Source organism: Mchenga conophoros, linkage group LG3 (assembly GCF_057382185.1).
Source record: "Mchenga conophoros isolate Kocher_MC1m ecotype Shallow Benthic linkage group LG3, M_conophoros_male_GT1.1, whole genome shotgun sequence".
In the NCBI taxonomy this organism is placed as follows: Eukaryota; Metazoa; Chordata; class Actinopteri; order Cichliformes; family Cichlidae; genus Mchenga; species Mchenga conophoros.
In genome coordinates, this window is record NC_140528.1 from 45,874,544 (window position 1) to 45,946,632 (window position 72,089).

The 72,089-nt window shown below is 39.3% G+C and overlaps 1 protein-coding gene and 1 pseudogene across 1 annotated transcript; both read right to left on the reverse strand.

Annotated features, from left to right (window-relative positions):
- Nucleotides 1–4,504: 4,504 nt before the first annotated feature.
- Nucleotides 4,505–39,306, reverse strand: LOC146578994 (uncharacterized). The gene is made up of 15 exons (XM_085260444.1): nt 39,175–39,306; nt 27,248–27,385; nt 27,065–27,163; nt 26,855–26,962; nt 26,600–26,740; nt 20,274–20,352; nt 19,905–20,124; nt 18,005–19,772; nt 17,102–17,275; nt 15,695–15,868; nt 14,803–14,976; nt 14,075–14,248; nt 13,399–13,572; nt 6,107–6,153; nt 4,505–5,932 (listed from the first exon to the last, which is right to left on the reverse strand). The coding sequence occupies exons 2-15, from the start codon at nt 27,334–27,336 to the stop codon at nt 5,412–5,414; spliced, it is 3,942 nt and encodes a 1,313-aa protein (XP_085116570.1). The 5' UTR covers nt 27,337–27,385; nt 39,175–39,306; the 3' UTR covers nt 4,505–5,411.
- A 5,233-nt stretch (nt 39,307–44,539) lies between these two features.
- Nucleotides 44,540–46,646, reverse strand: LOC146578995 (histone H1 pseudogene; annotated as a pseudogene).
- Nucleotides 46,647–72,089: the final 25,443 nt, after the last annotated feature.

Below are 72,089 nucleotides of genomic sequence, written 5' to 3' on the forward strand. Positions count from 1 at the left end.
GGAGAAGTTTAAAGTTATGGCTGAACTGTCCCAGGCATCTTCTGTTGCTATAACTACAAATGGGTGGACCTCCAGGGCAACGGAAAGCCACGTGACCATGACCGCTCGTTATATCAGAGCGGAGTGGTACAAAGCCCTGCACTGCCCTATAGATTACATTGGATTAGATGAAACTTTATTTATCCCTCGGGTGGGTTCCTCCGGGAAATTCAGTTTCCAATAGCACAGCACCGACAGAAGTTGCCGAATGTGAGCAGAAATATACCACATATACACATATATAAATACAGAGAATAAAAAAGGGATAAATAGGAATAAGAATACAAGGGAACGGCACATTTCAAGTATTGTGAGTCTATTACACCGTTGGTTATTAACAAAAACTATTGCACAGTGAAAAGGCACTACAGCTACTTGTTCCCCCCTCCTTTGTCCCCGTTTCCCCTCCCTCGCCCCTCCAGCGAGGAGTTAAACAGTTTGATGGCGTGTGGGACAAAGGAGTTTTTAAGTCTGCTGGTTCTTGTCTTTGGGAGAAGCAACCTGTCACTGAACAGACTCGGCCATGTGCAGAGGATGCCCAGCATGGTCCATAATGTCCATATTGCACCTTAATTTGGTTTTATATAAGTGCGTGGAATGAGTCTTCAGTTGAATGTTTTTTAATAGGCAAAAAATACTTAAATAACTAAATGGCGAGTCGAATTTTTGTCTTTTTTTTCTATTTTTGCTGATCCGAAAATTTATCTGATCCGTGACTTAAAACTGTGATCCGATCCGAACCGCGAGATTTTTGATCCGTTGCACCACTAGGATGCAGCCAGTCAAACTTGCGATCGTCACATTTCCACCATTAAATTAATCAAAATTGAAATTTCATCCACAGGCATCAAAAGTAAAGCAGGCAGTGCTAAAGTAAAAATAGATCCCCTTTTGAGAGTTGCAGTAAAACTCTTGAGTATAACTGGGATTTTGATCACTAGGTTTCTAGGTTGTGATATGAAAAACTAGTTCCTAACACAACTACAACTACAACTAGTGTTGTGTTTCCTTCACCAACCTAACACAGAGATCCAATAAGATAAGGAAGTGGGCAGTATAGTACAATATGTGTTATTTTGTACTGTACTGCCCAAACTAAAGATCTGCTTAAGTGTTCTAAATGATGAAATGATTCATATGTCTATTTTGGACAATACAGCAGAAGATCAGACATGAAAGTGGAGAGAGAGAACTCAGAAAGGGTCAGAGGTCAGACTCCACCTGGGCCACTGTATTCAACAATGAGCCAATGATCATCTTGTTAAGTAGTGAGCAAAACCAGAGCCCTAACGTTATGACATTTATCACAAAGTTATAACAAATGTCTACGGATGACTTCATCTCGTGAAATGACTGATACATATAAATTCATCAGCTGAGCTGGTGATGATGATCTTCTTCATCGTGCACAGAAACACTCAGCTTGTTTAAATATCAAATAACTGATTACTCTCATTTTGAACTTTTCCCACTCAAAATGCTGTTAGAACAATTATAACTTAAAAAAATATCGCGTGTTGATTTAACTAATCAGCAAACATACAGAAACTTCCTTCGTCCACTCTCTGTGTCTAAGCCACATGAAACACAAAACAACAATATCTTATTAACATGGTTTTCAATATCTCTCCTTACAAAAAGTTCAACCAATGAACAAATATATATATATAACACATATTGTAATGCATATGTATTGCACATATGTAAAACACAAAATATGAAGTGTTTCATTGACAGACTCAAAAATGCCCTCGCAGTGAATAAAAGGGAAATCCTACAGTGTGGGCAGAGAATCTTAATGGCTCTAACATCAACACATCCACAATGTTGTATCCAGTTATACCGAACAGAATGACTAAGACACACCCCTTGCCTGCATTACAACAGTGCCACCTGTTTCACCTGCCTCCTCAGCACTCTGTACAACTGAAGAGAAAAGTAACGTCAAATCTACAAAGTATTCAAGAATTTTCATCAAAGAATAACATATTTGCCTTCCACAATGTGCTGTTAGACACCACTGTACCTCTGCCATTTAAAAAAGGGCAGCTAATTAACATTTTGGCTCCAAACACTTTGTGTTTAAGCTAGTAAGCTTTTTTTTTTCTTTTTGAATTTTTTTGACTAATATAAACATCATTTTGTTCATTAGATGACAGCAGGTTGTGACTGAATAATCAATCAAACTAATAAAGACAAACATACAGGAACCTTTTGGAGAAGCTGTAAAGACATGAAACTGTTAATAGTGCTGATCATCAGTTATTCAAAATAAACCTATTTTACATTTGAGATGAAATGTCTTTCTGTACTGATATAAAATAAAGATGTTAGTTGTTTTTGATCCCCTGTATTTAAAGTAGATCCAATTTAAAGTCAGCTTGTGTTTGATTTCTTTACGGCAAACCACTGCTCATGATGTTGAGCTGCTAATGGAATAAAACACACAAGTACTGAAAAATGTCCCCTAATATAAAACCATCTAGTACAGACTTAAATGTAGCCTATTGTTAGATGAGGTTCACATACAGTGTTTGACAGTGTAAAGTGTGTGAAAGGGCTGCTGGTGTAGCTCACGAGGCTGAGCAGGTGACCATGTGCCACGAGGTGGAGAGCAGCTGGCCTGGGTTTGATTCTGACCTGGGCCACATCCCCTTTCTCTCTCCCTCTGCTTTGCTGTCACTTATCTTCACTGCTCTGTCCAATAAAGATGAAAAAGGCCAAAAATAAAAAATACCTGTTTGAAAAGAAATCTGCCTGCAGCCTCTGAAATGTCTTCTGCTTTCTTCCAGAGGTGGATGGCTTTTTCACCATCAAGCCATCAGGCAGTCCAGCAGCATTTATGATGATGTCATGATTTTGAAGAGACTGCTATGGCAGCCCCCCATGACCCCCAGCCTCATCTACACTGAGATGCAGACATTTCAACATAAAAACATTCACAGTTCAACACACAGCAGACAACTGAATAATAGTACAACATAACAGTCTGTGCAGAGACACACACTGAACTTACCTTTCATATAGTAAACGTAGTCAATGAAACACAACTACTTTAGTAATTTCTTGTGTGAGTCTAAAGTGAATCTAGTATTTTAAAGTACACTTACTGTATTTGTTGTTGAAGACTTTTTCAGCTTCTTCTCAAGGACATCAGCTGGTTGTTTGGCAGCAGAGGCAGTTAAGAAGCTTCCTAAAAAACACTGAATAGTGAGTTAACTGTGGCATATGACAAATTCAGCTTTATATGTGTAAATGTGTATGTGTCAATCTTTAAAATGCTGAACTGTTGAATCCAAAACATCAGCGGCTCCTTGCTGCTCACTTCATGCACTTCCTTCTTTGTGACAGTCGAATGACATCACAGCTGTTTCCACCCCCAGTGTCTCAGGACTGGACACCTTTAAACATGTAGAGGATCAAACAGCCATCCATAAATGCTAAACATACATGATATGTATGTTTAGCTCAACAACAATATAACAATAAAAATATACAACAATATAATTGTATGTACAAGTACTTAAAGTTGGCTACAATAGAATTATGGAAAAGTTAGATATTTACATGAAACCAAAAATAAGTATTCTTTAAGTACATTTCAGTCATGTGTAAATAGTTTTAAGTACAGTGTCAGTAATATTTAGTGGAAAAACAATATTTCTCCATCTTATATAGTAAGTCAACTGTACTGAATGGGGCACAGATGCAGAGTGCTCTACATTACTTTTGTAGTGATTTATAATTAAGTATAATTGATTTATAATGAAAGGATGTAAAAGTTGTTTTCCAGCCTTTGATTTAAGAACGTTATAGCTTCTCTTTACTGTGACTGTGTGCAGCATGTGCTCTTTTCCTTTTTTGATGTTTATTGCAGCTGGTCATGCTTTAAATATCGTAATGTGTGAGCCATAAGAAATCAGTCAACTGCTGTGTAATCCAGATGAACAGCTGAAGCAAGAACAGTCTAGATATTATGCTGTGTTTGATCTCAATCATTTAGTTGCGTCAAATGAAATCAGCAGTATCATGTAATGCATATTTTTATGTATACAGTGGTCCCTTGCTATAACATGCTTCACCTTTCGCGGTCTCGTCATTTCACAGATTTCTTTTAGTGCAATTTTGCATGTTTTTTTTTTCAGTCAGTTCTTTTGGAAGAATACATCGCTCATTATACTAATATAATACACATACATATATACATGTATAATACATACTAATGATGAAGGAACTGAGCTCACACTCCAATTTTTATTCAGTGAACTACTACTCAATTTATTTTGGGCCTCAGAAATGCTCACTCTGCTTGCATATCACTTATTGTCAGCAATAGAGCTCATTCTGCTTTGTGTATTTAGTATTTAGTATTTATTTATTTATTGTCATTGTCAAGAACAATGTGGAATGTGGAAATAAACACAGAAAAAATAGACATCACTTCCTCTTTGTTTTTGATGCAGCGTTTTATCAAATTAGAGTTGCATGAAAAACAATGAAACAGCTTCTAAAAGTTTGAGATCAAAGCAAATCTCTGTCACCAAATTCTAGCAGAATCTTCACCAGGACCCTTTGTGATAGTTTTCATGTTTCATATAAACTAAAGTGATACACAACATATGCAGTGCTATACACACATATTTTCATGTTTCTAAGAGTTTGATAACCAAGCTGTTACCAACATGCTCTTGTTCAACATGGGAAAAACACAAGACTAGTTTCAAATGAGGATTTGCTGTTTATTAGATAAACCACATGCATTATGATACCTCAATACAATTATATTCTGGTTAGAAGTGCATTCAAAACTATTGAGTCAATATTTTCAGCTTATATGGCGGAAATCTTTTCAAATCATGAGCTTCCAACAGTGAGTGAAACAGTAAGATCTTGTGGAGAGTTTGGGAAAATCCCATTAAGAAAGAGAAATCAAACATTTGGATTCATTTTAATGAGCTCAGACTTGTTGAAAATGCAGAGGAGCTCATAATAATAATACATTTTATTTATTTAAAAGCATCTTTCAAAACACCCAAGGACACTGTACAGCAAATAAAAACAGGCATAAAAAACATGAAACGAAATACCTTAAAAGCTGGTTGTGAGCTGAGCTTCAGAGAAACACAACATACTGATATTCACTGTGAAGCTTTGAGTGGAAAAATACAGACATGTGTATCCTGGAATAATGGGAGCTTCCATCTTTAAAGGACTGAAGAGGAAGAAGTTTACAAGGAATCATTTAGAACAGTTTCAAACATCAACTGATTGAATCCAAGAATTTGAAAACATGTTTCTGAGTGAAAGAAACAGACATGTACAGACTGTTCAACGGTCAGAGTGTTTCTCTAACAGGAGGACACTCTTTACACTCAGCACAGAGTGACTGAGGAACCAGACCAGACCCAAAACCCAGCATAAAGAGTTTCAGTGAATGTGGTGTTGAAGGTGTGGAGGTGGATCAGAGTGTCAGAGGAGACTTTATAGAAGGACAGAGTGCCAGCAGGGCAATCCACATACACTGCTACTCTGTTAGAGACAGAGGAGGAGATGGATATTTCTCTTTTATTGTGCTTGACATGACGAGGACCATCACCAGAGCAGTACAGACTCCACGACTGATCATTCCATCCAAACCAACAGTCTTTGCCCTCTCCTTTCCTTCTGATTCTTCTGTAACTCACTGATATGTAAATGTATCCTCTCCACTCAACCTCCCAGTACCAGCGACCAGACAGACCATTTCTACACAGCAGCTGAGGATAAACATCAAATCTGTCTGGATGATCAGGATATGACTGAACTTCCTTCACATGTGTCACCTTCTTGTTGTTGTCAGACAGCTGGAGGTTTGTGTGTACTGTGTTTGTGTCAATTGTGAGTTGACAGGAATCTGATGGAGAGAACAAACACAATCCAACAGCAGTTATTGATCCATCACCTGTTCATTGATTAACACTTTGATGATGACTCCTGACTTTAGAGATGTGAATGAGTGATGTGACAGATTGAAGATGGTTGAGTGTGTGCTGCTTTGTTTTCATTAATCACATTAAAAAACACTTACACTTCCTCAGACCTGGTCTCAACCATCGGACTCCAGCAGGCTCCACCCTGAAAGGAGGAGGGGGGTCAGACCAGCACAGTCTCTTTCACATGGACATTACATGGCTCTCATACACATACTGTTAGACACTAATAAAGGAACAGTCCAACATTTTCACAAATACACTTCAATCCATTTGTGAATCAAACTGCTGATGATTTGGACTGATCCTGGATCCGTCAGTACACCACTGTATTGAATGAAATATGACGGATTCAAACTGTTACCATAATTATATTTATATTCCTCTTCTGTTTAGCTGGAAATGACACCTCCCTGCTAGGGCTGGGTAATATGGCCTAAAATCCATATGAGACAAAACAGACGAGCCCCCAAATCATGTTATTACCCGGCTCGGAATGACCGCAACAAGAGTGGGGTGTCCCGCGACTTCCCTTGCCCAAACAGACACAGCCACAGCATTGGGCTTTTAACAATAATTTATTTACGGCAATGGCACTCAGTACAACGATAGTGGGAGTGTATGATTTCAGCTAAGGCCAACACAACAAACAAAACCCAACCTAGAATTTGGTTCCCCTTTGACTTCTTCAAGAAAAGAAACAAAAGAAATGAAACAGTCTGACCTCCCTGGTCTAACAACACAGGAGAAAACAAAGCTTTCCAAAATAATTGGCAGCTCACCCCTACTTGCTCTGCACTTCACACACATGCCCGAATTTAACTGAGTAGCTATAGCTGCGGCTGCTCCATCTGGATCTAAGGCTGTGTCCCAATTCAGGGTCTGCACGCTTGAAGTACGCGCACTAGGCGTACTACGTACGGTGCGCACTATAAGTACGAGAAGTGCGGAAGTGAGAGTCTTGTGAAATGGGACGGTATACGCTTCATCGCGCTGTTCAGGTTGCCTAGCAACCATGATACTAACCGCGAGACACGTTACATACAGCATTGTTTGACAGAAATGAAGGAGAAAAATGTTTTGTTGGTCATTCATTTTCGTCATGACATCACTTTGATTAGTTGAGTATCTGAGGCTGAGACCAGAGGACTGTAAAACATGATTGTTGGGCTTCATTTCTGTACTGAACAGTCATTTAGGATTAGTTAGTAAATAACAATTAGTTAATGTTGTTCATGAGACTAAAGTCAACTCACTGTGGTAATGTAAATATAATATGGCCAATATTATAGTATTGTCAGATTATTATATTATTATAATATACAGTGGGGCAAAAAAGTATTTAGTCAGCCACCGATTGTGCAAGTTCCCCCACCTAAAATGATGACAGAGGTCAGTAATTTGCACCAGAGGTACACTTCAACTGTGAGAGACAGAATGTGAAAAAAAATCCATGAATTCACATGGTAGGATTTGTAAAGAATTTATTCGTAAATTAGGGTGGGAAATAAGTATTTGGTCACCTCAAACAAGGAAAATCTCTGGCTCTCACAGACCTGTAACGTCTTCTGTAAGAAGCTTTTCTGTCCCCCACTCGTTACCTGTATGAATGGCACCTGTTTGAACTCATCATCTGTATAAAAGACACCTGTCCACAGCCTCAAACAGTCAGACTCCAAACTCCGCCATGGCCAAGACCAAAGAGCTTTCGAAGGACACCAGGAAAAGTATTGTAGACCTGCACCAGACTGGGAAGAGTGAATCTACAATAGGCAAGCAGCTTGGTGTGAAAAAATCAACTGTGGGAGCAATCATCAGAAAATGGAAGACATACAAGACCACTGATAATCTCCCTCGATCTGGGGCTCCACGCAAGATCTCATCCCGTGGGGTCAAAATGATCATGAGAACGGTGAGCAAAGATCCCAGAACCACACGGGGGGACCTGGTGAATGACCTGCAGAGAGCTGGGACCAAAGTAACAAAGTTCACCATCAGTAACACACTACAACGGCAGGGAATCAAATCCCGCAGTGCCAGACGTGTTCCGCTGCTGAAGCCAGTGCATGTCCAGGCCCGTCTGAAGTTTGCCAGAGAGCACATGGATGATACAGCAGAGGATTGGGAGAATGTCATGTGGTCAGATGAAACCAAAGTAGAACTTTTTGGTATAAACTCAACTCGTCGTGTTTAGAGGAAGAAGAATACTGAGTTGCATCCCAAGAACACCATACCTACTGTGAAGCATGGGGGTGTAAACATCATGCTATGGGGCTGTTTTTCTGCCAAGGGGACAGGATGACTGATCCGTGTTAAGGACAGAATGAATGGGGCCATGCATCGTGAGATTTTGAGCCAAAACCTCCTTCCATCAGTGAGAACTTTGAAGATGAAACGAGGCTGGGTCTTCCAACATGACAATGATCCAAAACACACCGCCCGGGCAACAAAGGAGTGGCTCCGTAAGAAGCATTTGAAAGTCCTGGAGTGGCCTAGCCAGTCTCCAGACCTCAACCCCATAGAAAATCTGTGGCGGGAGTTGAAAGCCCGTGTTGCTCGGCGACAGCCCCAAAACATCACTGCTCTCGAGAAGATCTGCATGGAGGAATGGGCCAAAATACCAGCTACTGTGTGTGCAAACCTGGTAAAGACCTATAGTAAACGTTTGACCTCTGTTATTGCCAACAAAGGTTATGTTACAAAGTATTGAGTTGTATTTTTGTTATTGACCAAATACTTATTTGCCACCCTGATTTACGAATAAATTCTTTACAAATCCTACCATGTGGATTCATGGATTTTTTTTTCACATTCTGTCTCTCACAGTTGAAGTGTACCTCTGGTGCAAATTACTGACCTTTGTCATCATTTTAGGTGGGGGAACTTGCACAATCGGTGGCTGACTAAATACTTTTTTGCCCCACTGTATGTATGTATATATATATATATATATATATATATATATATATATATATATATATATATATATATATATATATATATATATATATATATAAAATGTTCTTCCTCTACAGCCCCCCCCCCCCAATTTTGGCACATGTCGAGGAGTGTGTCAGGCTACACTTCACTGTGTGTTATACTTGTATAACTATGCATGTGACAAATAAAGAACCTTGAACCTTGAACTATGATTGATATATATATATATATATATATATATATACACATATAATCACTGACTTTCAGCTTGTTGTGTTTGTGGAAATATGATTGACTTTAATTATTAAACATTCGCACATAAATAAGTGACGTCATATTCAGTACTTTTGACAGTTCACTCTTCGGCCGCTCCATCTTATTAGGGAAATTCCATATACATAAATGTAAATTTCAAAACTCAACCCCATCATTTAATTTGTTTTTGATTGAAATTGAATATTACTTAAACTCTCTTAACTCATTCACTGCCAGCCATTGGCAGTGAATGAGTTAAACCCATTGACTCATTCACTGCAATTGACGGCTATAGACGTCAATGGCAGTGAATGAGTTAAATTAACTTCCAATAAAAAATGGTCTGTCATTGATTGAAATTCATTCAGAAATGTTCAAGGAATGAGCTGTCACAACTTTCAAGTACAAAGTTGTTATGAAGTCTGTCACATTCCCCCCCCTTTTTTTTTCTTTTTTCTTTTTTATCCTTTATTTATTTATCCTTCTTATTTCATTGTACTGTATATTGTTACTCTTATTTGCCTTGTATGTCTACTCTACAAATTGAACTGGAATGACTGACTGTTCGCTTTATAATTTCAATAAAGTTTTGAAAGAAAAAAAAAAACAACCTCTTCGGCCGCTCCCTTCTGCCGTATTTTGCGGCAAAATTATCCACACCCCCCGCCGCGCTATGAATTGTGGGATATATGGGACCACGAATATATGGGACCACGAAGCGTGCACCGGACCACGCTTGATATTTGGGGAAATCGACGGCGCATTTGGAGTATGCATTTGAAGTACACTTTGAATTGGGACAGCCGTCGTCGCATGGCGGTGACGTAACCGCACTTAAAATGCGTACTTCAAGCGTGTAGACCCTGAATTGGGACACAGCGTAAGACAAGTGCACGGGAAGATTTCCACACCCCACACACCGCGGCTCTTCCGTCCTCCTTTTATAGATTAAGTCCACAGGGGGAGCCAGTTAGTTCAGGCTGTTCCTTCCATCCACCAATCACAGCCGAGCCCCTGCACAGGTGAACTGGCATACACACATTCAGAAAAAAAACAAAAATAACAACACAGACACATAACACAGATCATAACCCACTTGTGTTTCTTTCGCGGATGCAAAACTCCAATCAGCGAGGCTTGCTTCCCTCCTTTTACAAGACTTCAACTTACAAATTAGCCATAAAAAGGGCCTCGATAATGTCATTGCCGATGCCCTATCCAGAGCAGTGTAACCGGACAGGAATTAAACAAACAAGGAATTGTTTAATTCTTATGGTGGGGGCGTGTTACGTGCGTGTGTTGTTTGTTTGTTTCTGAACGTGTGAGGTGTGTGGCTGATGGATGAATGTTTTGGGATTAATCTAGCTGATGATTTTTCTTTTGTTGCAAAGTTGAACCTGTCAATTAGGTTTGGTATGATTTACCCTCCGGAGATGAGGAGCATGTGTCATGACTTAACTAGGCCTTTTTATTTCTTATTTTGTTACTTAAACAGTGTCCTGCAAGTTTTGTTTGATAATCTCTGTCGTTTGAGCAGATCTGCACGATTAGAAAGGTAAGCACTATACAATATGTTGTCGGGAAATGGTTGCAATTGAGCTTTTCCATATTGAAATGGGTTCTGGAGAAAGCCACTTATTTGGGACACAATCAGAAAGCGACTCCCGGTCTTAAAGAATTCACCGTGGTAATCTGATCTAAATTCTTTTTCTTTTTGAATTTTCGTCATATTGCTGACAGTGAGAAACTCAATGCAACGACAGTTTTCACTATGAGCCATGAATAAATCATAAAAAGGGGACCTGACTGGACTGATAGGAGTTAACTGACTTGACTGACTTGACACCAACATGTAAGATTGCATATGCCTCCACCCAGAAATGACAAAGGGGTGGATGGAGGTATCTATGTGTGTTTCTCTGTTTTTACAGGAGCAGAAAGATGACAGCAACATCCTAGTTTGCATGAGCTTTGGGCCATGCCGACTTAACCTCTTAACAGCCACTTTCTGTGTCTGTGAATTTATTATGTGTTATTCATGACCTTGTATTGCTCACAATGCAGAGGTCACTGTGAGAAAGTGTGCATACACCTGCGGTGCGCTTACATTTACTTTTCAATTCAATTTCAATTAAATTCAATTTTATTTACATAGCGCCAAATCACAGCAACAGTTGCCTCGAGGCGCTTTATATTGTACAGTAGATCGTACAATAATAGATACAGAGAAAAACCCAACAGTCATATGACCCCCTATGAGCAAGCACTTTGGCGACAGTGGGAAGGAAAAACTCCCTTTTAACAGGAAGAAGCCTCCGGCCGAACCAGGCTCAGGGAGGGGCGGCCATCTGCTGCGACAGGTTGGGGTGAGAGAAGAAAAACAGGAATAACACCATATAAGACACATGTTGAGCTAAAAATGTTAGAGCTCTTGCAACTGGCGTTTGAGCTGTGCAGGGGTCTCTCTCTTCCGGAAGATGATTGAATAAAAAGAAACATAAATCTTTTAACACACTATGAGTCGGTTTTCTCTGTTCTATCACGGGGACAAAAGAATCGGGGTTAATACTAGCCATGCCATGCAGCATTCCACAGGCAGCAACATCGTAAGAGAACTGTTGCTAATATGGGATGTCTTGATAAAACGAGCAGATATTTGAAGTTTACACAGCTACATTCTCACCTGAAAATATCTTAAAAGTTTATTTTGTGACCTAGAAACACTAATAAAAGCAATATATAAAACGAAGAGGTGGCCGCCATTGTTTGACTCGTGTGCTATGAATTGTGGGATATGGAGTTTTCCACCAAGCATACACCCTTGCGGTTACAGTAACTATTCAATGGTTCGCGCAACCTTAAAAATTCCAATGGTTCCTGAAAGCAGCGACGATGATATTTTTGTCATTACGGTAATCCAAATAAGGGTAGACAGGCCGTACCACTCCCAGCATACCACTAGAGAGCGCCAACACACCACAAATGAAGTGGGCAAAAACTTTCCCATTCATTTCAATGGGCAAAAACCTGTATTAAAATATTAATATTTAAAAAAATAGAAAGTAATAAACACCAAAAGTCATAGCGCACCATTTTTGATCCAGCCGCACAAAATGATATAACATATTTGAAGCTTGTCTCAAAACTGCGGGGTGAGTTATGCCACAAAATTTCAGGCAGAAACTGTGGAATAAGAATAATATATCTGAGGAATAGCAATAAGTGTGCCTCTTGGCATAGGCACACTTAATAAATGCATTTCTTTTTTTTTCTTTTCTTTTCTTCCTCTGAAAAAAATAAAATAAATAAATTAATAAATAAATGCATTTCTACAGTGCTGCTTGAGTTTATATCAGTCATGGTCGGACGGTCCTTCCCGGGCGACCTGCCTGTGTGTGTGTTTCTCTCTCTCTCTCCTCCTCCCCGCCCTTGTTGTCTCCATGCAGCGGCTGACACACCTGCACCTAATTTGCCACCCAGCTGTCACTAATCATCCTTCGTCGTGGGCTGAGGCACTGTGTGTCCAGACGGCAGTCGACGCTGGATTGTACTTGAAGCTCGGTAGTTAAAAGTGTTTGTTACTTGCAACTTAGCTTTAGCCGGCTAGCCTTCTCACCTGTTGTTGTCGCTCGTTTATAGAAGGAAGAGACATGGAGCAGGAGGTTGGAGAGGAGGAACCCACGGAATTAAGCTCTCGGAGGAGAACACACACTTGGATAATCACTTTGGAAATTCACCTGCGCACCACTGGGAGTTTGGAGAGGATCACTGTTGGATTTTGCACTTCGCTTTGTGTTTTGAGACTGTTTTTGGGCACTGTAAATAAACGCACTGTTTGCTTCGCATCCAGAGCTCTGCGACTGAGTCCGTATTTTCCCATTACCTGTGACAATATCTATAGAAAACATCTCCCTGTAGTTGTCATCTTCTTCCACAGCTCTAATTTAGAAATGAGGATTTTTTTCTTTTATGTCAAAATTAGGCTTAAAGTTTCTACTGGTTTTAATTTAGGATAAATATGTCAATGGCATCCCAATACACAGATTCATCTAATCTGTTCTTTTGCATATGCTGAGATGTCTACCAATTTTTATTGATCAGTTTATTTCATATCTGCATGAAAAAAAAGGAAGTGACTGATGGACACGGGAAGTTTTTCCAGCTCTTCCTCCTCTATCGGACATTCTCTCCATACCTGAGAGTGTCCAGTCTCCAGCATGGATCCTTCACTCCAGCCAACAGCAGCTTTCTTCCTGAGTCTCCTGGATGATTGTAGCTCAGGTCGAGCTCTCTCAGGTGAGAGGGGTTTGAGCTCAGATCTAAGGCCAGAGAACGACAGCCGTCTTCTGTGATCAGACAGCCTGATAGACTGCAGACACACAAAACAACAATCCATCAGGGAACAATAATTTTCTATTTACCACAAACAATAACATTTATTCATTCCCATTCATTTTATTCTGCCTATCAAATTACAGGTTCAGCATCAGTCACCGTGGTGATCTAGCCAGGTAAAAAGAGCACCACTATAATGACACTGAAAATGCCGACTTCAAGCTCAGTATACCTTACTCACCCATGAGACTAGGCTTCCAAGGCTCTCATGCAATGATTTTCATTAATACCCAATAGACACATTTTATTGTCAAACATCTCATATCGATGTAAAATATCACAAATTACTTAAACAGTGTATGAAGCGATTTTCTTAGAACATTTGAATTAAAAAAATACTATGAAAAATCTTTAGACTGCAATTCAATTTTTAATAATTCTCCCAAAGGTAAATAAAACTCAGTATAAAGTTTGATTTTTTTGCACAGTTATATGAATCAGATTTTAAGTCACAGAGGAAAAGTCTGAATCCTTACCAGAGAACTTCCAGTTTGCAGTGTGGACTCTTCATTCCAAGAGACAGAAGCTTCACTCCTGAATCCAACAGGTCATTGTTACTCAGGTCCAGCCCTCTCAGACTAGATGGCATGGAGCTGATAACTGAGGACAGAGCTTCACAGCTTATCTCTGAGAGGCTACAGAGGCTTAGACTTAAAGTTAAAACAAGAACAAGAGAAGGACACTGTTTTAAAAATGTAATCATTGTGTAGTTTGGAGCTACTACATTTAGCAATAGCTTATTACATTTATGATTAGAAAATTCACAATTTAAATTATAAAAAAGAAAGAAAGAAAAAAAATTCAACAACAATGAAATAACAAATAAACAAATACAGTTAACTTTTTTTAAAGCTAAAATTGTTAATTAAATAATTAATCCGTGGATCTATTTCTACTCCATATCCGGGTGTTACACCAAGCAATTAGAAAGGTAAACTGACCAGTAAATCAGCTTTTAGTGCTAAGCCTCACTTTTAAGCTCATCTCTCAGTACAGTGACCAAAAGCAGTAGAGACCCATTCCTTGGCCCAAAGGCACAAAGGAAAACCCTAAATTGACCATATATAGTATATAAAACCCCATTCAGTATTGTTCATGCCGACCTTCCAGTAGAACAGGCTGTGTACTGCTCTGCTAAAGTTTCTGACAACTTTTAGCCCAGCTGTCCAAAGCAGGGAAAAAAAGAGTAGGAAAAAAATCTCACTTCAGAGTTTCCAGTGTACAATGTGGAGTTTTCAGTTCTTCCGACAAAAGCTTAACTCCTCTATCCTTCAGGTCATTGTTACTCAAGTCCAGATCTCTCAGATGAGAGGACTGGTAGCTGAGAACTGAGGACAGAGTTTCACAACTTCTTTCTGAGAGTTTGCAGCAATTCAGTCTGAAAAACAATCAAATGAAATCAAATGCTATGCTCAACCAAGACAACAAAAAATATGTTGGTGTGCAATATTATTCAATTACAATAATGAAATAAATCATAATTAATGTATTTTATTAAAAAAAAAGAATTCAAACATGGAATGTGTATGTGTGTGTATGTGAATGTAAAAATAATATTTGTGTGTGAGGGTAAACAGGTGAGGAGCTGGAGTCAGTGGTAATACCTCTGCACGGGCATAAAATACTGCTGATCCTTTTCCTAATTCTAGTGTCAGTGTTTTCATAAATTTCAAATTTATACTTATTTATGACATGTTGGACCTTGCTTGTAGTCCCTTTATTCTTCAACTGAAATAAGTCATTTTACCTCCTTTCACTTTCAGTTTATCCTTCCTTGGAAAGATTGCTTTATTTTGATTGGCCAGTTTGTGAGGTAGAGGTTGTGAAAATTAACTTTAAAGCTACTATAAACACAATTTCTTGCTGATCACTTTAAACATAATCTAAAAAGACATGACAGCAGGACATCACTGTGTGGTAAATATTACACTCAAAATCTAGTTTTGAATAGTCTATCAAACAGTGGCCATATAAAACAGAGTGGCTATTAAAAGGTGTTGTTTATGGCAACGTCCCAGTAAAATATTCTTTCTTACTACTCTGCTGCAGTTTCAAACAACTTTTGGCCCAGCTGTCTCAACGGGGAAATAAATTACCTCAGAGTTTCCAGTGTACAATGTGGATTTGTCAGACCTGAGAACAGAAGCTTTACTCCTTGATCTTTCAGGTCATTGTTCTTCAAGTCCAGCTCTCTCAGACTAGAGGACTGGGAGCTGAGAACTGAAGACAGAGCCTCACAGCTTCTCTTTGAGAGGTTACAGCCACTCAGTCTAAAAAACAATTTGTACTCTCATGAAAACACTTTGCATGTTGAACATATAATATAATATAATATAATATAATATATAAATATATTAAATACAATATAATGCAAATTTTTTTTTAAAAATAACAACAACAGAATGTGCATCAAAATAAACTATTTCCAACAGTGCAATATGCGTTCTAAGCATCCCAGAATTTATACAGAAAGGCACGAGCTCAAACATCAATTTTAAAAACACCAGCATATCTTTGTAAATGCCCTATAGGAAAAAAACCAAAAATTTTCTGTGAAAACTATGTCACCTCCAGTTTCGGGCAGGTAATGGCGGACATCAGATAGATCATGCTGATGTTTATTTCAACACAGGAGTGCTATAAACAGCTGATCAGATTGGCAATATTATGTTTTTGTTTCTGCAAATGCTTTTTATGCAATATTTGTAAAGCCATATGCAGAAAGAAACTGTGACCTAGGAGAAGCTGAATGTGAGTTGTACTCAGTCACTCATTCATATGAAAAAAAAATTGCACTAGCTTGGATGTAATTCTACCAGGCTTTAAAAATAGTTACCTGAAAGGTAGCGTGCCCGCTCCGACGGACCACAAAGGGTTAAAATAGAATTAATATGTGGAATTTGCATAGTAAAAACAATTGTACATTTATGTAATTAGAAGCCTATGAGAAGCTGTTAGTGGTTATACCTCCATACCTGTTGGCAGAGGCATAAAGTACTATGGGTCACTTTCCTAATTTTAATGGCTTCGATTAAATACATTTCAAATTAATCCCTATTTTTTACATTCTGAACCCTGTATGTAGTCCCCCAATTCTGCATCTGAAATAAGTCTTCTTACTTCCTTTCGCTTTCAGTTTATCTTTCCTCAGAAAGACTACTTTATTTTTCATTGGCCAGTTTCAGGAACCATGCTGCTCCACCTCCTCTGTCTTCTGATGTAAAGGTTATGAAAACAAACTATGTTACTATAAACATAATTTCTGCCTTATGACTTGGAACATAATCTCAACAAAGATTAAAGCAGGACATCACTATCTGTTGAATATTACACTCATAATCTGCTTGATTTGAAACAGTCTTTCAAACAGTGACCATATGAAACAGAGTAGCTATAAAAAGGTGTTGTTTATGGTAACTACCCAGTAAAACATTCTTTGTACTCTTCTGATGCGTTTTGTAAAGACCTTTAGCACAGCTGTCCAATGGGGATGGGGGGATTACCTCAGAGTTTCCAGTGTACAGTGTGTAGTATTCAGTCCTGAAGATAGGTGATTAACTCCTGGACCCTCCAGGTCATTGTTACTCAGGTCCAGCTCTCTGAGACTAGAATAATTGGAGCTGAGAACTGAGGACAGAGATTCAAAGCTTCTCTTTGAGAGGTTACAGTCACTCAGTCTGAAAAAATAATTTACACTCACATGAAATCACTTTCTGTGTTGAAGGAAGACAGGCAAAAGAAAAATGTTGGTTTACAATAGTATTCATTTAAAATAAACAAATTACAATTAAATTCATTATAAACAGAATTTAAATGTGGAATTTGCTTTGGAAAAATAATTATACCTCTTAATGTAAATGGAAAACTGTGAAGAAGAAAATTAGTTGTACTACCTCTGTACCTGCTGACACAGGCGTAAAGTACTGTTGGTCACTTTCCATATTCTAATGTCTGTGATTACGTACAGTTCAAATAATCCCTTTCTGGACCTTGTTTGTAGGCCCTTCATTCTACATCAGAAATAAGTAATTTCACCTCTTTTCCCCTTATCCTTTCCCAGAAAGATAACTTTTTTTTTTGAAGCATTAAAGCTTCACTGCGTCATCTCCTCTGGCTTCTAATGTAGAACTTGTGAAAAAAAAAACTGTAAACCTGCTATAAACTATAAATTGCTAATTTCTCAGATTACTTTTTTGTGTGTTTCTTAAATATTTTTTTAGCTAAGGATACTGAATTCAGATTTCCTGCTACACAGTTTGTTTGTTTTTTTCATTCCTGCTTTTTTGTTAAGTATAATCAACATTTTAACCCTGGAGAACCCATGGGGTCAGAGCTGACCCCATTGGTTTTCTGACCCCATGGGTTCTCCAGGGTTAAGCATGACGAAATCACCACAATTTACTTACAGAGCTTTGCTGGAGGCTTTGACCACTGGCAGCAGCCTCAGAAGAGCCTCCTCTGAAGCAGAGTATTTCTTCAGGTCAAACACAGCCAGATCTTTTTCTGATGACAGTAAGATGAAGACCAGAGCTGACCACTGAGCAGGAGACAGCTTATCTGTGGAGAGCCTTCCTGATCTCAGGGACAGGTGGATCTCCTCCACTAGAGAACGATCATTCAGTTCATTTAGACAGTGGAGTAGATTGATGCTTTTCTCTGCAGAAAGATTCTCATTGAGCTTCTTCTGGATGTACTGGACTGTTTCCTGATTGGTCTGAGAACTTTTTCCTGTCTGTATCAGCAGGCCTCGAAGGAGAGTCTGATTGGTCTGCAGTGAAAGACCCAGGAGAAAGCGGAGGAACAAGTCTAAGTGTCCATTTGGACTCTGTAAGGCCTTGTCCACAGCGCTCTGGTGGAGAGATGGTTTAAACCACCAGGACATTGCTTCTTGTTCTTGCAGCAGATTGAGTCCAGAGTTGATGAAGGTCAGATGGACATGAAGAGCAGCCAGAAACTCCTGAACACTCAGATGGATGAAGCAGAACACCTTGTCCTGGTACAGTCCTCTCTCCTCTTTAAAGATCTGTGTGAACACTCCTGAGTACACTGAGGCGGCTTTGATATCGATGCCACACTCTGTCAGCTCTGATTCATAGAAGATCAGGTTTCCTTTCTGCAGCTGATCAAAAGCCAGTTTTCCCAGAGACTCAATCATCCTCCTGCTCTCTGGACTCCAGTGTGGATCTGTCTTAGCTCCTCCATCATACTTGACCTTCTTCACTTCACTGGCCTGAACAACTAGGAACTGGATGTACATGTCAGTCAGGGTCTTGGGGAGCTCTCCTCCGTCTCTGGTTTTCAACACATCCTCCAGAACTGTTGCAGTGATCCAGCAGAAGACTGGGATGTGGCACATGATGTGGAAGCTTCGTGATGTCTTGATGTGGGAGATGATCTTGCTGGCCTGCTCCTCATCTCTGAATCTCTTCCTGAAATACTCCTCCTTCTGTGGGTCAGTGAACCCTCTGATCTCTGTCTCAATATCAACACACCAAGGAGGAATTTGATTGGCTGCTGCAGGTCGTGTTGTTATCCAGACGTGAGCAGAGGGAAGCAGGTACCCCCTGATGAGGTTTATCACCAGGACATACACTGAGGTGGACTTTCTAGGGTCAGTGAGGATTGTAGTTTTGTGGAAATCCAGAGGAAGTCGACACTCATCCAGACCATCAAAGATGAGCACAACCTGGAAGTCTTCAAAGCTGCAGATTCCTGCTTCTCTGGTTCCAGTAAAGAAGTGATGAACAAGTTTCACCAAGCTGAACTTTTCCTCTTTCAGTACATTCAGTTCTCTGAAAGTGAATGGAAATATGAACTGGATGTCCTGGTTGGCTTTGTCTTCAGCCCAGTCCAGGGTGTATTTCTGTGTTAAGACTGTTTTCCCAATCCCAGCCACTCCCTTTGTCAGCACTGTTCTGATTGGTTTATCTCTTCCAGGTAAAGGTTTAAAGATGTCTTCTTGTCTGATTATTTTTTCTGGTCTGTGTGGTTTCCTGGATGATGCTTCAATCTGCCTGACCTCATGTTCATCATTGACCTCTGCAGTCCCTCCCTCTGTGATGTAGAGCTCTGTGTAGATCTGATTCAGAAGGGTTGGGTTTCCTGCTTTAGCAATTCCCTCAAACACACACTGGAACTTCTTCTTCAGTGCAGATTTAAGCTTGCGTTGACAAACTACATGAAATTTTTATGCAAAAAAGAATGCAGAACATTATGTTTCGCAAACATCTCCCCAAAATATGAATATTTGGCTACATGTTGGTCCATCTCTTAAGACAATAGGATTTTTTATAGACATCCTCTTACTGTAATACAGACGGTCAGCCAGCTCCTCCTGCTTCATTCTCCTCAGGAAGTACACTGTGATCTTTACAAATGCCTCTCTGCTGCTCCTCTGCTCTTCATCTTCACTCTCCAATAGCTCCCCAACCTCTCTCTGACTGTCTTCTGGGTAATTTGAACTCATAAACTTTTGGATCTTCTTCAGCTCATTCTTCACAAAAGAGATGATGTTGTCCTCCAGGAGCTGGAACAGAATACTTTAAGAATGACCCAATCAGAGCCAAACATCAGATCCATGTTGGACACACTGACAATCCACTGGTCTACAATGAGCAGCATGGAGATGACTGTGAACAGAATAGATGTAAAAGTAGTTGTTGTACATGTACAGACCATAAATATGGAGTCCAGTTGCGTTTGATGCTGCTGGACAGACTGACCACTGGGAACCTCTGAGCTCTCCTGGTCCACTCTGTGGAGGAACAATGAAGAATTAGTTCAAGCACAGAATTAAAGATCCAAAATTATTAAAAGATGGGTTATATTGAGTTAGTTGTGACACTGGCACAGAGGAGAGAGACACCCAGTTGTTGGGGCCGCAAAGATGACAGGAAATTATTTTCCAGGTGACACACTTTAACTCCATGGCAGACTGGCAAGACTCTGGAGCAAATAATTGGCCCGATTTTATTGGTCTGCCATCTACGCTGATAAGTGTGCCCTTGGAGTGCATCCTGTCTGGAATCTGTCTGGCCAACTTGTTAACTTTGGGATGCCATGTTAAGATGCCAATGCCCGGATCACCCAGTGGTATCTGGCTTTATAGTAGTTTAAAGTCAAGGTGGTCCATAGGCCAGGGGGACAGATGGCTGTGCCTGATTTCCTCTCCAGCTCAGGGGAGTGTTTAGATTATATTAGATTAAACTTTATTAATCTCTCAGGTGGGTTCCTCCGGGGAATTCAGTTTCCACACAGCATGGACAGAAGTTGCATGTTACAGAGTTGGAATACCAAAAAAAGGGGAATAAGAGTAAGGCTATGAGCATAAATATACCATATATACACATATACACATATATAAATACAGAATATATAATAGAGATAAATAGGAATACCAGTGGATTGCACATTTGAGTGAGTCTATTGCACAGTCAAATATAAAAAAAAATTGCAAATATTGCACAGTTAAAGAAAGCACTACTGTTCAGTTGTTCCCGCCCTCCTTTGTCCCCCTGTTTCGTCTCCCTCTCCCCTCCAACGAGGAGTTAACGTTTTAAGACCTACCATAGAACCAAATCTGCCAAAGCTTATCTTTATTTTTTTACATGCTGTAGTGCCATTTTTGGGAGCATTTCAAGTTCGGCCAGGTAATGGCGGACATGCGATTGTTCACGCTGATGTCTATTCCAACCTAGGAAATGTTGCGAACAGCTGATCGGATCGGCAAAGCGTATTTCTGGAATATTATATTTTTGTTGCTGCAAGTGCTTTTTATGCAATTTTTGCAAAGCTATATCTGGAAGGACACTGTGACCTAGGACAAGCTAATGGCATAAGATGTAAGTACAACTCCTTTGGTTTCAGATGCAAAAAAAGTTATTGCTCTAGCTTATGTGGTTCCGGTTCTACAGAGATTTAAAAATAGTTACGCAACGCAGAGCATGCCCACTCCGACCGGTTTTAAAGGGTCAAACAGTTTGCTGGCGTGTGGGACAAAAGAATTTTTAAGTCTGTTGGTTCTTGACTTTGGGAAAAGCAACCTGTCACTGAACAGACTCCTCAGGTTGTTTATGACCTTGTGCAGAGGATGCCCAGCATTGTCCATAATGTCCAGTAGTTTCTTTAATGTCCTCTTCTCTGCCACTGTCACCATCTGGTAAAAAAGGATCTCCTTTCTTATAGAGAAGCCAGAAACCGGAGTGAGACCTGTGTGCGCTGAGCCCAGTTGCGAACTGAGAGTCACCGTCTGTGAAAAACTCCAATAAAAGCTCATAAACTGTTACAGCTGTGACGGCAGACGTGTGGGGTTATGAGTAAGGACCCAAGATACAGGCACTGTTGATGACCAGGGCAGGCACAGAACTGAAATCTAACAAATGGCAAATCTTAAAAGAAGAAATAACCAGAACAAACACGAACATAAAATATTATAAAGAAATACAAAACACTGACTCGTCAGACTCAGGACCAGGACATAAACACGAACACTATAACAGTGTGTGGTGTCCGTCTTTACAGACACTATCTTTATTTTTTTTAGACTGCGATCAGCTAGCTCTGAGTTCCCCTCTGACCTTATCAGAGGTCAGGGGGTAACTTGGAGCATAACCACCATGAAAAACCAGTCTGCAGACACCGAGGAGGGAGCCTTTCTAATTGGTAGTCATAACTATATTTATATGTTCTGAAAGGAAGTCATGAGATAGACTTGTTGCATACCTTCTTGGGATAACCTAATGAATTAAAAAACAATTAGAATTAGAAAATCAAATAATAATAGTAATCAAGAAATTATTAAAGCAATTAGTAAGTAGTAATAACTAATTAGTAATACATCTTAAATGGTAAATGGTAAATGGCCTGTATTTATATAGCGCTTTACTAGTCCCTAAGGACCCCAAAGCGCTTTACATATCCAGTCATCCACCCATTCACACACACATTCACACACTGGTGATGGCAAGCTACATTGTAGCCACAGCCACCCTGGGGCGCACTGACAGAGGTGAGGCTGCCGGACACTGGCGCCACCGGGCCCTCTGACCACCACCAGTAGGCAACGGGTGAAGTGTCTTACATCTTAACACAATTGATTCATATACCCATGGACATGCACAAACAACCACATATATGGACATACATATTGATTGAAAAATGGGAAGTAGGTGCAAACATAAATGGAAATACATGACTAATGTCTTCTGCTGCACACTTTTTCTGTCCAGGCATGTCTAGGTATGTTTGGAATCATTGAAAAAGAAAGCTGTTGTCAGTCAGATGCTTTTCCTTGTGCTATTGCATTGTGGATCAAACTCTGTGTCCATAATTCATCATATTTGACAAGATCTCCGACACCACTGGCTGAAATGCAGCCCCAAACCAGAACACCTCAGCCATTTTTGACAGATAGGTGGACTGTTGTACCTCCCCTGGACCTCCTCCATACACACTATTTATTTTTACCTGAGCCTTTTTATGGTGTAATGATTCATAACATAGTGTAATGCAGCTTAACAAATAAACTAGCTGAAAATTTTCTCAGAAAGTGTCCAGCAACAACTGGACTGAAATTTAAAATTATTGACTAATTAATGATTAACTAAATTACCTTGCCAGAACCAATGCAAACACTAGATGAACATGCAAACCAGGGGCGGAGCGTGGGGGTGGCTTACTGGGCTTAAGCCCGGGTTGTTTTGTCAGAAGCCCGGGGTCTTTTGGAGTGTAATTTTTTCATAGTTAGATGCCTGGCTGACAACTGTATAAAACAAAAAGTACACACAATATTCGAAGCACATAGTGCACACTGTGGGAATTTACGACTGTGCGTGAATCCCCCCTGATATTGGTATGATCCGAGCTCAGTCACTAAGCGACTGAGAGAGGGGGTGGGGCAGCTGCTGCCAGCAGTGAGTGCGCTGTTGGAGAAACGGAGCCAGCCATACTAAGGAGAGCTTAAGTTTGACCAGGTACCAAAGCAAATCATTCCTACTGTACAAATAATGTAAATATGACGGTGCATCATGAAAGATTGATATCAAACTGATCACTTGACCAATATTACGTTACTCGCTCTTCAAGTGAATCAACAAATGGCGAAATGAAAAGCCGAACAAATGCTATTTTTTTAAGAGAGTCTTAGCTTACGTGTGTTTATTTCATATTTTCAGTTCTTACCCTCCCCGACTAAATCGGTTTCAGTAATGCACTGAAATATAAGAATGGACATTAGAGGCTTCTTTCAAAGAAAAAACTCAGGTAAATGTTATTTTATATATTATGCTTTGTATGTTGTTCAGTATATTTCTATGCAAAACAAGAGGGGTTTCAGTACACAGCAGGATATTCACATTTGTAACCAGATATTTACATACACTTTAGGGAGAAAACATAAAACATTTTTACTGTACAACATCAATTTAGAGTAAACTTTTGTTTTAGATAAATATTGAAATATATTTTGAATTAGTTAAATGTCAGAATAAAGAGAGAGAGAGATCTATTTTTATCACTTTCATCAAATTTAGGAGTACATATACACTAAGTTTATTGTTAATTAATAAGAAAACTCCAGACGATTCCATTCTGAGCTGAAGAAGCTTCTGATAGGTTAGTAGAGTCCATGTGAGTAAAGTGGTGGCACAGCTGTGGATGCATATAAGGCAAAACACAGAGCCTGTTTCTTTGAAATGGGAAAACCAAGCGATATCAACCAAAACACCAGAAAAAGAACTGTGGACCTCCATAAGTGTGGCTCAATTTTTAATACAATTTGGTGCCATTTACAATTAAGAAATACAGATAGTTTCTCTCTTTACTCTTAAAGTTAACAAATGTGTTTTTTATATTTATCAATCAAAAAAAATAAACATTTAGTCTGATTTGATGTTGCAATTAAAAAAGTGTTTGTGTTTTGATCTGAAGAGTTTGTAAATATCTGGTTTCACCTGTATATTTGATGATTGTCAGCACACAGAGGGAGAGAGAGGAACAGAGAGGGAGATGGAGAATGAGGACAGAACAGAGATGGAACAAGAGCAGGTGAGACACACATGTTAGTCAAATGGTCATTTGCCAAAAGTATCACCGTATCATAGGTACTCATGTATCTCGTACCTAGTGTTTCTTTTTAGGTTTGTTATTTTTCAAATTCTATATTTATTAAGTTTTGCAGGCTTGTTTGCACAACAAGGCTAAATAATTATATAAACTTTTCTCAATCTAAATAGTGTACTTTGGTAGAATTAAACAAGCAGGTCTATGATGATTTTTAGTGCTACTATCATCTAGTTCTGATTGTGGTTCTGTCTTGGTTAAATCCCAAGTACTCCTGATTTTGAACTCTTGTAGTCCTGTTTTAATTCTGGATCAGTTCTGGGTCTGGTTGAATTGGGGTTTAGTCCTCATGTCTTGATACAGCCCTGACCTTGTTCTGCCTTGCTGCTTAATTAAAAAACTAGTTTAAGGTGTCCTGCACATGTGATATATATTTTTCCCTATAAGAAGACATTCTTTTTTGAACAAAACTCAAAACAGAGCCTATTAATCTTTCACTCATTTCTAACCCCCCCCCCCAAAAAAAAAATAAAAAAAAAATCCCACATGCATACTACCCTTTTGGGCTAAGCCCCGGGTGTTTCAAATGTCTGGCTCCGCCTCTGATGCAAACTCCACACAGAAAGGCCAGATGGTGAACTTTAGCACAGAACAGTGCTAACCGCTATGCAACAATGCTGCCTCTTGAGTATTTATTTTCTTAAGTTATTCATCTTTATTTATTTATATTTATTTGATTAGACTGAAATCAATAAAGGGATGATTGGTGGGAATAGTTTGATTTACATTACATTTTACAGAGCTAAAATGTCTGAATGGTTAAACTGACCGTAAAGTTTGATTAATATCTGTGATGAATAGAATTTTTTTTTCTGAACTCTTTTTTACTTTCTGTGTTTAGTTTTTGGCCAGATGGAATGAAACGCATTGGCGATTTCAGTGTGTGTACATGAGAGCTGTATTTGTGTTTCAGTTGAATCGCTTGTCATTTCTTGGCCCCTATTCATTAATTATCCTATAGTTTGTGTTGTATTTTTAGGTAATTCAATAAGTTAGTCATGTTTCTTTGCTTTGCAGGCAAATAATTCATGTCACATTTGATTTCTTTATGGTTAACACCACTTATCCTAAATCCAAAGTACTTCCAAGAACAGATAATGATCCAGCTCAAGGGACAATCTCTTCACCTTCTGCCTTTCTGTTGTCTGTGTGTGTTTAATGTAGTTTTACTTTAAAAGACTAAGCCAGGGAATTTCAAGCTGTATGGTGCAGCTGTAATAGGTACATGCAAACTCATGGTCAGGTGTTGATTTAGAAAATATTTGAATTCCTTTTGCTTTACATTTTAAATTTCTTGGCACACATTTGCATGGGGAAGCTTTGTTTCTTTTCTGTCAACAGTTCAATGAGCAGAAGATGAAGTGATTTCCAAAAGGCACAAAGTTAGAGAGTAAACTTTCTTTTCTACATTTTAGCAGAATAGAGTTAGATTTTTATTTGATGGATTTTCATAAAAGTGACTTTTGTTTTTAGAAGTTAAAAATAATAATCAGTGTTGAAGTCTCTTGATGCAAACAGTACATTTGCACAATTTCTGCAAATGTACTGTTTATAAGATTGAGGAAACTTGCAGTCAGCTGAGACTGAAGAAGTTAATTGGATGAGCGACGAAATGTTTCTCCCACTGAAAACGCCACGTCCAGACAGACAGAATCAAACTTTGGGGACAGTATTTGAGTCATTTTTGATGCTCTGAGTTTTATGAGTAAAAGTGAAATCTGTGCAGCAAAGTTAGTGTTACCTCCTCTAACTTCCTCCAACATACAGCACAACGTGACTGATGGAAGAAAACATGAGCACGAGCATCACTTCCTGTTTGCTGAAGTGGATTTCTAACAACATCAAGCAGTTAAATCAAAGAGTTCATGTTACTAACAGCTCACCTCTCTGCAGCAGACAGAGACTGGGTTTTAAAATTAATGGGGTCAGCTTTAGACCAGTCACTCTTTAAGGACACACAGCTGGGTTCAGGTTCATGTTTAGTTCCTTGTTTTTTCCTGTATGTCCTTTGAGCCATTTGTCTCCTATGGGGATACATATTAGAAACCATGAAACATAAAAACAATTAATGAAGCATCACCATCATTTAAGTCAGACCCCAAACTGACATCAAAGAGTTCATTTTGCTAACAGCTCACCTCTCTGCAGGCGACAGAGACTGGATTGTAAAATTAATGGGGTCAGCTTTAGACCAGTCACTCTTTAATGACAAACAGCTGGGTTCAGGTTTGAGTCTCTGGGGGATCCTAAAAATAAGTGAACATTAAACATGTATAATATACAATGTGCCTCACTGTATATAAAAAGCAGATATAATTTTAGACATTCTAATATTGACAAGAACCTACCTTCTCTCAGATGTCCTTGCCCCCCCTGAATTATGAAAGAAATCCTTCACCCGGTTGCTCTTTACGGATACAGAGCTGGGTGGAGGGCCAGGTTGGTTCCTGTGAACAATGATGTAGCAGTGATGTGAGTGCTGAGCTGTGACATGGAGAAGAGTCAGGGAGAGTTAGGGATGGTAATCTCACCTCTGAGCTTTGGCCTGGCTCTCATGTTCCCCACACAGAGTGGTTTTAGAGGGAGGGACTCCCTCCTCTCCGTCCTCACACTGATCCATGCCGCTGAATTCACATCCACATGAGCTCACACACACTTTCTAACTTCACCTGCGGAGGAAACACAAAGCATTCATGTCCAAATCAACTGAGAGCTGCAGAGGTTATGTCTGATGTGTTGGACTAACATCAATCTGAGACACAGCTTTCATCAGTTTACTACAAAAAGTGTCACAGAGCCCAGTTCAGCCTCCAAATCCCTCCATTACTGTAGTCCTACAAAGCAGCAGGTCAGTCATGGCTGTAGAAATGCCAGAAAGCAACACTGCCCAGTGTCCCAGGTTAACTGGTTTTAATGTAAACTTGCTAGATCCTTTAATGTGTTCCAGATGTTGCATCTACAGATTTCTTGGTTTCTCCGAGTAGATTATGGTCAGTGTTGGGGAGTAACGGAATATATATACCGGTGCTATGTATTTAAAATACAAAATATGAACTGTATTCTGTTACAGTTAACATTTTAAAAGGTGGTGTTCAGAATACAGTTACTTTGTTGAAATAAATGGATTACACAGTGGTCTTTTCCTGTTTTATGTGCTAGGCTATTCCCTCTCTATTTTTGGTAATTTCATGCCGGTGGAAACCCAAACAAAACACGCATTAAGAGGCTCTAATGCCTGTATGTCTTTATCTTTGTGGCCCATGTCACCTCTACGTGCATAATACATTATGACCTGAAGACATATTTTGAAAAATTATTTATAATGAAGGTAATAGGCAGAGTGTTACAGGCATCGCCCTAAAGAATGTAGCCTCATGGGCAGTGTAGTCCATGCTGCAGGGAGAATGGATGCATATACCCGTTATGTGTCTGTGAGCGCCAGGGAGGGAAAAAAGGGAAAACTACAAGTTGTCACCGACCAGAAACGGGAGCTGGAAGCATGTAAATATAATAATAACCACTGCAGTCAAAAAGAGTACCTGATAAGCCCAGTTGTAAGTAAGCTATTAAAACTTGACTGTACACTTTGTTTGTGTTTTCCTCGACTACGAGCCCGACACGGAACCCAACATATTAGTCAGAGGTCCCTTTACTACGGTTCGGAGCCGCGAACCTGTTTTATATGCGTGCAGGATAGTTTTCTACACGAGATCGCTGCAAAAAGTGCAGCCTTACCTAATGTTCACCCTACTGTTAGTCATTAAGATTTAAAAATATAGTTGGTATTGGTATGGCAGGTGACCTTCAGTAATAGTAATAAATCACACAGCAATAGTACATTCACGTAGTTGTAAAAAGCATGATAATATATTAAGTAATCCAAAGTATTCAGAATATGTTACTCTCATTGAGTAACGGAGTACGTTACAAAATACATTTTGGAGCATGTATTCTGTAATCTGTAGTGGAATACATTTTAAAAGTAACCTTCCCGAAACTGATTATGTTACATGATTTAACCAGATTAAAGACCTCACAGAAAAAAAGCTCTCTCAGGTTAACATGTATATGTGCATAAATGTCAGTATTATCCTTCAATACCAAATTTTTTTTGATTAAAATTATTTTTACATTAGTTAAAATAGTAAAGCAGCCCTCTGGCTGGACTCAAACCTTTGAGTCTCTGTGACATAAATTTACAAGTTGGGTTTTTCCGTCTGACACCATCGAGCAGATCACCTGAGCTTTGAGTATACTGGCAAACATGGTGTTAACTCTGTCCGCTGTTTAACACCTACTGCAGATTCAGAACACATGCCCATGATTCCCGGTAATGGTGTGAGACTGAGGACAATTACATTATTGAATAAGGTGTTATGGGGCAGCATGGTGGCACGGTGGTTAGCACTGTTGCCGCACAGCAAGAAGGTCCTGAGTTCAATTCCATCATCAGGCCGGGGTCTTTCTCTGTGGAGTTTGCATGTGTTTCCATGTTTGCCAGGGTTCTCCCTGGGTACTCAGGATTCCTCCCACAGTCCAAAGACATGTAGTAGTGGGGATAGGTTAATTGGTTAATCTAAATTGCCCATAGGTGTGAATATGTGAGTGTGAATGGTTGTCTGTGTGTTGGCCCTGCGACGGACTGGCGACCTGTTCATCACAGTTGTCACTATACCCTGCTGGGATAGGCTCGTGTGTCCCCCGCGACCCTGGAAATGATAAGCGGAAGTGAATGGATGGATGGATGAATAAGGTGTTATGAAGAACACACACACAGTCTGTCAGTGTTGTGTGGGTTTATCTCTTTAACTCAATAAATGAGCTGACCGAGAATAAAAGTCAGTGATTCAGAAATAAACTGGTGACTCCACGACAGCAATCTCACAAATAAACATGTTCTTTGTTTCTCTGTTTGAGACCATGTTACTGAGCAGGCAGGTGTTAAACAGGTGAACAGGTTAACACCATATAGGCAGGTAAACTCAAACATCCATTTAGCTGCTCGGTGCTTTCAGAAGGAAGATGTCAGCTTGTGATTTAAATCGCAGCAAATACACATGTTCAAGTCAAGCTAGACGGCAGCTGTTGTTGTTTATCTGTAAAGTCTTTCATCTGATCAAATTATGTCAGAGTCTCACATAAATTAATGAATCCGCAACATCTGGAACTCAGAGACTGGGATATGTAAACAAATCTAGACCAATTAACATAAAATCCAGTTAACTACTAGGACCAAGCTGACTGCTTATAGAGTTCAACTTTAACTGCTAGCTGCTCTGCTAGCTAAGCTAACTAGTGTTAAATTTCAAAGTAAAGAAATGATGTGATGCTGCTTGGAGGTACGTCACAGATTAGCAGCATTTAGTTATTCAGCATTATATTCAATCCTTATTATCTGCTACTCTCACCTGACAACTGTTTATGTTGTTTTTCTATTTATGTTTATCTGTACGGCTAATATGTTATTCACTAAGTGGGCCCACATCGTCATCTTAGCATTGAAGGAGTTTTAGTAGCTAATGGTGAGTGCTTGGACATGAACTGAGCTGTGGTTTGGGGAAGGCCCTTCACAGCAATGTGGCCTCATTCATACTATGCACTATACCCCCTTTTTAACTAGGGCTGGGTATCGTCACTGATTTCTAGAATCGATTCGATGCCGATTCACAAGGTCCCGAATCGATTCAATCCACGATTCGATTAAATTCGATTCGATTTAAATCTGGGAAATTTTGCCTCAGACAGTCAGAAATATTATAATTCAGATCAGTACATTTACATATTTTTGTATCTATAAAAAGGAAGCTGACACTTTCCAGACTTTATCAAAGGTGTGAGCATCACAGCAGATGCCTTTGTGTCAAAGTAGCTGAAGATAAAGTGATAAAGTGAAAAAAACATGAAGGTGGTTTTCCTGGCCTGGGATTTTATAAAAATATTCTGCAGTACATCAAAAACTAAAGAAAACCATTAATCAACATATGAACATTACCTCTGACGTTACAACGGTTTTATTAGAGACACAGCTAAGTGTTTTGCATTTTGCACAATTTTAAAAAGTTTAAATTTGTTCAGAAGCCTATTGAACAGCAGAAATTAGGTTTTCTTTTCGGAAGTAAGTAAAAGGGAAAAAAACAGCGGCCGACAGAGCTGTAAACAACGGTAGAAGCGAATAATGCAGAAAATGGTTGTCATGGTAATGGGAGCATTGCCAGCAGAAGGATCATCTCCAAATAGGAGAAGCCCAGAAAGTTACAGAATAAACATGAGCCACCCTAAACTGTTTTGACTAATCACCTAAGTGTCTGGTTTATCCCACATAACAAGATTTTATTGTTTGGGTGTGGGGCTCTTTGTTTGTTGGTGACTCCTGAGCGAGCAGAGAGACATGGCAGCTGTTTTTTAAATTTTTTTTAACTTTTTTAACACCGTTTAGCGCCGTCACCTATACCGTGCTGGAGCAGCAGGAACACCTGTCATGGTACTGGGTCTGCGACCCAGTGTTGTGTGCATTTTAGTTTTATTTCACTGATTGTTGTACTTTTTCTCCATGTTTCCTGTTTTATTTTGAAGGAGTCTTTTGTTCTCTGTCTTTGTAATTAGTTTCACTTCCCCTGTCCTGTCATTGGTTTCATGTGTGTCAGCTGTTTCCCCTTGTGTTTCCACTTCACCTGATTACCTCTGGTGTATTTAAGACCTCTGTTTTCTGTATGTCATTGTCAGGTCTTCTGTTGTTTCCACCGTAGTCTTAGTCAAAGTCATAGTCCTTGTCATAGTTTCACAGTGTTTCTTAGTTTGCTTAGTGTTTTATGTTTAACTCCTGAAATCATGCAAATAAAGGATCGCTTTTTGTTCAAACTGCACTCCTGTGTCAGCATCTGCATCTGGGTCCTGAAATAATTGCACACTGGTGAACCCCGGTGAACGACTTGACACAAAATGGACCCAGCAGATGCTGCTCAGCACTAGAAATGGTTTCTGTTCAACCTTTCCAGTTTGAACAAGAACAATCCGGGAGAGAGAATGAAAACAGTCAACCAGTACTTAGTTTAGATGAAGATGAAAACAATCCGTCACACCAGGATGCGAGAGTGAGGGAAAACTACTGGTGTCTATGTGGCTACTGCTTGCCAATGGCAGCGGCGACTGAGAGTGTTTGTTGTAAAGAACTCAGTTTTATGGCAGTAGCTATCCATGGTATTACATAATCGCAAGATAAAAACATTAATAGAATTCAAATTTTTATTATACAGTGAAATTATGATATCGTTATTTTTACAGATTCTCCATGCAACACCAGTGCACCAAAACTTTGAAGCCGTCGTGCCAAACTAGGTATCCCCGACAGAATTTGTTTCCCCTGCGTCGGGTGCAAACACTGGCCTTTCGAAATCATGGACTAACAGTATCCCACGTTCGTGATTTGTAGTTCATAAACACTTCTTACTAACTACTTCAGAAATTTTGGAGATGTTAGCTCTTTATACAGTAAAGTTACAGTGGGATACAAATAATATCAGGGTGATTCTACCACAATTTGCTCCCCCTGTCCAAAGACGTATTGCTCCTGAAATTTTGGAGGTTTTATCTCAGTACAGTTCTGTACAGTTACAGAAGGATACAAATAATGATCAGTCAAAATGTCATTGGTTTATTTAAATGATCCCATCCGATGTTTTACCAAGGTCCCAACGCAGGGTAAACAAATTCTGTCGGGGAGACATAATCTGGCACGCCACTGGCAAGCAGTAGCCGCATGGAGACCAGTAGTTTTCCCTCACTCTCGTGTCCTCGTGTGATGGATTGCTTTCATCTTCATCTAAACTAAGTACTGGTTGACTATTTTCATTCTCTCTCTCGGATTGCTGTGGTTCAAACTGGAAAGGTTGAACAGAAGCTGCTGCTAACTGTGAACTCGATGCGGTGCGACCGTGTGACGTCACTACCCAGAGTGCATTGAGAAGTAAAGTTCTACAAGTGAGTCCTCTTGTTCTCACAAGTCTGAGCTCCTCACTGAACTTCAGCGTCATACCAACAAGTCCAGTCAAGAGCAGTCAGTGAGTCCTTATTAGGACTGGGTTTAGTGTGTGCGACTGCAGCCTGAGACTGTTGACTCCTGATAATGTGACAACACTCATCAGGAAATATTGAAGATTAACAAAAAACTGATGGAGTGATTAGAGGAACAAATGACTTTCAGTCAGGAGTAAATAAGCAATTTTTCAGTAAAAACGTGAGAAATGATGTTTTATTATGTTAAGGGTCAATTTGACCCATTCCAGTTTTTGTGTTGACCAAAGTACTGGTCCTCCTTTCTTTTTCTTCATGAAAGTTTATGACCTTTTCTCATCTGGGGTCATGAACTGGTGTGTAAAATATGGACACTTTGATGTGTCCCGGAATGTCTCTGCAATGTTTGTATACAAAGATGATGTTGTGGGTCAATTTGACACACACACTTTTATGTAAGTAAAAAGTTGTTTAGATCAAAAATAAACATTTCTCTTTGAAGTACTTTGTTTTGACTGCCACTGAATATACATTCAGACGCAGGTGTGTATGCAAGAAATTCCTGCCCTTTCTCGCCTATTCCTGTCACTGTTCTCATGTCATTTCAACAGACTAAAAATGAGCTCCAGAAGGTTGAAGGCTGAAGAAGCTTTATCATTGCTCTTCAGCTGGGATAGTGATGAAGAAGAAGATGTTTCAGAGACTGAGGATCTTTCAGAGGCCGAGGACAATGTTATTGATGGTCCAGACTGCCAGTTTTCAGACGAGGAGGATGATTCTGAGAGGGACTGTACCGCTACCTCCACATCAAATGAAAACCAAGGAATGCAGCAATCATCATCCACAGAGGAGACATGGACATCTAAAGATAGTAATATAAAATGGTCATTATCACCACACCGAAGTCAAGGTAGGCTGTCATCTTCTAATATCATCAAAATGACTCCTGGTCCTACAAGATTTGCCATCACACGAGTTGATGATATTCAATCAGCATTTCAACTCTTCACATCCCCTCCAATAGAAAGAATTATACTGGACATGACTAACTTGGAGGGGAGGCGTGTATTTCAAGAGAAATGGAAGCCACTGGATCAGACTGACTTGCATGCTTATATTGGAATATCTGATATTAGCTGGAGTATACAGGTCCAAGGGAGAAGCAACTGCAAGTCTATGGAATGAAGAGAATGGAAGGCCAATCTTTCAAGCAACAAATGTCATTTCTCAAGATATCTCATGTGATCAGATTTGACAACCGCGAAACCAGAGCTGGTTGATGTGTAAGAGACAAACTTGCTGCAATCACAGATGATAAATAAATGGGATAAATGGGTGGAAATTCTACCTTTGTTGTACAACCCTGGTTCCCACGTTACTGTTGATGAGCGCCTTGTCCCATTCAGGGGTCGCTGTCCTTTCCGACAGTATATGCCCAACAAGCCAGCCAAGTATTGCATCAAAATATGGGTAGCCTTGTGATGCAAAATCTAGCTATGCATGGAATATGAAAGTGTACACTGGAAAGCTACCTGGAGGAGCATCTGAGAAGAATCAGGGGATGTGTGTGGTGCTGCAGATGAGTGAAGGGCTGCAAGGGGATAACATCACCTGTGACAATTTCTTTACATCCTACTGGCTTGGAGAGGAACTTCTGAAGAGAAAGCTGACTATGTTGGGAAAAATCAGAAGAAAAAAGCCAGAACTTCCCAGTGAAATTTTGAAGATGCAGGGAAGATCTCTGCATTACTCAATATTTCTTTTCACTGAGAAAGCAACAGTTGTTTCATACTGCCCAAAGATAAATAACAATGTTCTTGTCATGAGCACAATGCACACAGATGCATGTCTGAGCACAAGAGAAGACAAAAAAACCACAAATGATCCTAGACTACAACTCCACCAAAGGAGGAGTAGACAATCTTGACAAAGTCACAGCAACATACAGCTGCCAGTGCAAGACAGGTCTTTGGCCCTTGGAAATTTTCCACATTTTGGATGTGTCTGCTTACAATGCCTATGTCCTGTGGAGTGAAATCCACCAATATTGGAATGCGGGTAAATTGTTCTGACGTCGGCTTTTCCTGGAAGAACTGGGAAAAAGTCTTGTCACTCCCAAGATCCAGATGCGAGTCAGACCAGCTCGATCCCCAGCAGCATCAGCTGTCATTGAAAAGGTTAAGTGTGCACCATCCAACCAATCTGTAGTGGATCCAGTGGATACGGGTGTAAAGAAATGGAAAAGATGCCAGGTCTGTCCCTCACGAGAAGACATTAAAACAAGCACTTTTTGTAAGAAATGCAAGAAGTACATCTGCAAAAAGCACACAGTTACATTCTGTCCATCATGTGGACAAAATTGAAAATGTTGCATTTGCTAAAGCATATAGTTAGGACTGGATCAGGTGACCCTGAATCCTCCCTTAGTTATGTTGCAATAGGCGTAGGCTGCCGGGGGATTCCCATGATGCATTGAGTTTTTCCTTTCCAGTCCCTTTTCTCACTCACTATGTGTTAATAGACATTGCATTGGATCATACCTGTTATTAATCTCTGTCTCTCTTCCACAGCATGTCTTTATCCCGTCTTCCTTATCTCACCCCAACCTGTCGCAGCAGATGGCTGTCCCTCCCTGAGCCTGGTTCTGCCAGAGGTTTCTTCCTGTTAAAAGGGAGTTTTTCCTTCCTACTGTCACCGAAGTGTTTGCTCATAGGGGGTCATTTGATTGTTGGGTTTTTCTCTGTATGTATTGTTGTAGGGTCTACCTTACAATATAAAGCACCTTGAGGCGACTCTTGCTGTGATTTGATGCTATATAAATAAAATTGAGTTGAATTTGATTATTTTACAGCCCATACTTAAGACCAAAATAAAGATGAGAATATTACACAAAATATTTTCATTTAAAAAACAAGTAAAATATTCTTTTAAAGTCAATTCAATTTTATTTATATAGCGCCAAATCACAACAGCAGTTGCCTCAAGGTGCTTTATATGGTACAGCAGATCGTACAATAATGAGAGCTGCTCCATCCAAAGTGGGATGGATGCCGTCTCTCCTAACAAGACCAGGTTTCCTCCAGAAGGTTTGCCAATTATCTTTGAAGCCCACACTGTTTTTTGGATACCACTCAGACAGCCAGCAATTTAAGGAGAACATGCGGCTAAACATGTCACTCCTGGTCTGCTTGGGGTGGGGACCAGAGAAAACTACAGAGTCCGACATTGTTTTGGCAAAGTTACACACGGATTCAATATTGATTTTAGTGACCTCTGATTGGTGTAACCGGGTGTCATTACTGCGACGTGAATTATGATTTTACTGAATCTACGTTTACCCTTAGCCAGCAGTTTTAAATTTCCCTCAATGTCGCCTGCTCTGGCCCCTGGAAGACAATTGACTATGGTTGCCGGTGTCTCTAGCTTCACATGTCTGAGAACAGAATCACCAATTACCAGAGTGTCACAGAGTGGTTGGGTGTATCGCAGAGTGGGGAAAAACGGTTAGACACATGAACAGGTTGGTGGTGTACCTGGGGCTTCTGTTTAGGACTATGCTTCCTCCTCATCATCAGCCAGCCGCCCTCTTTCCTCAGCTGCTTGGGCTACACTATCTTCGGCTGCACCAGCTACAGGGGCCTGGCTAGCTACGGATAAATCAAGGGTGCGAAGCCGAGTCTTTAATTCAGTAATCCTGGCCTCCAGAGCTGCAAATATGCTACATGTGTTACAGGTATCATTACTGCTAAAGGAGGCCAAGGAGTAGCTAAACATCTGACACAATGAGCAGGAAAGTGCAGGAGGGACAGGTGAAGAGAAATCTGCAACCTTCCCTGTGGTCAACAACAGACACACATTTTGCCCTTATCGTGGACTAAACCAATCAGAGATAGTCAGGGGCGGGACCTCTCTGATTGGCCGTAGTCCAGTTGAAAGTGCAGGTGGAAGTGGGAGGTGAGTAGGTTGAATAAAGCGATATCAATTCATTAAATCCTGAATCAACTTTTAAATATAACTGTGTTTTGCCAGATTAAAGCTCACAAAACCATTTCAACAACAACCAAACAGCAAATGAGAGCAGGTACATGGATTCCACACAAAGACGTAAACACAGAACGGACCCGACGCATCAGATTCAACTTTGTCTTTCTCGACTTTCTCACCCGACGGCCCGTAGACGGACACGCTGTCGGAGCTTAGCGGTTCTGATGCGTCCGGTCTGCGCTGTGATTACGTCTTTTTGCGCTGATTCTGGGCTGCAGGTTTTGTCTCTCCAACCAAAATTCACTGAGCCAGCAGCAAAACAAGCAGCAAACTGCGCTTCACATTTGATCAATGTCGTCATGAATTTTGCTGTTTTGCTTCCACGACTATTAAAATCGCACTCCATGCACAGCTAGCTCTCTCTCTATCTGTCTCTGTACTTCAAGAACAGCTTCCCGTCTCCAATCTCTGTTTTCTGTATTATTCATTCGCTTATTACCCACCAGTCTACCGTTGTTTACAGCGCTGTGGCTGCTGTCTTTTTCTTTTCTTTTTTTCACTTAAATGACTTCGGACAAGAAAGCCTATTTTTTCTGTTGTTCAATACTGAAGAAATTTAAACTTTATATGCAGAACATTGTAGAATATTTTTAAGGTTATCTGCTATAAAAAGCCAGACCAGGAAAATCTCCTTCATGTTTTTCTGTGTTTTATTCTCAGTTACTTTCACACAAAGGCATCTGCTGTGATGTTCACAATTCTGATGAAGTCAGTACTGATAAATGATCAGAATTATAATATTTCTGACTGTCTGAGGCTAAGTTGAATCGAATCGGGACTTTGAAAACCGGAATCGAATGGATTATAGAAATCAGTGATGATACCCAGCCCTTGTGAGCAGCCTAGGCACGACAGAAGTGGATGTAGCTGTAATAGGAAAAGAACTATTGCTAACTTTTCTGTTAAGTTAAGGCCTGATCCTTCTGAAATTCATAGCCAGAGGGCTGACACGGTGTCATCAATCTTTGAATGCTGAAAAAGCACAGTGTATCCAGAAAAACACATTATATTATATAAATTATTATAAAATTTGTGTGCGCCTAACTTTTGTGCCGGTACGCCTAACTCTTTAAAGTTGGGCATACCGGTACGCCCATGGTAAAAGGTTAGTCTAGAGCCCTGTACTATGAAAAAAGTTTTGAACTGTTTATGAAAACAGTTTTTAATTAAATTGCTAAGCAGATAAGCTACTCAAAAACACCACTGTGTTTGAGCAGGAACAGGACGTGATAGCAAACACCAAGTGACAGTGCCACCAAGAGTCAGGAGTTGCATTTAGTCAGTAATTAGGTTTCAGTTTCCAAACTGGTTAAGATGAAGTTCCTTTTTTTCCTTTAAATGTTGCGCCGACTCAATCAGTGAATTATGAAAGAAAAAGCCTTAAACATTTCTAAACTGTCATTTCAGTTAAACTATTGTGTGAATAATATATTTGATAGTTTTCACCCAGGTGTTAGAGCTCGCCATAACACAGAAAGTGTCCTCATCAAGGTCATCATGACTAACAGCTGATATGACTGCTCAGTTCTGTGTGTTTAGATTTTTTAAAAGTATTTAAGAATGCAGCCAGAATGCTCCTACACTGTCTACAGACCTTTTATTAGGATTCATGATCTTGTTTTCATCTCTTCGATTCATCAAACAAACAAAACTTTCTCTGTGGCCATACTGAATGCTTACTTCTCTGGCAGCCAATGCGTCTTTTATTTTTGATTTACATAATTCCTTCACAGTTAGATGACACACAGTTATATGTCCCTCTGCTATAAAAAGAATCCTGTGCTGCTTAAACAGGGGAGGCATGACCAAACAATGATCACAAATTTCCAACCATCCTCCCCTGACTCTCAGTTCTGCAGCACAATATACATATGAACAGCATTAACAGAGAACAAAATATAAAATGTACAAATATACAAACTGGTGTAAAAAAAAAAAAAAAGAAGAAGAAAAAGTAAATATGTAATAAACAGTGTTATGGATATCAGATGACCAGGAAGTCCCTTGATTAAGTTCCTCTTCAGATACTAACATCTTAGCAATCACTGTTTCATGAGAGTACATATAGAAAACAACACAAAACAATAGAGCATGTGATCATCTCATTAATTAATAAAATATTAATAAAATATAAAAATAAAAATGCTCTTCATTAATAACGTCAGCTGTTTCTGGTTTACTGTCATGTTCAGCACATAAATATGTGATGCAATACTTCGATTGTGTAAGGAAAAGGGGAAATATTTCAATAAAGCAGACGTGCTTCAAGAGAGCAGAGAAGAAAATCAACTTTTAGTGCTTTAAGTTACAAAAGCAGGTCAAACCTTTCAAAACAACCTGTTTCTAACATTTCATGAAAACATGAATTCAAAAACAGCTCTGCTGATTCCAGAATTATACTCACACACTAACAGATGGAAGAAGGTTTAACTGTCGTTGGTCCAGCTGTGAGTCTGTTAGCGTGAACTACAGAAGGGAAGATTTATGCTGTTTGTGCTCGAACTACGTTGCACACAGCTGATGTTAACCATGAAAATATTACAGACTGAAAAACATTACCTTCACATGCAGCTTCACACGGAGACGATCATCTGACACCGATTTCAGGAAAGAGAAGTGAAACACTCCCAGACATGTTTTTGAGAAAGTTCAGAATCAGCTAATCGGGAACTGGTCGATTAGGAGAGTATTTTCTATTTTATCTTTAGAAATATCTATAAAATGTTAGAGGCATTTGATGTAGTTTGACTTGCTTTCGCTGCACTGTTGTTCTCAAATCTTAAATGAGTTCACTTTGTTGAATATCAGGAAAACTCAAGCAGTTTTTTAAGCCAGTGAAAATACACTGATGGTCACACTGACATTTAAATTGTTCGCTATGTAACATGGAGAAAATATTCCACTTTAAAAGTTGCATATAGATAAAACACAAGGCGCAGTGAGTTTCCCTTTCCAGACAAACCAAGTGTAAATGTTGTCACGGCGGGGTGCGCAAGTGTGTTCGTTTATATGACCCAGAAGCAGACGCAGAGGGCTTGCAGGTGTTAACAAAAGGTGAACCTTTATTTGGCTGTAAGCAATAGCAAAAATGAACCTAAGAAAACGAAGAAGACTGAAAACACTCAGACTGAGTAAAAGACTACGACACTTAGTGAAAACACCACGAAGAAACTGTGAACACAGAGTAAACTGTGAAACACAATGACTGTAACAATGATGATGATAACCTGACACTAACTGAACGGAAACACACAGACTAAATACACATAAGGAGTGATCAAGGGAAGTGCAATCACATGGGAAAACACCTGACAACAATGAACATAATGACAGGATAGGGAAAATGAAACTAAATATGATGAACCAAAAAACACCGGACTCTTTCAAAATAAAACAGGAAACATGGAGATGTAGACATGACACAAACTTGACAATGAGAACACACAGACCTAAAACATGACAGATAAGACACACGTAACAACCAGGGGAACTTTGACACAGGCGTGATCACACAAGGTGAACCTGATAAACCATGAATTAAAACTGTAAACTAGGCATGACCAAATTTATCTAGATTGAAGAAAAAACTAGAATATAGATGAAATAACAGGATAACGTGAACTCAGAAATACTGGGTCCCATGACCCAGGACCATGACAAATGTCTGTGTTGGTGCTGAAACGAGAAGTGAGGCCATAATCAGTTTTTCTGTTCCTCTTTCTATCACGACCACAACAGGAAGAAGACTGACTTCTTCAGGTTCAGATTTCATACAGTATGCAGTAAATTGTGTGTCATATACTTGTGCAGTGTGTAGTTTACATTTGTGTGAATCATTTAACTCCTCTCCCCCTGAAAGTGAAGTGATTTTTGAGTCCCTGACGATAGAAAAGTTCTTCATATTTTCTGCCCTATAGCAAACACAAAGAAACATAGAGCACAGAGACTCAGACTGCAAATAAATAAAGGGTTTTACACCATGTTTACCATCCATAGAATGTCAGTGTTAAAGGATTCTGACCAGGTGTCGTAATGATGCAGGACTTCATGTTATCCAGATGAATTCAGGATTAATCTGGCTTTTCTACGCTGTGAAGTTTTGATCACTTCTTAACTGGGATATTGCCAAAGTAACTTTTCCTGCAGTTCCTTCCTACTCACTCAAATGTGAAATCCTATTTATCCATATTATATATTCTGTATTTATATATGTGTATATGTGTATATATGGTGTATTTATGCTTATATCCTTACCCTCATTCCCCTTATTGTATCTGTAACATGCAACTTCTGTCGGTGCTGTGCTACTGGAAACTGAATTTCCCAGAGGAACCCACTCAAGGGATTAATAAACTTTCATCTAATCTAATCTAATCTAATCTAATCTAATCTAATCTAATCTAGATCAATCAGTTCTCCTAAAAAAGTCAGATATCAGCAACATCTATAATTGACTGAGACAGGACTCTCTTCCAAACACTCTAAACCCAGGCACAATGTTCATTTCAAATTCCTTTAATTTTAAATATGTTTATATTGTCTATCCTGTAAAATAGTCAGATGTTTATTCATATTAATGTACAGAATTCACCTGCTTGCTGCCACTACTGCACATTCACCCAATGTACATACTATATATATATATATATATAATGTTCTTCCTCTACAGCCCCCCCCCCCCCCCCCCCATTTTTGCACATGTCGAGGAGTGTGTCAGGTTACATTTCACTGTGTGTTATACTTGTATAACTATGCATGTGACAAATAAAGTACCTTGAACCTTGAACCTTGAACAACAATGAGATGACTACGATCCAGATGGCTGTGCTTAATATCAGATCGCTGGCGAACAAGTCCTTCGTCCTGGTGTATCATCCACCGAAATTCAATAAGGATCTGTGAGTTCGCTGACTGTCTAGGAAACCTCTTTGTAAGTTGTGACTGTATTCTCATCACTGGTGATTTTAATATCCATGTTTGTTGTGAGTTGGACCCGCTGGTCAAGGACTTTCTTGCCTTTATAGACTCTTTTAACCTTACTCAGTGGGTCAGCAAACCAACTCATATTTAGGGCCACACACTTGACTTGGTACTGTCCTACGGCCTGGACATTTGCATCACGGACATTTACAACCCTGGGATTTCTGACCATTTCCCAGTTTCGTTCAATGTCAAAACGTGTAATATGGAGCTGAAATGTGCGGGTCCTGTGTAGGGCTGCCACAAACGATTATTTTGATAATCGACTAGTCACCGATTATTTTTGTGATTAGTCGACTAATCAGATCATGCATCCATTGAATGTAAAACGTACAGGTTATTGCACCAGCAGCATCTGCTCTTATATAACTATCATTAGCTTACAGCTTGAAGTGTTTAAGGTATGTGCTAACTAAAAATAAGGACAAGATGATAGTTTATTAAAGTTTAATGAAATCTGCAGATTGTTTCGGTGGAGTTTAATAAACTCAGTCTCATCTGCTCCTTGCTATCTAAAATATAACAGGACACCGGAGTATATTCTCGAGTATCTCACACTTCTGATAATCAGTTGTCTGCTTGACGTTTATTCAGCTGTGTAAAAACTATAAATTTATTTCTCAGCCAAACCGATTTACTCAGGAACAAATAAAATACTAAAAAAAAGCAAAATAATAACATTTTTATCTACGTGACTTATATTACATGTTTAACCTGAGTAGCGAAAAAAAGTGGTGGCTTTGAAAACGATTTGCCGGGAGACCGGTGTTCTCACCGGCTCTAATGAGCCTTGAACCCGGCTAACTATCGAGCTGGTGGGTAACAGACATCTCCGAAAACTTCGGAGCGCTTTTGAGAATATGTGGTGTCTTGATAAACTGAGCAGATATTTGAGGTTTACACAGCTACATTCTCGCCTGAAAATATGTTAAACGTTTATTTTGTGACCCAAAAAGAATAATAAGAGTATAATATTAAAACTAACTAGCTGCCGCCATTGTTGACAACTGAGCTGGGCCATGCTATGAATTCTGGGACACAGCTTCTTCTTTTTCAGGGTTTAACGGCAGCTGGCATCCTTGTACATGCAGTGCTGCCATCTTCTGTTTCAGTCCGTTATTACACTCTTAAACACTACTACTTATTCCTGTGTCTTGGGATCTTACAAAGCTTCAAACGACGTGTCGACTATTAAATTAGTCGTCGACGATTTTAATAGTCGACATAATCGTGACTAGTCGACTAATCGTGGCAGCCCTAGTCCTGTGCAAAATGTGCGTATGATCAATTCGGAGACTATTGCCCAGTTCTCTATGGCCCTGACCAACTCTGCCTTCTACGATGCTAACTGTAATACAGCTACACCGGTTAACGAACTCGTTAACTCTTTTATCGCCACTTGTACTTTTATCTTAGACACTGTGGCCCCCTTAAAGACTAAACGCCTTGAACCGTCCCGTCAACCATGGCTGAATGACTGCACCCGTACTCTCAGACGTGAATGTCGCCAAGCTGAGAGGAGATGGAAGAAAGACAAACTTCAGATCTCCTTGGACATTCTTCATAATTGCCTGAAGAAATACCAGAAGGCTGTTAAAACCGCAAAAGCCTCTTTTCTATCGGAGATCATTGCGACTAATAGTCATAAGCCACAGGTTCTATTTAGGATTTTTAACTCGTTGATAAGTCCACTCTCCATCATTCAGACTGAGACCTCTCAAGCCCTATGTGAAAAATTCCTTAACTATTTTTTAGAGGTTAGAGGCTAAGAGGTTTTTAAAGAATGATTGTGGATATATTGTACCGTTGGCACTGTACATTATTCACGCCTGGCTCAAATCTGCCGTTTTTGTTCAGAACTGTCCAACATCTTAAATTAAGTCTGTAGATATGAGCCCATCATATCTTACATCATGGACACACATTTGCATTAAACACACACAATGTATTTTATTTTCTAATTTCAATAGACAGTAGCTTGCACATGGAAAACTCAATGCTCTGTGAAATGCAACATTACTTCTGTTTTGCATCTGAATTATCTCTACATGTTTGTAGACAGGAAACTCTATTGTGTTCAAAATGTGGATTACACAACGTTTTACCTGCTTCCACCTTCCACTATGCTTTAGTCTCCAGATATGTATTATCCCTCTTACTTTATATACAGATACCAAAAAGTTGTCTACATTGTATTGATTTGTCTTTTATAGTGCAAAATCTCTGTCCCACATATTACACGCCCAAAAAATCAAATTCTGTTTAAAAAAAAGAACATAACACCGCATCTCTTATTTGTTTGTCTCATGTCACTTGTCCGCTTCTGCTGAATCTTGTACATGCAGTCTCAAAAAACAAACATTAGCAACACACATTGATTATCCTGGTGGGCAGGCGTCGGCCAACCACATTCCAGAGGTGCCATAAAAACACCATAAAATCAACCATCCATTGCTGTGGAAAATATGTTATTCATATCATCAAAGTAACCGTCACATTTTCCCAAAAACACAATGTAACAGCATCACCACTCATAACCGGTAAACACAGTTTTCCTCACACATAAACCCAGAAATCCTGTAGTAGGAAAAAACATCAACCAGTTGTCCTGGTATAAATCGCATCATCAATTCAAATGAAGAACTGGCATGCTGTAAGAAAAGAAAATGCAAATATTAGCGCTTGCGCAGGCGTATGCATACTTTGTCACAGCTCCCTCTGTGAGCAACACAAGCCTATGAATAACACACCTGATAAATGCACAGACACAGAAAATGGCATTTAAAAGGTTAAATCATCATGCAACCTCGAGTGTTGCTGTCATCTTTCTGCTCCTGTAAAAGGAAACACATGGGTTCATCTGCACCTTTGTCAGGTGGGGGTTAACTTCACACAATCATGTTCAGTCAGTCAGTTATTTTAAAATTCTTACTCATTCAGTCAGTGGTTCCTTCTTTTGCTAATTGTGGAAATTATCATCGCATTCGTTTCCACGCTCAGCAAAACGACGTTATTTCAAAAAGAAAAATAATTTAGACTGGATTTCCTCGTTGAATCCTTTTTGGGGGGGACTCTCATTTCCTAATTGTCCCAAATAAGTGGCTTTCTCCTGAACCCATTTTAAATGTGGAGAAACTCACTTGCAACAATTTTCTTGACGATGTGTAACGCTTTTAATTCCCGACTTGCAGATCTGCTCAAAGAAAAGAAATTCACAAGCAAAATCAGTGCTTGTTCAAAAATGAAAAATAAAAAATAACAGAGATTATCAAACCAAACTCTCAGTGCACTGTGAAAGTATCAAAATAAAAAGGCCTTGTTAAGTCATGACACAAACTCCTCATCATCTTCACAACAGGAGAAGAATCATTAGCTAGATTCACTCCAAACCAACCATCAGCTGCACAACACACAACATAAGCCTAATATGTCTTATTAGCTATGAGTTTAATCACCCGGTCTGTGCTCTTCACTCATTTAGGCCACACACCCATTTTATTCAGTTTTCCTTTTCCCTTCATCATAAAACATGTGACATGCTGTCATGCACTTCACAAAAGAAGTTTGTTCTGACGTATTCAGAGTTGTGTATCTAAATACAGGATTCACTCGCACATCAAAACAGGAAACTCAGTGTTTTAGAGTCTCCACTCAACACACAACAAACTCCAACACATCTCATTCACTCGTGCTAGAATTCAGTCACCTTTCATTAATCTAAAACTGATCAACTAATTTGCATATCAGCTATTAACCCGCTAAGTTGACAGGACGACAGAAATGCATGTTCAAAATAGTATCACAAAAGACAATTTCCCTCATACAGTAAATTACTTGTGCTGCATCAATCAAGCAGGAAGCTATATTAACAACTAAATTTATTGTCTGATCACTGGTTGGTCAAACCAGGATCTTTTTTCCCACAAAAGTTAAACTGTTGTCCTGTAACCTAGAGAGTCAATTTTTTTTATTGGATAAATTCAGTATTTGATAACAAGTGTCTGCTAAATTGACACTATTTTAACACTGATGAAAGATAACAAGCATGTCTGTGGAGCTGCATCTCCAACAGAGCATGTTCTGTGCTATGAGTTCCACTGGTCTTTGCATCACACGAGGTGACTTGGACAAGATGATAAACAGACTCACGCTTAAAATGTCTAATCTTCATGAGTTATTTTGTGTTTGTATTAGTAGGGTTAAGGCATGTTCTGTGTGATTTTGTATATGTTTGTATATGTTTCAGACTCCTTCACAATTTTCCAACTTAAGCAGTCAGTTTTCTTTTTCCCCAGGTTTGCTAACCCAAATTTTGATTTCCCACATTTAATAACAAAATTTGTGTTCTCACCACTCTCACTATTGTCCTCTGCCACTTCAATAGTCCAATAGCAGGCAGTTTCTCCTTCAGCTTTGTCCTGTCCCTCCTCTGATGCGGTTGACTTTGTGCTAGTGTCTGAAGTGCTGCCGCTGCCTTCTTGGGCGACTTCTTAGCAGCTGCTGCTGGTTTCTTGGCTTTGGCCGCGGCGGGCTTCTTGGCTTTGCTCTCAGTAGCCTTGTTCATCTTGAAGGATCCGGAGGCCCCGGTGCCCTTGGTCTGCACCAGAGTGCCCTTCGCCACCAGGCTCTTGATGGCGGTCTTGACACGGGCCTTGTTCTTGTCCACATCGTAGCCTCCGGCAGCCAGAGCCTTCTTGAGAGCGGCCACGGACAGGCCGTTGCGCTCCTTGGAAGCGGCCACGGCTTTCACAATCAGCTCGCCCACGCTGAGGCCGACCTTCTTGGGCTTGGAAGTCATCGTCTTCTTCTTCTTGGCCTGAAACCTCTGCACAGGGCGCAGGGGGTGTTTATGATGGAGCCTTTCCCACCACAGCACTGGCACGTTGAACGCATCATGAAGGGTCCATTTCTTTCATGTCGCTAGCCAGCATGCTAGCTTGCTGGCTAAAGTGGCTTGCCCGAGTCACTCAGTCCTTTCTGAGCAGTTCAACATGCTGCCACCGCCATCTTGCTCGCCCCTCCGTGGAATTCATCCAATCAGACAGGAAGATGGGTTTGCTTTCTTCTGCTGCTGCTGTTTGTCCACATTGCTGCTGCTTTGCTGGGACTTTTTGTGCTCAGGACTTGCTGCTGTCTCTTTATCATGTTATTGCTTTGGAGCTGCATTCCTTATCTTCAGGGAGGAGTGAGCTCGCTTGTGAGGTTGAGAAACACATGGCACTGTAAATAAGTCAGCCAGAAACTTGGCCTGCATGTTTCTAATGATGTTAAACTATAACTTTCTTCCGACCGCTGCATGTGGAAAATTGATTCAGGTCTGCTTTTCACCTGAAAGTGACAAACTAAGACATTTCATTATTATCATCGCTGCTTAATCAACACACATCTCTCTCTCTCTCTCTGTGTGTGTTTGTGTGAACAATCCTTTCTTAAAAGCATAAAATGACATTGTAGTTGTTTTTCGGCTGATCAACACGAAACCTTTTTCCCATGATTATTTTTCTTCGTCTACAATGTAATTTTTGTCTCTTTTTCACTCTTTTTTTTTTTTTTCGTTACAATAGCTGGTGACCTGCAGAATCACCGCTCTCACTCACAATCAAAGGCAATTACTTTTGCACAGTGCACAAAAACACTGTGATGTCAGACACATTCACACTCACTTTGTCATCTGCATAAATAAATCATATGGCTGGAGATATGTGCCATGGTGATCCATAGGCATGATCACACATTTATTTAATTATTTTCAACCCAACAAAACAAATAAACAAAAACATGATGCTGATGTTATGAACACTCTACACACAAGTCAAGATGCAGGAAAACTGCTCACGGAAACGCTGCACACTCCCTGTTTCCCTCTCTTTGAGTAGTTCCCAGACAGCTCTTGATCTGATAATGTGTAGCTTGCTCATCAGCTCAGAAAAAAAACTGCAACGCAACATCACACAGTAGTTGCATGCTCTGCCCACAGCGGCAAAGTCTTACACTTTCATATTCAACACAGCTCCTCCATCATGTACTTTTAGATGTTTCATACAGGGTTCAGCATATTAGTTGTTTTCACAGATGTGCTCTATATCTCAACAATGGCTCATAACAAGACGACAGTCTTTCACACAGGTCAAGTGCCTCTATGCACTTCATTAGTTTAAATATTTACCTATATCACTTCACCTCACATGTCATTGTACTGAATTTAAGCAACCACAAGCTTAATGTAGATTACTTTTAACAACTATCCACCTCAATTAAATCTATGGTCTGGCACACAGGCTGCTGTCGATCAGGGCAAGCTAAAGAATAAACATTGTGTCAGCAAGGGGTGGGGGGAAAGCCATTCACCAGAGCATATCTTAAGTGCTGTTGATGTGGGCTGGCCTTCTCCACAGCTCTCCAAGGCTGGTGTGTTTTCTGAAAACTTCTAACATTTGAATCTCTTCCATTTATAAGCCTGCGATTAACCGCACGGCTCAGGTCCGCGTGACCGCGCTCGCGTGAACCCGCGCAGCTGTGGAGCCGTCGCTCTCTCTCTTTTTTACATAAATACTTTGTGCTGCCAGGAGCAAAGTCCAGCACAAACGTCTGTCTCCCTCCGACTCACTCTTGGTTGCTTAGAAACCCATGATAACAACAACAGTCGGTGTCACAGACCACATGTTCTGCTCCGCACACACTCACACAACAACAACAACAAAAACGACGATGACAACAATGACAACAACACAAAATAGGCCTATTGTCCAGCACAATCTGGACCCCGCGGAACTTCTCAACACCCCACTGAGCGGTGGAGAACTCACTACAGTACCCCACACAGCGGTCTGTATTGTGTGTGTGTGTGTGTGTGTGTGTGTGTGTGTGTGTGTGTGTGTGTGTGTGTGTGTGTGTGTGTGTGTGTGTGTGTGTGAGATCCAGATGTGACCCTGTGAAGACTCCCCAAAGCTGGTGCCAGGAGTCTAGCGGTCCATCTGAACAAAAGGCTCTTATACTTAAACAGATATACGTGTGCTTGCTATACCATAAATCAATAAGAAAAGATACGACCTCTCCTAGGAGGTGTGATCTATGCCGGAACACTCTGTAGAGGGAGTGAACGCACTCCCCCTTCATGCTACACAGAGCTGTTACAGACCTCCTAGGATGAGACATTCTTTCAATCTACAAATGATTATACACCTCTAAGCATATATGGTTAAATATTTCTAAGCATAAATGACAATCAACAATACAAATCTAACACATATAGCACCCAAACCTTATCAACAGCACTGCCGATATAGCGATGATGGTGTAAAAAGCCCTCTGTTTTGATTGGTCAACCCGCTCCCTGTTTCTACTCAATTCCTCTGGCCCTGGGAGGGCACAGAGAACTGAAATGCTGTAGAAAGACATGACAGTTAGGGTGAAGCCTATGATACAAAAGAACATAATCATTTCAGAGCTAACCAGATAATATACAATAAAATTAAGCAAGTATAGGATGCAAACGTTTCCAGTGCTGATGTTTCTGATCCTGATCCCATTTGCCTGTCTTATAAAATATTATCCAATGTGTTAAGACTACATCCTACATAGTCCTAATGTATAAGAACCCAGTTTATAGAACTAGACAGTTTAGAAAGTTTTAACCCAGAAGAATTGTTTTTTGCAAGATTAACGGTTTCTAAATATTAAATCTAAATAGTAAATGTACTGTAGAATAAAACTTGTGCACAACTCAATTAAAAAACTTAATTAAGAACTAAATAAATCATCTACCTAATCAAGTACCTCACCAAAATGTCTTCCCAGTCATCCTGTTTCAGTGTCTGCAAACAACCAGACGCCTGTTCACTGATGTCTGATCAAATATTAATCTCTAAGATAGGTGTGTGTTGCTTTTTGGTTCCTTTTTTGGCTGGTATTTGTTGGTTTTTTTTTGGCAAATCAGACAGTCAGATGTATTCTTTCATGCCTACGGATTCAAATTGCAGGGTCAGGAGAACCACTGTTTGAATAAAACATCAATCACCTCTACTGAGCATTTACAAAAACAAAGCATCATGAAAGTGAATAACAAACACACGGTGTAAACTATAATAAGAATGGTGAATGTATGAATAAAACATGCATATCAGGACTTGTATCAATAAAATAATTTCCCAAAATTATTGAATAAGTCTTACATCATCAGTCATTAACAATTTCCATCGTTGTGAATAATGCTGAATTTGTGTGGATCATTTGGTCAGTCGATTATTCTGAAAATGTGGAAGTATTCAAATGGCTCGTAAGTGAAAAGGTGTGGATGTGGTCACAGCCCAGTGCACATGTGCACATGGCTGTATTTTTCCATGCGACTAATGATTTGTACTACATTTCCACCATCCACCAAGATTTTCCACCAGAAATGGTGTTTTTAAACAAAATATGTAGGTAAAATAAGTCATAAAAAGTAAAAGCTATACTTTTAAATATACTACAAAATTTCTTCTTGAATTAAGTCATCTGTTTCACTACTCATTACAATAACTTTGCATTACTGCCTAACATGTCCGGAGATGCAGTGTTAGTAGTTTTTATGCAAAAGTATATACAAATGTTTTGCACGTCACTGTTTGAAATTTTCATTATGACTTAGAGGTACTTTAAAAAAAAACATTCAAAGTCTTCATCAACGTGTCTTGTTTTTCTGCATGGTGAACAAACAACAAAGGTAACACCCAAGCAGATCAAACCTGGGGTCCGTTCTTCGTACCTCGCTTACTACATCCAAGATCAAATCATCGCGCTAACTTTGAGCTCGCTATTCCGGTTCTCCGAACACATCTGTTGTTGACGATTAGTACAGCTGGATGAAGTAATGTGAGATCACTGAGTGGCTTAACAGGGGCTACGCATCGATAGTAGAAACATTGATCGGCAACCCTCTGATTGGTCGGCGAAAATGTCGAAGGAGCGCGCTCAGTATTTTTCGGCAGCAGAGCAAGAACTCTTGATTGAGGGATTTCAGGAGTTTCAGAGTTTAATCAGAACGCAAGGGAACACTGCAAAGGCTGCAAAAGCAAGGAGAGAGGGCTGGCAGAAAGTTGCTGACAAATTAAACTCGTAAGTAATTTAATAATAACAATAATAATGGAGTGGATTTATATAGCGCTGTTCAAGGCACCCAAAGCGCTTTACAATACCACTATTCAGTCACTCTCACATTCACACACTGGTGGAGGCAGCTATGGTTGTAGCCACAGCTGCCCTGGGACAGACTGACAGAAGCCAGGCTGCCATATCGCGCCATCGGCCCCTCTGGCCAACACCAGTAGGCGGTAGGGTAGATTTATCATATCACACTATATTATCCAATATTATATTACATTATATTGTATTATGTTATATTATATCCCCTTTCACATTAGAGCCACAACAGGACCCACTAGAACATGGGAACAAGTAAAAGTGAAATATAAGAATATTCTACAGAATGGTAATATTTATCACTTATATTGCTTTTCGTCTCTTGGAAAGAGACCCTGGAATAATCTGTTTGTTTGTTTATAACAGCAACCAAGAAAAGGGCAGAGCAAAAAAAGACAGGTGGTGGTCCTGCACCCCCTCGTCAACAAGTTGGTTAAGTAAATAATACCCTCATGGGAAAATCGATATCTCTCAATGAGCACACTGTCGCGCTGAGCTAAAGGATCCTGTCTATCCCGCAATATACGCTGAATTCTGAAAACTCTCCTTATCAATCTTGCACCTTCCGCAATGGGCTGCTCGCGTATACGGACAGGACATGGCTGCGACAGACTTCCCAAATCCACCTTCGCTTTTATAGCCGTGGTCTCTCATCTTGATTACACAAAGTAATTTGCAATTACTACTCTGAAATATGAATTACATCTGTAATAATCACATACATGTAATAGAATGATTAATAGTACATTTCCCTTTTTTTAGGAAATGACCTGTATTTATCTGTATGGAATCAATAAAAAGATCAAATACTGCATTGTCTTTAGTTACATTGATAATATTTATTTATGGTAAAACGGTGGAAAAATATCGCTGTTGCTTTCGTATAAATGAAGCGGACATACCGGAGTGGCCGCGATCTAATCCTGTTTACATAAAGTAAACCTGCTCCCGAGCAGGTTTACGCTTACGGCTCTGTTGCTATGACAGCAAGTCCCGGATGAGCTTCGGAGAACCGAACGATCCAAGATCACGCGAAATCGTCAACAATCAAATCCAGCTAACTTACTTAGCGAGGTACGAAGAACGGACCCCAGGATGGAGAGAAACGATAACAAAGGCGTTCCATTGGATGAAGTTATAATTGTTAATGTGAAAAACATTCTTTCTAAAATAAAAATAAAAAATTGACTTTCGAAAAACAAAACTCTCTAATATTTTTTTGTAATTTAAGAAACTAAAATAGAAAAAATGTGAAAAAATATGCTTAGTTTAATATGTGTTAGTTTGGTAAAAACCTTATAACAGCTTGTCTCATGAGGCATTGATGGATGTTTATATTGAGAGAAAAATGTTAGTTGACTATTTTTTTTTAAAGTTATGTGATTTTATTGTAATAGTAAATACTTATTTATTATATTGAAATACTTATTTCCTTAAATCTTGAATCTCTGACATACTGTCCAAACAATTACAAATGAAAATGACTACAATTAACACTGAAAATTAAAAATTGGACTAAATTTTATATTTTTAGACAAAAGCTAAACTGGTGAGTTGAATTAAAAATATCCAAATGAAATAAAAAATTATAACTAATTGGAAAATTTAGAAAATATAATAACTCTGATAATATAGTATAAAAATATAATAACTCTGTGTAACCAATATTTAAGTAAATACTAAAAAGTTAAAAGATCGTGTTGTCATTAAAACTACAATGGTACAGAAAACCAGAAAAATAGATTGATAAGCTGGCTGCTGAACCAGAAGTAGCTTTGAGCTGAAAGATTCATGTTAGTGAATAGGACAACAAAATGTCATATTGAGCCTATCATTGTCTGGATATTTGGCTCGGTTCAATGCAGAGCAAAACAAGGAGAAAATATATTTGAAACAAGCAGAGAGTCTAGAGTATGAGAAGATAACTCAAGAGTGGAACAGTCATTTACATTAGGCACACAGTAAATGCTTTTTACTTTCTAATCTGTATAAACAACCAATAACTGGTCCATGTAACCTGTTTAGGAAAAACAGCACTCTATTTTACATTAGTCTTGTGTAGTCATGTTTATAGATGTGAAGCACTCTAAAGACTTATTTCACAGTTAGAACCTTTTTAGTCAGCATTTTGATGACTCAGATGATCTTTTTCAATATATCTAAGAAGCAGTTGATAATGAAATGAATGAAAATTCTGTGTTTTTACATTGAAATGTGCAATATTCAAATCATTTTTTGTGCAGATGATACAGTTTTTACATCCATGTTTATGGTCTAATTACCTTACTATTTGTATTACACTATTGCAGATTTCCTACTCGGTGTAAAAACAACAGAGGTAACACCAGAGTGCTGGACAGATTAACAAGGACTCAGAAAACATTATCACACATGCTTCAGTGGCCCCAATGACTATGATATAGGTTATCAATGACCTCCAAACCTGAACAATAGTGAGCCCCTTTATTGCCATAATGGTGTAAAAAGACCTCTGCTTTGATTGGTTAGCCTGCTCTCTTTTCCCACCCTGTTCCCCTGGACGTGGGTGTTTGAGAACACAGAGAACAGAAATGCTGCAAAAAAAAAGGTGCCAATTAAAAAGAAACCCACAAAACAGAAATACAATATCATATTGAGTTTTTCGTTGCCCAGAAAAGTCTGAGTGAGATAAAGAAAACTCAGAAACCAAACACATCCAATGCTGATATATTTGATATTGACCCCTCTTGCATGTCTCAGTCTCCGGTAGGTGATGGGTTTAACAACGGCAAGGTAGCGCTCCACATAGCTAAGGAGGTGGAAGAAATCCTGTCCTCAGGAGGCAACAGTCTCAAAGCATGGCCCCACCAACATCATGTCTGGGAGATTGAAATAGCTGCCAAAAAATAAGATGTTGTACCCCACACATGTAATCAGGTCCATGGCAAATGAGTTATAGAGGAAGGCGTCAGACTGCACTGAAAAAAATGCAATAGGGTGGTTTTTGAATCTGCGTAGAATTACTTCATATATCCAGCATGACTAATTTAAATTTCACATCTAAACATATTTTTGTCTTTTAATTTTCACATATTATTTAAGAATATTCATTCTTTTAGAACAAATCGTGTTGAAAAGAAACAAGTTAGTCGTGTTTTATCCTCAAGCTCCGCCCCCTGGAAAGGAAAAATCGGCTGCACTGTCCGCCATTTTTGTCTCTCGCTTTGGAAAATCTACTACCATCTGGAGTTTTACACTTGAAGGTAAATAGGATTTTAAAGCTAACACACCAGTGAGAAAGAGTGTAGACCCTTTATATATGTGGACTTTTACTGGGGTGTTGTCATTTTACAGGTATGTGGGCTGTTTATCGAAAACCATGAAAGGCCAATGTTAGCTAGCTCCAGTTTGCTAATGGTAACCGAAATTATGCGATAAGCAAATTAGTAATTAACATATATAATGTGAGTTAATATTGTTTGTATATTCTTTCAGTCTAAATTACCAGACTATTACAAACTTGCATCGGTGTCTGTAGTAAGTGGTGGTACCTGCAGTGTCTTAACCATTAAACAAGCTAATGTAGGGCTGGGATATGACTAGTTTGTTGAAACATGTCTGCTGCCAATGTGACTGCTCACACACGGTAACATTACCAGCACATAGCCACAGCCGCTAAAAACATGCTGAAAGGTCAATCTAGCTTCTGTAGTCAGCAGCTGGAAGACTCAACACAGACCCAAGATTCAGTGTAACGGTTATCTAAATGTTGTGTGTCCTGTTTGTAAGCCCAGAAAAAGAAATTAAATAAAATGACGACCTTGAGCTTCAAGCTAATGTAAGCGTAATGCTATAGCATAAAGCAACTAATGCAATGATGACGTTGTTAAATTAGTAAAAATACAGTAAATATATCCAACATGAATCAGTTATATTTTTGGTCTAAACATAATTAAGTCTCACGCCTTTCACTTGTTTTAGAAGGATGTTCAGTCTTTTAAAACCAGTCATATCAAAATAACAGAAAATAGTTACGTTTTCTGTTGAAACTCCACCCCCCAGGGCGTGTTCTGCGAGGGAAAATTCACTGTGGCGGTCCGCCATTTTTTGTCGTTGCTTCGTTTACGTTTGGTGCTGAGCTTTACTTTGTCGAGGTAAACTGAAAACTACATGTGTGAGAGGAAACGAAGAGAACATCCATTAGATGGGGAAGTTTTTCTCATGAATTGCTGTTGAGCAACAAAATGGAAAAAACAAGTCATTCCTTAAGTTAACTAACGATAATGCTAGCTTAAGCTGCGGGACAATATTATGTGCATTAGCTTTTTTTCAGTGTGTGCCCAGTCACATCCGCTTGTTTTTTCTCAGTGAATACAGACTAACAAACTCGTGTCCATTTAGTTAACTGGTTGTACCTAAAATGTTTTAGTTAAACAGTTAAATAAGCTAGTTTGCCATGGGGTGGGCTCTGTTGTGGGGGGGGGGTGAAGATTTGCATATGTTATCTCACATTCTGTAAGGTAAATTTTCTGGAAAGGTCAAATTAACTAATTTAACTAAGTATTAATGAAAGACCTTGATGTGTATATGACAATAATAGATGTAGTTTCTGGGTCATTTGGCAGAACTGCAAAATGGCCAGAAGGAGGCAACTGCTGTGATTGCAAACAGGCTTTGGGTGGTATGGAAGTAAGGGCAACTATGGAACTGCTCAGCAACATGGGACCCATAGCTAATAAATAGTAATATGACAAAAAATAACAACTTTGTGTGGATGTAACCTTGTGAGATTTGAGATTTTGACAGCATTTTTATGTGACAACTTCTCTTTTTAGATAAATGCAGAGTTTAAGCGCATTACCACCATGCCACTGCAGTCCGGATTACTCTCGCAGATAGATGTGCTATCTGACAAACTCATAAAGGTCTTCAAAAGGCGAGGAGGACAAATAGGAAGAAGACTGCAGAACATTCTGGAGCCCACGGCCCAGGTAAGAAAAAAATAATTTGTGTATACACTCTAGGGAAAATAATAATTTTAACAAAATGCTGCTTGTCACTCTATGCCAGGAGTATGTTGAAAATCACCTGGGATTTTCACAATTTACCATGGGTGCGTTTTTTTTTTTTCTTCTTTTACCTGCATTAGAACTATGTGTGGAGTTCATAGTTGAACACCTCTCTATGCTCTGACAGTATTCTGCTTCTTTGCATGGAGATTTCACTTCATGCATTACCTTTTTAAGCATTCTGAGGACTCAAATCACATGCTGTAATGAATCCATTTTTGTTCACCTAATGTGTTAATGTTAACATTTTTTGGAATAGTGACACAGATTGAAAAAAGATTTGGTATAATGTTCTTTGACCAGTGTTCTGTTTAATTAAATTTTGGAATTCTGCATTTTCTAGGCCACAGATGAAGCCATTATCCAACGATCTAATAAGGAAACAACCATGGGAATTTACATCATAAAGTCAAGAGATGCCAATGGCAGCCCTGAGGACATCGGGATAGTCCTTGAAGGCCAGAGAGTCTGGCAGGATTTGGATAACTATACCCTAGCAGCTGCAATGCTGTTTGGACTAATGTACACTTTGAACCTCACCTACCCACTGGAAAAGTATACCTTCGAGGTATTATAGAAACTGGTTATGGAGCTCAAAAGGAACAGCCTTTCAAAGAAGGCCCAGGTTCTCAGGACCAGACTGTACGATTGAACAGTTTTCCAGTTATGATGTGGGAACAACATGTTTACCTCTTCGAATATATACCATCCTTTCTTTTAAGCCAGCACTGGTAAAGTTGCAGTACATAGTGAAACTTATTTTTCTGGCACTTTTCAACTTGGGACCTTTATTACTGCAGTTTTCACTTTTCAAGCCATGGCTCTTTTAAAAAAAAATTCAAACTTTGAATGTCCATTTTTCTCAATGGAAATGGTGCCTTGCACCAATTTCACCAATTTGCAATTTTGTTCCCAAGGTGCACCACTACAAACAGATTGCATCGTCTAGTATTAGTGATTGTGATGTTTAGTGATAGAAGCAAGCCAATACTAATCAGTTTAGGTCTCTTGGTTGTGTGCCTGTGGGTTATAATGTTATTTTAAGTCTCTTCTTTGTGTCATTTTAATAATTACACCCCTGTTGCCATATTACCTTATGGCTCTTACATTTAAAAAACTACTTTTTTACATAAGCGCGATGTCATAAGGCCCCACAATGTTGAATTCAGGTTCCAGCAGATAACTTTGAGGAATGTTGTGGAATGTTTTTCAAGAGATGCATTGTACAAATATGACTCATGTATATTTTGGAAGCCTGAATTGAAAGTCCATTTTTACAACTGTGTAGTATTTTCAAAAATACAGGTCATTGTTCAAAAATGTTTTGCTTATTTCTTTGATTGAGAGAAAGTGTACAGTACATACAGTAAGATCAGCCTTAATTTAGTTTTATTTATTGAACACTCAATTATGTATTAGATTATATATTATATATTAGAAATTTGTTATAAAATAAAATAAGCTTACCATAAAATTGTCTTGTCAATATAACACATAGTAGTCCAATACAATTAACACAAAAAGTTCATGTCTGATAAACAAGTGGTTTCTATAAATATTTGACCGGAATGAAAAACATAACAACAACATAAAAAAGTCATGTTCGTGTTACCAGAAAAATGTGTGCAGGTATAACATAAAAAACTAAGGTTAACCAAACATAACTTAATTTCGTGCAACCGCTTACAATAATTTTTTTATGTTTATCCCACTGATTATTTTTTTCAGTGTGGGTCGTTGATGTGGAAGTGGAGTGTTGTTGCCTGAATTGTTGATATCCAAAGTAGAGAACAAGGATGAAGAGGGGAAGGAAGAGGAGGAGATAGGTGATGGAGACAGCAACAAAAACAACAATACTTTCTTTGGATGTGAAACATGGAGTCACAATAGGAGGGATTGAGGAGTTAAAGGATGATGATGATGAGGAATGGAGATGCGGGGAAAAGATAAGGAGTTGGATGACATATTCAAATTCACAGAGACCTGTGAAGAGATGGGAAGGAGGGTAAACAAATATTATGGTAGGTCTTGGAAAGAATATTTTAAACCACTAAAACTAATAATAATCACAGTAACCCACTGAGCCAATTAGTTTTTATTTTAGACATCAATGGTATAGATTGTGGATAGCCAACAAAGTTTCTTACTGAACAGTGAAATAACATTGAGAAACTGCAGTCTGAATGCTTCCTGATGCTTTATAACAAATGTGACAGGAGAGGAGATAGCCAGTTCAGTCATTAGTAAAAACTTAACTTCTTCAATGTCATTTTGGACTTTAACAGGCACCATAATACACATCCTGTTGTCATGGTCAGACGGTCCCTGTCAGCCGATCTGCTTGTGTTTATTTTTTCGTTCCATCTGATATGAGTAAACAAATCTTATAAACTCGTAAGAAAAATATTTGTTTAGATTGTTGATGAAGAGAGTTGAGAATCTGATATCACATACATTTGAACTGAGAGGTCGCCCCTCTACTGTCTCATAACAAAATAAAAAAAAGATAAAAAAAGAAAGAAAGAAAGAAAAGGTTTAGATTATTTTCCGTTAGCCACACTTGTCAGACTCACAGTTTATGTATATCTATTATGTTAAATGACCATGCCATCAATCTGAGACAACTCACTGTTGTTTAAAGTTATTTACAGTGAGTTTGATGTTTAGATCATTTTAGATTCCCTTGGTGGTACCACAGTGAATAAAATGGATTCTTCAGTATTTCTTTTTGTATATTTGGTTTAGTGTCAGTTTGGTTGAGTATTTTTAGAGCAGCTTCGATGGCGCCAGAGTCTCTGACTAATTGCAATAAGTTGGGTTTAAAGTGTGGGTTGGTAGATTCACTGCAGTGATGCAGCAGCATCAAGTCACACAATCATTTGTATTAGGATCTTTAGTAGATTTTCATGTATGCACTTCATACATAAAAATTTTGAATTTATATATTTATTTGGGGACAAGCTGTGATCACGTGAGCTTTTGGAGATTTAGCCAACTGTTTTCTGCGATATATAAGCATTTAAATTAACAACTAACTACTTGTGACTATAAAATGTGACATACTGCTCTGCATCCATTGAACTGTACAACAATAGTGCAAAACTGACTAGTTTCAAGTGTATCTGTGTTCAGTGTAACTTTTTCAATTACATAAAAAATGTTTTGATCAGTTTGTAAAAAAATTAAGAAAAGAAAAGGAAGTGGGAAAAACACTTCAACAGCACTAAAAACAATAAGCTTTACATTTTTGGTTAATCAACTTTTACTTGACGTACAGTCTTTAACTTTAAAAACAATTTCTCATCTTTCTTTCAGGGTCTCTTACTTTTTTGTTTTTAATGTTTTTCTTGGAGTAACTGTGCCTTACAGTATCAGATGGCTGAATGCTAAAAATAAATATGGCAGTTGCACCTTTGCACATGTGTACGCATGATAAGGTATGAGAGAAATGAAAAGTAAAGTCACTTATTTATTGGGTCTAGAAACCTGGTTTGTAAAGCTCCGGTCCAGTTTAACCTCCTGGTTGTACTGAAATTACTTTTTCTCTTATTGGCGCCAAAAATGCAGAAGTTTTGAAATCTTGATCTGACTGTTATTTTCATGTAAAGAACTGTAGAACTGTTTTTCACTGAATTTGAGGATTTTAGTGTCAAGTTAACAAAGTAATCGATAAGCAAGTGACACTCGTATAACAGTGCAGTGGTGAGAAAGATCCATAACAGTTAAAAAAACAAAACCAGAAACAACAAGTTTCTGAAACAATATTTATCTTACAAGGGGGCGTTTCACATTATTACCAAATAATGCAGCAAATATATGGGAAAAATGTTGCATGTTTTTTCCTATAAATTGAAAGCATATAAATTATCAACATTTTATTAAATAAAGAAAAACATTAACAACAAAATTAGAAATACCGCAGTTGGCTTCTCTCTGATTGTCGACTCTTTGACTGCTGATCACTTGGATGTGGTCAAAATACATCTCCATGTAAATCACTGATTTAGGTATGTGTTGCTCATTATATTTGTATGTGCATGACTCTTGTCTACGCTGGTCATATTACAACAGGCAAATCTTCAAATTGTTGCAGGGGTTATTGAAGGAGGTCAGGTTACATTTCCAGGAGCACTAATATTTGAATGAAACAGCAATTACCTCCACTGGCATTGTACAAAGAAAATGTAAAAACACTTTTCACATTTTCACAATGCATCATGTGAAGCCTTCAGCAGCCTAGGCCTATTACAGCAAAACAAAGGAATGACTCAGGGTCACCTGATCCAGCTGTAAATATTGAAGATGCTTTATCAAAAAGGAAAGCTTTAAGCCTCACATTAAAAATTGAGAGGTTGACTTTCTCCTTGCATCTTTGAAGTTATAGTTTTGATCACTACCCACAGCACAGGACAACAGGTGAGGGTGGAAATATGAATCATTCCATTGTGTCCAAAAAAGGTGAATAAAACTGGCGACAAAGGGCAGCCCTGCTACAGTCCAACATCAACCAGGTACAAGGTTGTGAACCTCTGCCCCAGTTTGTTAAATATTTAGCAGTTTATGCAAATCTTAACTGCAACACTTGTTAATTACAAAGAAAAAGAAAAGAAAACATTTTACTTTGATATTTTTTTTACATCACTTCCTTAGTTTATTCCTGCATGGTGCTAGAGGAAAAGTCAGGAGAGTAGCAAAGTCATCAGATGTTTGTTATATGCTTTGTGGCCATGGACAGGTTTACCAAATTGCAGTCTTTTCTAAAAGATGGCAAGATTTTACAGACTGAGTTAAAGTTTTGATCCAAACTACAGGCTGACATTAAATAGTACAGAAAGTGGATGCTGGGATCCTGCCAGCTGATGTCCTCCTGTGAGGAGTTTTCAGGTTCTCCCTTAATAATAAACCAAGGCGAAGATTAACTTTCAGGAGAAAACTACCAAACAAACAAAACAAGCTGGTGCTGTAGTAGAGCAACACGTTAGTTTTATCAGCTTTTTTTGCTTTTTTTTTTCGTATTTTACTTAACTTTAGTTTGATTTTTAGATTGTTTGGTGGTGGTGTTTGATGGGTCATATATCATATTCCAGTTGTACACAGCTTTCAGCTACAGAGACCATCTAATCTTACATCATCAGATGCGGGTGCCAGAGACTCTCAGTCGGAAGCTGGAATACCCAGAGAAAATCCATGCTGGCAAGTGGAGAACCTGAAAACTCCACACAAGAAGGCATCACCATAAGAACCACTCCATGATTCCCTCAGTAGAGTTTGAACAGTGTAAGGTGCACCAAAAAATGGAGAATGTTTCAACAAATCACCAATTAGCTCTGTTGGGATTCAAAGAAATGGAAAGAAAGGAAAAACACATAAAATGAATGATCACACATTTTTTTACTTTATTGAAATCCAATCATTTTACCAGAAATTTGTTTTGTTGAATTACAGTATCTTACAATATACACTATGATAGATCTTCACGTAGCACATAATTTCAAATGCCTTTTCTTCAAACTGAATCTATTTAAATAAGTCTGATGAAACCAGTCATTAAGAATTTACAATATTGTTACCTGTTTAGCAATTACAAATACACCACAGCAGACTGCTTGCCACTCAGTGAATATTTCAGTTCATCCATAATCTAAGAAGTTTGTATTAAAATGTATTCCTGATACGTCAACCAGCACAGTTGAGATTAAAGTTTTAGACTAAATTTCTGCAAAGATTTTCCTTCCAGATGAACATATTTTACAGCCCAAGTATGTCTAAACTACTCCATAAATAAATTTAAATGCACATACTTCCAAGTTAAAATTAATTAATCCAATGAATTATTAAGTGCTGCCATGTGTCTGGCCAGGGAGACAGTACCAATTTGTTTATTTGTTAGTTCACTGAAAGGCTTCGGTAAGTAAAGAGTGGGGAAAAAAAGATTTGCACTGCCATTTGCAGTTTTGTCTTATTACAAAATACTTGAAATATTAAAAAAAAAAAAAAAACACTACATTTGCAGAAATATTTGTGCCCGCAGTGGCCCACAGCTGTTTAGGTTTGAGACCCCTGCTCTATGGTTTTTTGTCAGACTCAGAAACCATGGTCTTGGTTTTTGTGTACCCATTGCCCTCATTGCCAGTTTCCAAAAGTGGTTTGTTTTTTTGGAAAGAAGTAATTCGCATGACTCTACAAGTGACACCATTGATTGGCCACTCAGTGGCATGCAGGCTGTTGTGGTGTATTTGTATGCAGATCATTCCGTTTTATATGTGTCCATCTTAACTCTTCAGTTTACTGCCAAAGATTCCTCTACTTGTTTTTACATGTTTGAATTTCGTTTTCTTCTTACTTTGATTTAGTTGGTTTTTTATAGCATTGCAGCTTTCCTGTTCGGTGCAAAAACAGCAAAGGTAGCACCAGATTGCTGGGCACTGAAAACCAGATATCACACATATACATCACACAATTTTCACTTGGCCCCAACAGCCTTAAATTGTAGATGATAGTGCTTATCAGATTGCCTCCGATCCTGAACAATAGTGTCCCCATTATAGCCATGATGGTGTACCAAGCCTTCAGCTTTGACTGGTCAACTCGCTCTCTGCTCCCGCCTACTTCCCCTGGGCCTGGGCGCTTGAGGGCATAGAGAACAGAAATGCTACAAAAAGAAAAGCTAATTATAAAGAAAGTCATAACACAGAAGTGCAAAATTAATTGGACACTAAAGACAGTTAGATAAAACACAGACAGCCATCCAAAGCTCAGTAACCAGACACAGCCAATGATCATATTTCTCATCCTGACACAATCTGCCTGCTTCAGTCTTCGATAGGTGATGGGTTTAACAACAGCAAGGTATCTGTCCACACATGTGAGGAATTGGAACAGAGCCTGTCCTAGCCAAGTGACATACCAAACATTGAGCCCCAGAAACTTCATCTCTTCAAAGTTTAAATAGCCACCACAAAATGAAAGAGTGACTGCCAGGAATGAAGCCAACTCCATGGCTAAGGAGTGGTGGAGGAAGGCATCAGAGTGACTGACTGCAGCCCTGGAAGTAGAGTGCTGTTTTTTCCATTGTTGATATCCCAGAAAGAGAACAAGGATGCATACAGGAAGGAGGAGGAAGAAGGCGATGTAAGATGCGATGAAGACTAAAATGCTCACTTTGGATCGGTAACACTGAATCACGGTGGAATTGGAGTTTGTGAGCTTTGTAGGAATGAAGGGGACTGCAGCGAACGATGAAGAATTGATGGTCATATCTAAATACATGTCGGGCTGAAGGGGAAAAGGAAGTACAGAAAACAATTAGGATGTTTAAAAGAAAAAATAGTTTAATTACCTTTGGACTCATATAATTTAGCTAATTTGTAAACTGGTTGCCCAAGTCTTGGAATCGGATAACCAAGAAAATAATGATTCTATTTGAAATACATAAAAGTACCTCAACAGCAATTTTCAGTTTTTCACCAGGGGTGCAGCTAAAATGGCAACATACAATAGAAAATAGCTGTGATATATATTCTCTCTCATGCTGCTGCTGAGGTAGCTGAATCACTGGAAGTGGTGGAATTAAAGGTTATTTTTGTAACCATGGATCTCAAAGTGGAATCCCTAATGAAATGTAGAGAGTCTTGTACAAATTAATGTCACAAGAGAGGTAATGCAAATATGTTGCTAACATTCAATTCAAATTTATTTATACATCACCAAAACACAACAGTCGCCTGTTCTATAAACTTAAACACTTTGTTGAAGTTTATAGAACAAAGTGCTCCATCCACATCTTCTTCCATTAAGAAAAACACATAGGATGCAATGACTCTACTTCAGAAACAAAGGCTGAAAAAAAACTTTATCCCCAAAATCAAATTTGGGCACTTTTTATGTACTGCTTTTAATCCATCTATGTTGCTTTAGTATAATTTAGTATGCTTTGTGTGCATGATTTTCCTTTAAATATGATAACATTTGAAAAACCCATGTAGCAACATTTTTTTTCATACTAACACTATTATGTCTTTGCGAAGCATGAAATTCCAACAGTATTAAACATAGTTAATTAGCACAAGGATTAACATGATCTTTAATCTACAAAGTTCCCCAAAGAAAACATTAAAATGTTTGTTTTTTTTAAAAAGGTACCTCAGCAGAAATTGTTCTTGTTCCGCGTCTCTGAAGTGTCTGAATGTTGTTTATGGATATCTGATCTAGATATACCTCAATGTGAATCTGTGGTTTAGCTGTGTGTGTGTGTGTGTGTGTGTGTGTGTGTGTGTGTGTGTGTGTGTGTGTGTGTGTGTGTGTACGTGTGTGTACGTGTGCGTGTGTGTTTAAAGTACAGCTGAGAAATGTGCTTTGATTGTGGAGTGCGATTGTGTTTTGAATAAAACCGCAATCATCCCTGTTGACACTTTAATACACAATCTTGCAACTTTTTAAAATAATTTTAAACAGCTTAAATTTTCATGAAAAAATGCAGTATTTCAGTAACTCTGATCTAACTGATTGATAACCAGCTTTTAGATTTTACACTGTAAATAATAATGTAGAAATTGCATGGTTCATTAAGTCGCTCCAATGACTGAGAGGATATATAGAAGGATTCAAATGAACAAGGCTAAAGATGAATGTATTAAAATTAACTCCTACCACATTGGCCAGCACACGGGTGTGGCTGCTTTCCTACTACAAATTTACATTCAAAGCACGGATGACTTTTTTTTTTACAATTAGTTTAACAGTTACATTTATCATTATTGATGATGTGAATAGTTTTTGATATGTGTCAATTGGAATGACTGTGTTTAACTCCTGAGAGTAAGAATTTGAGTTGATAGAACAATTTTTAAACAGAATAAATGAGATATTACTCAATATCTTTGCCACATGTTTTTGTGTCACTGTAGGCTGATCAGCAACTATTTTCATTTCTGCCAAGTCTGTTTATTTGAGTTAGAGTTGATTTGTTGCCAGTCTTTGAATAGAGTTCTCTTACTTCAACCTCTTTTATGGGCCCAAGATTTAGATTTTTATAGACCGTATTTTTCGGGTTATAAGGCGCGTTAAGGAAAACAAAAGTCAGATAAGTCAAACTTTACTTAACTCACTCTTCTTGCTTCCTCCACTTCCTTACCATTGATTCATTAATGTGTCGCAGCTGCTCTATTCCCAGTATATTAATGATTAACCTCGTATTGTGGATGGATTATCTCAGTTGACCTGACTCAAGTTTGGTCCGTTTACAGCATCCTGCCATGCCATTGCATTTGTCCCTAACCATCGGGAACCCTCACGTTAACTTTTATCAAGTGGAAAAAAGTTAGTATTCATCCTCCAGCTTCGGTTTTCATGGATGCCTGAATGTTAAACTTAATTGTTACACCTGGTAAAGCAGCAACACTGATCATTTTATTAAAGATGAAGGAATTTAGACAGTTTTTAACTCTCAGTAATGCCGTAGTGTTCGTTTGACTTTGGGACCTGAAGTGGAGTTTTGGACCTGGATTACTCCTCAAGGCTTCTGAATACGGTAGCCGTACTGCTCAGACAATCCATTGTCTCAGGAGCATCTTTACACAGCCTGCACCTGGGGTCTTGTCTGGTCTGATAGACTCCAGCCTCTATGGATCTTGTACTTAGAGCTTGTTCCTCTGCTGCCATGATTAGTGCCTTTGTCTTTCAGTCCAGCTTTGTCCAGGCATTGGTAGGATTTATAGATGTCAGCCACTTCCTCTATCTTCCGGATGTACATACCATGCAGGGGCCTGTCCTTCCATGATGGATCCTCTTCTTGCTCCTCTTCTTTCACAGGTTTCTGCTGCCCAGGTATTTGCTAACCACATGATCAGTTGTGGCTATCTTCCTTATGTATTCATGGATCTTTGTTTTTTCATCTTGGACAGTGGTTCTGACACTCACGAGTCCTCAGCCTTCTTTCCACAACTTAGCATAAAGTCTCAGGATGTTGGTTTTGGGGTGATCAAGTCAGGTATTTGTCATGTATTTTATATATATATAAAATAAAATAGATATATTTATATCTATTTTATTTTTATATAAATTGTGGCTATATATTGGTTTTTTTTGGGGGGGGACACATTTTAAGGTTGGAGGTTAGATTGCATTTAAGGGAGCATGGGCGTTTGATTAACCAGAATAAATCATCTCTCAAGTTGTAAAAGAAAACACAAACAGTAAATTATCAGAACATTTATGGCATAATTATAGCGATTGTATCATAACATATATTATGCTATTACATAATACACACATATTTTAATTTCACACAAAATAAATTTCCTATTTGCATGACTTATTCACTCAACAATTTGCATTGCTGACACTATCATAGCACTGTTAAGGATCATTTAGTTAACCCATTAAGATGAACATTTAAAAGCATTCAAAAACTCATAGGCACAGAGGCATGCATTCAAATTAAACCCTACATGTAGGTCACCTCTCGGCTTGTGCACAAGTCATGTGTTTTCATTTGTAACTCTACTTGTGGATAAAATATTTTTCATAAGCAAATCACAGCAAATCATAAATATAACAGAAAAATAAAATTTGATCCAAACATTTCCTTTCTTTTCAAAAGATACCATATATATATATATATATTACCGCTTAAGAGATATTTAAAGAACACACCGAGAATACAACAGATCGATGTCAGGGTGTCACGGTGTGGAGAGAAGGAAGAGAGGACCCAAATGCAGGACTCACAGGTTGGTGAAGGATGTGGACAGTTTTATTGTAAAGGCAGGATTAACAGAACATAACAGATGGACTTAAACTGACTGAAAGACTGAATGGCTGACTAACTGCACTGGAAAATGCACACGCAGGACTGATGATGACAAGACAAGGAACTGAGGGAAACTGAGGACTTAAATACATGGGCTAATGATGATGATGATAGACTGGTAAGTACACAGATAAACTTAATCTAACTAATAACACAGGAAGTAGAACTAGATACAATGCATATAGACACATGGCTAACACACTATGACAGGAAACATATGGAAAATAAACAGTGAACATGAACAAACTGAAAACACTGGGTCAGTGACCCAGGAACCCTGACAATCTAAATAGGGAAAAAAATAGAAGAATAAATGAATCCATGGCAAATGCCTGCTAGGCATTGGTGGAATACCAGAATTGGCAGTATATTTGTCATAATGCTTTAATCAGATTAAAAAGTCTTTCTTTCTTTTTTACTTGCATATTCAATAATGGTTATGATAATTATTCCATTATGGCTAATTGGCCTTTATAAATGTCAGTAATATTTAAATGGGTTGTGATGAAATTCTGTAAAACAAAAACAAAAAAATGAAATAAAAATGAAAAAGTCAACAACAAGTTAGTTTTCCTGCCCTGTACAAAAACAGCAGGGGTAACACAAAACTACTTGGCAGAGTCAGCCACAATCCAATGGGCAGTAGCAGGCACTTATAGTAGCCTTGTGGTGCAGAAGATTTCACGGCAGCACAAATAATGTCCCCAACAAAAATAAACCACAGCACTGCTGTTATGGCCATCACAGTATGGAAAGACTTTCTTTTTGACTGGTCAACCCGTTTCCTATCCCCACCCACCTCTCCCGGACCTGGACGAATCAAAACACAGAGAACAGAGATGCTGCAGAAAGAGACAACAATAAAACAGAACATCATAAAGCAGAAGAAATGGATTGTGGGAGTATCTGGGGCATATAAAAACATTAAACCAACCCACCCAAAGCTAAATAGCCAAACACACCCAATGCAAATATTTCTGATCCTTGTCCAACCTGTAGTTTTTATTGCCAAGTAGGTTATGGGATGGACAACAGCTATGTAGCACTCCACACAAGTTAGTAGGTAAAATACAACCTCTCCACACACGAAGGATGATACAACATATATACCCAATGTAAACAAATAAGGGACAGCAAATCCACAAAGATACAAGGGACACCAAAAGGTCCCAATGAGTTCCATTAGAGTCAGGTGGTAGGTGAAGATGTCAGCATTGCTCACGTTTTTGATGGAGCGCTGCTGCCATCGCTGATATCCCTGATAAAGGACAAATACAGCAAAAGGAAAAATAAGGACTGATTTGGTGATAATGAAAGCAGAGATAAGAATGATAAATTTGTCAGCAGGACATTGGTAGGACTCAGAATTCACGGATAAGTTGGAGAAAGAAGAGTAGTTGGTCAGCATCGTTTGTCTGACTTTGGAAGCCTGAACAGGATGGAAGAAGAGGGCCATTAGAATCAGATGTGCTTCATCATTGTGGTATTTTTTCAACAAATACTTATCTTTTAAATCATATTAGCAGATAAACTTCCCAAATCCACACACTGCAAATATGCTATATTACATAAAATAGCATGCATACATTTAATGCCAGAATATTATATTTGTATTTCAAGTATGGGCGGTCTGCATCCCTTTAAGCTTGCCGTCTAGTAGTCCAAATGTGAATTTAGTCTTTAGAGGTACTAGAAGTGCAAACATGAAAAAACTCATTGCATGTGTATTGTCTTGGAAGTCATTGCAAAACAACATATTTTGTTCTTTGGTATCTGAGGATGTGTGCCATCAATAGAAAAAAACTCTCAGCTTGTAAGGTGTGAAAAGTGAAGCCTGTGTGAGTGCCTCAAGCCTACATTCTTTCTAATTGCTTTAAAGATTTTAATCTCTCTAGATAAAGGCCTGTGAAATAATACAGAATTCACTTATTTGTGTAGATAATAATAAAAACAAATAAGCTACAAATGTATATGCTTTTAATGTTATGCTTGGCATGAAAAGAATCATAACCTAATTGTCATTTAGTTAGAAAAACATTCAAGGTTTGACCCAAAAAATAAATGAATTCATCATTGTTTTATTAACACCCACCTGAGAACTTGTTTTTTCTTGTTCTTCTGGAGCACCTGAACCCTCACTGCTCACAGATAAAGTGATCAAATACAATACGTGCCATTTATAATGTTTGCATAATGAACTTGTGAGAGCAGGACTGTGTTGAGAGTTGGATGCTTCCTGTAAAAAAAAAGATGTTGTGTTGCTTTTCGTGGTAAATTGAAGCAGACGAATTGCTGTTTTTGTCTCTGGTAGAAGGTCTCTGGGAGAGAAAAGCATTACTACAGTATTCAATGGTTCAAGGTTCAAGGTTCTTTATTTGTCACATGCATAGTTATACAAGTATAACACACAGTGAAATGTAGCCTGACACGCTCCTCGACATGTGCAAAAAAAATTGTGGGGGGGGGGGGGGGGGGTGTAGAGGAAAAACATTATATATATATATATATATATAGTATATAAAGTGGGGGGGAATGTGCAGTAGTAGCAGCAAGCAGGTTAATTCTGTACATTAATATGAATAGACATCTGACTATTTTACAGGATAGACAATATAAACATATTTAAAATTAAAGGAATTGAAATGTACATTGTGCCTTGGTTTAGTGTCTGGAAGAGAGTCCTGTCTCAGTCAATTATAGATGATGTGAGAGGGCGGGTGTGTGTGTTTAGGGCACAGATGGCTTGGGGATAGAAGCTCCTCTTGAGTCTCTCTGTCCTTGCCCGGAAGATGCGGAACCTTCTACCAGATTGCAGAAGTTGGAACAGTTTGTTCCAGGATGGGACGGGTCCTTCAGTATCTGCGCTGCTCTAGTCCGGCATCTCCTGGTGTAGGTGTCCTGAAGCGGGGGGAGAGCAATCCTGCAGCAGCGTTCTGCTGTACGGATCACTCTCTGGAGAGCTTTTTGGTCCTTCACACAGCTGTTCCCAAACCACGATGTCATGTTCTGTGTGAGGATGCTCTCCACAGCGCCTGTATAGAAAATCCTGAGGATCTTTGGAGAGACCCTGAACTTCCTCAGTTGTCGTAGGTGATACAGGCGCTGCCTAGCCTTTTTGGTCTGGACCTGAATGTGGGCAGCCCATGTCAGGTCTGAGGAGATGTGGACACCAAGATACTTGAAGGACTGCACGCTCTCCACTGGAGCTCCATTGATGATAATGGGCTTGTAGTCTCTGTGCTGACCCCTTCTGAAGTCCACCACCAGCTCCTTGGTCTTGCTGACGTTCAGCTGGAGGTTGTTGTCCTGGCACCACGATGCCAGATTCTTCACTTCATCCATGTAGGCCGCCTCATCGTTGTTGGAGATGGCACCCAACACCACTGTGTCGTCAGCAAACTTCACAATGGTCTTACCTCATAAGACTTTGCTGTTACACTATCTCTTACTGTACACTACTAAATCTCCATTTGCACTATTTGCCTATTTTGCACCACTATGCCTTCTTACTTGAATATTGTATATTGTATATTGCATAGCTTTTTTTTGTTATACGTAAAATTGTATTGTATTTATTTAAATTTTTACTTTTTAATTATTTTATTTGCATTTTTCTAATCACTAGGGTTTGAGAGTAACGCAATTTCTATTCTGTGTATGTCCTGTACATGTGGCAGAATTGACAAATAAAGTTGACTTGACTTGACTTGACTTGGAGCCATGGGTGGCCACACAGTCTGAAGTGTAGAGGGAGTAGAGCAGTGGCGAGAGGACACATCCCTGAGGTGCTCCTGTGTTGATGGTGATGCTGTTGGAGAAGCACCTGCCCACCCTCACCACCTGAGTTCTGCCAGTGAGGAAGTCCAACACCCATGCACACAGACGGCTGTTAAGTCCCAGATCCCTCAGCTTTGTGAACAGTCTGCAGGGCACTATTGTGTTAAACGCTGAACTGTAATCAACAAACAGCATTCGCACATAGTTACCCTGTTTCTTGTCCACGTGGCTGAGAGTGGTGTGTAGGACGTGGGCGATGGCATCCTCTGTGGATCTGTTGGATCTGTAGGCGAACTGCAGCGGATCTGTGGTGTCTGGGATGGAGGAGGAGATGATGTTCTTCAGCAGCCTCTCAAACACCTTCATTACTACCGAGGTCAGTGCAACTGGCCGGTAATCGTTCAGGGATGAGGGTTTGCTGTTCTTGGGCACAGGGATGATGGTGGATCTTTTGAAGCATGTGGGGACCACAGACTTCGCCAGGGACTCGTTGAAGATGTAAGTGAACACACCTGCTAGCTGGTCAGCACAGCACCGCAGCAGACGGCCGGTGATGCCGTCTGGCCCCGCCGCTTTCCTTGTGTTCACTCTCCTCAGTGCCACTCGGACGTCATGCTCCGCGATGCTGGTCACCGGTCTCTCGCTGATGACGTCACTGTCCTCGGTAGTCAGGCGGTAGATAGCATTAGCCGCCTGGCTAACCTCGAAACGGGCGTAGAACCGATTCAGCTCGTTGGTGAATGCAGAGTCGGCGTTGATCGGCGCAGTGTCCCTGGCTTTGTAGTCCGTAATGGTGCGTAGTCCGTGCCACATACTCCGTGTGTCGCCCTGGTGGAAGCGGGACTCCACACGTTCCCGGTACCGGCGTTTGGCATCTCTCACCGCGCGCCGCACGCCGTATGAGGCCGCTTTGTAGGCGCTCATATCGCCAGTGGCGAGACCCGCGTTGTAGGAGGCGGTCCTGGCATTTACTGCAGTGCGGATCGATCTGTCCATCCACGGTTTCTGGTTTGGGAATGTGGTGACTCTCGCAGTGGGGATAATCTCCTCCGCTAGCATATTGACGAAGCATACTGCTACTTCCGTAAACTCGTTGATGTCGACTGCGCATGCTCTGAACATGTCCCAGTCTACGTCGTTGAGTGCGTCCTGTAGCGTAGCTTCTGATTGGGCAGTCCACCGTTTTACCTCCCTCTTGGTCACGTCTTCCCTCCGTATGCTTTGTTTATACTGGGGAATGAGGAAGATGGCGTTGTGGTCAGACTTCCCAAAAGCCGGGTGTGAGACAGCTTTGTAGCCCTGCTTGTATGGCGTGTAGCAGTGATCCAAAATTCGATCCTCTCTCGTTGGACACGAGACATGCTGGTAAAAGTTTGGCATGACTTGTCTGAGGTTCACTTTGTTAAAGTCTCCTGCTACAATGAGGGCTGCGCCCGGGTCCTTGTTTTGAAGCGAGCTCAGCACATCATGTAATTCGGACAAAGCCATACCTGTGTCCGCTTGGGGTGGGATGTAGACCGCCGTGGC

Bases quoted from the DNA above. Each gene is read 5' to 3' on its own strand.
- LOC146578994 (XM_085260444.1), bottom strand. From the start codon at position 27,336: ATGGATCAGTGTGAGGACGGAGAGGAGGGAGTCCCTCCCTCTAAAACC. The intron at 26,741-26,854 runs GTGAGCTGTTAG...GTATCCCCATAG, and splicing joins TCTCTGTCGCCTGCAGAGAG to GAGACAAATGGCTCAAAGGA. The intron at 14,249-14,802 runs GTGAGATTTTTT...TTTAACTTTAAG, and splicing joins TGTACACTGGAAACTCTGAA to TCTAAGCCTCTGTAGCCTCT.